The sequence below is a fragment of the Triturus cristatus genome, chromosome 10 (genome assembly GCF_964204655.1).
Source record: "Triturus cristatus chromosome 10, aTriCri1.1, whole genome shotgun sequence".
Lineage (NCBI taxonomy): Eukaryota > Metazoa > Chordata > Amphibia > Caudata > Salamandridae > Triturus > Triturus cristatus.
Genome location: NC_140593.1, coordinates 621,932,093 through 622,004,181, shown reverse-complemented (window position 1 = coordinate 622,004,181; position 72,089 = coordinate 621,932,093).

Here is a 72,089-nt window from a genome sequence, read left to right as displayed (position 1 = left end):
TATCTTTGCGCATTGTTTTTGTTTACATGCAGACTGTATGACAATGTACATTGTGACTGTTTTGGAGGTGCAGGATTTAGATGCGGGACAGTGTACATTTGGACTACATGACGGATGTGAGGTTGTACACGTACATTTCCATTACACAGTTTTCAGCTCTGTCAGATGCAGTAGGCCAGTTTCTGCACGTGTGCGGAGCCAGTTGTGTCTTCTGTTCGGCAGTGTCGGGGTTGCACATTGTACCACATTATCGTCAATGTAGATGTACTGTTATTGCTATGTAGGTGTGCTGTAGTGTGCCACGGGGATGAGGGACATGATCCAGGGTCATTGTGGGTGTGCTGTGTGCTACACATTGTTGTGCATGTGTGCCATTGTGCCCATCTCCCCCAGTCCCCCCAGTCCCTGGTCTTTACTCACCCTGTTGATGTTGTGTCAGGTCCTCCCGAGCAGTGTCCGCACTCCCGACTCCTTGCACCGTCTCCACACTGTTGATTGTGGCCTCCATTTCCTCCAGCTCCTCCTGTGGTGCAGGACTCCCACCTTCTGTCACCGTTGCTGCCTTTCTGTTGGCAGCGGCTTTGTGCCTGGTTTAGATTTTCACATCACACTAGCACCTCTTGGCCTCCTCCATTGGCCTCCTCGACACTCCGACTGCATTCCCGATGGTCTAATTGTGGATCACTTGATGGTAGTGTTCTGTCACCTCTGTGACGCTGATCTGGTTTTGCTGTGGACTGCACCCCGTCTTCCTCTCCCTCTTCTCCCTGGCCTTCCCCGACCCCGTTGTACCTTGCTGGTGGTCTGTGGGGTTTGTGTTGGCCTCTGCGCTCGGTCAGGGAGCGTCCATGTTGCTACGCACTTTGGATTGTTTCTGGTGTGTAGTTTTTGTAGTTTTTATAGTGCATTTTCCCGCCAGACGTGTGGGATTTGCAGGCCTGCCGCTGGTTTTCGCAGCTTTTTGTAATGCGATGGGCCTCATCGCAGCTTTTTTGCATTCGTGTTTCGCATTTTTGCTGTGTGGCGTTGATTTTAACACAGCCATTTGATGCGTTATCTGGTGACTAAAGCATGGTACCACCGTGTTCTGAATACCTAGTTGACACAGCGTAATTTTCACGCGATAGACTGCGATGTTGAGAGTTGCGTTAAGTTACTTTGGCGATGGTTATCACACGTTCATGAGAATATGCCCCCCAATGTTTAGAATTTAAATATTTAACATTATTTTGTAAAGACTAATGAGACTAAAGTCAGCTTTAACACAGGAAAACACCTGAGATTTACTTATCCCAACATTCATAGATTTATTCCGTAAATATACAAAATTAACTAAAACACAGCTATCTTGAAGAACTGTAATAAGCCCCTCACTGTTAGGACAAACCGTCTGTAGTCATAGATAGCTGTGCTTTACTACAAATATGGCTCCTCATTGATTTGTTCGCCACTAATGCTTGTGACACAGGTTTATAATAGTCCACCAGAAGCCACCTGCGAATCCGAGTTTTGGTCACCACCGTCTGTTATCAAACCCATTCAGGTCCAAGATGTGAATTCCCGTCTTGAAGACCTTATTGACTATATTATACGCAAATTGGTTCAGGTTACCCAAGATTTCCCAGACTTAATTTTGAACCTTCAAAATCTACTTTGAACCTGAACTTTCAAATCTACCATGTGAAATTATTGGCGAACCACTATCTTCTCGTATCATAACAATCACTTTAGAGCCTTGAAGAAGTCACGGATGTGACGAAACACGTGTTGGCTGTTTTCGTGTTCTGTTACAAGGACTGGATTCCGATATCACAATCTAAGAAACCTCACTTTGTAACCATATGTCTGAACCTTTAGTGTTTTCAGTCCTGACAAATATTGCAAAAAACGCTTTTAGCTCATTTTGAATATTTACGGAATAAAACTATGAATGTTTGGATAAGTACATCTGTGGTGTTTTCCTGTGTTAAAGCAGACTTTAGTCTCATTAGTCTTGACCAAATAATGCCATATATTTGAATTCTAAACATTAGGAGTGCCGGGGTACACCTTGTTGTATACTAATTTCACAGGTCACCTTTGTAGTCACCTGTGTTCTTTGCACCCAAGGTTTTCTACCCTGAATGGCACCGTCTTATCTTTCCTTGCCTTTTGAATCACCTAATTGTTATTTGTAAATGGTAGCCCATCTCCATTTGTTCAATCATTGATGTGCGACCCTTGTATCCTCTACTACCATCCTTTGATCTATGTAAGTAGGGTTTACCCTGAGCTGAATTATTTGAAGGTGCTCGTGACGGTCAAGGGAAATGAGAAACAGGGAAGTAAATGAATTAGACTAAAATCATGCAAATAGGGCAAGTAGGGATGGCAGGATTCGAACTCAGGTTTCCAAGTTACACATTGCGCATTTTAGCCGCTGATTGATATTAATTATTGATTTAGCGTCACAAGACAGCATTTTTGGTCAGTTTTGTTTCAGAAGCTACATAGTGTGCTTTGTTAAGTTAAAACACCGACCCCATCTTGGATTAATCTGAGGCAAGATGGTTTTCTTTAAAAAGTTATAAAGTTAATAGAATGTGGGACACTTTTTCTGATGTTAATATCCCCGGCTTCCTAACCCCAGGGCCAGAAAGAAAACCAAAATCCGCCAGCCCCACCATACAGGTGGTTGCAACTAGCATGGGGGCATGAGTTAGTCACTGGCTCCAGCCTGCTCTGAAAGCATCCCCAAGCATGGTGCCCATCTGGGAAATGCCATAGTGGTGAAATGCCTCTGGTTTAATTAGAAGAAGGAATGCAGCAGTGCTTCAATACCTCAGTTAAGTAACTAAACATATCAGCAAATCAAAGAGGTGTCGAAGATCCCACCGAGTTGGCTCTCTGGTTACTACATATGTTCGATGAGACACATGGAAGTGCAGAGCTTAGCTGTAGAGTTTCATGTGCATGTATTATGGCTGCAGAAAAAAGCACCCTTTTGGTCTTTATATTTGGGCTCATCTGTTCTGTGCACAGCAATTTTTAGGTTGGTAAAGAAGGTGGCTCTGTTTTTGATGAGCAGTCCCCACTGTCATGGGCAGACCACGAGCCAGATATTTAACTTGAGCCAGTCTCACACCATGCCTGGCTCACGCACGGATAGGTACAGGTGCGGGACAACATGGTATAGGTATAGAAACTTAGCAACTGGCACAATCTGCAAGAATTGATTATGGCATCCCTGTCCCCTCCTCATGAAAGTTTCTGCCTCTGGTGCCCCGGGCCATTCCAACACCATTCTCAGACATGCTTGGCTCATGTTGGTTGAATCCGAGCTGTGCAACATTCCTGGCTACAGTATTTGAGCAATGGCGGGAAAAGCCAAGGACCTCTGCAGTCTGCCCCTGGTAGCCCTGGCAAAAGAGGGTCTCAGTCCTTTCTTTCAGAACCCTTCCTCAAACCCAAAATGTCACAACTCCAAAAGCCACTGCCTTCAGAATCTTGAGGACATATCCTTCGACTCTAGTGTGCCAGATGCTTTCAGTAAACTATGGGGTTTGGTATATAACGCAAACTTGGGAATTCGTTAATGCTATTAAACCATGTAATTTGTTTTTTTCTCAAAGGAAAGGGCCATTACAGAGTCTTTTTGGAAGAAGGTATTATGTTCTCTGATGTAGATTTTGTACCAATAATTATAAGCCTGGCCTTTTTATTTTTTAATAACAGCAGAAAGGGAACCAGGGAGAATATGGTGATATGTATAAGTGGCATAATCTCATTTCACCATCACGGAAGGCCACAACAAGTCCATAATGGAGTCATCATGTGTTCAGTCATGATTACAGATGCCAGGTGTTCTCAATGTGGGCTTTCTATATGGGTTGCCACTTAAGGACAGAATTTCAGTCAACAATACTTGTCATCATTGCATAGGTCTTCGACTGGTATGCCACAGTGTGAGACCTATGCTAAGAAGGTAATTTCCCCACAGTTCCTTGGACATTTGGTAAAAAAAGATAACATGCGGTTCCATGGGCTGCTAAACACATGTAACATATCATCCACATATATGAGACATGGCCCATCTTTGGGCCACTTCTGGATAGTGTTAAAGTCTGATTTTACTTTGCTGATTGCCACATACCATTGCACTGGCATGGATAATCAGCAACTGGAAGACATTCACTTTCAAGATTCTGTTTCAGAATTTAAGGACTCACTCACATGCTCACCCACAGAACAATGGCTTGTCAAAGATATTGTCTTGTCCTAAGGAAAGTGACTTGAGACAAGGGTGATTATGTGTCAGCCAGTAAAAAGAGCTCCATCATGCCCAGATGGAAGCCCCAAAGAAAGACATCCATTTTCCCAATGCATTAGGACAATGCCAATCTGGAAAACATGCATAGTACCAGGACAATCTTACACCTGCGGAGAAGTCTATAGACACATGCGAAGTGAGGCAGTTGCAGTTCTCTTTATAATGCACCTGATTTTGTTACTTCACGTTATATTATCAACCACTGAAGTGCAAGGCTGGTCTGAGGACTGGGCGTGTGGTGGAGGTGTTCAAATGAGGACCTCAGGAAGTCTATGAAAATATCAATCAGTAGAGAACTGCTGTAAAGATCATTAACAGAAAGGCACCAATATCGTTCCTTTGTAGAACTCACACCTTTTTTTTAAAGCCAAGAATCTGTGACATGTATTAGTTGTATTGGTAAGACACTGACAGTGACAACATTTAAAAGGTCAAGTGACCTATATGTAAAAGCCCACTCCAAAAATAATGGATGTCAAGAAAAATTAGGATTGCAGCAGAATACCACCTTCACTGATTAGTAAAAAGTAAAAACTGAAGAGTGAAGCGTACATGGCATACATGCTACCTCTCCTTTAATTACAAATTCTTCACAAACAAAGGTCAATCATACTAATTCTTAAACCTAAATTACGTCTTCTGTACAGGCAAAGGTTCCCTGTACCTGATCTTACCATTTTCTGTTACTATCCTTCCACCCAGGACTCAACTTATACATTGTCATCCTACCTTTCATCAAGATAAATTGACTAATCACAGTAGTAGAAAGATACTAATAACTGTAAGCTCACAACATCTCATCCACCACAGCCTCCCAAGGTAGAACCTAGCCACATGCAAACTGGGGTTTATCATCTGATGGTCCACTCTACCAAGCCATTAGCTCTGGGATTATAGAAAGTTGCCCAGTATGCTTGTTTCCCAATACGTATAGCTCCATTACTTGATAACATTATTGGACTACATTTTTTGTTATCGATTATAAATGAGTAACCTCATTTCTAAATACACAGTTCAGGAACTCAATCAATTGTCAAGTATAGCTTGTGAAAAAGTTGCATTAAAAAAATTGTTAGAAAATGCTGCTTCAAAAAGACAATTGTAGACTGTGACAATCTTCTCCTGCAGTGCACTCCTAAGGAATTTCAGTAACTGCATATTTTCTATCTGTATGCTTGATACAAATGGAAACTGCTTTTGGTTTTTATGGGGGCATTTAGTGTTTTCAGTAGAACAAGTTGTGGTGTTTTGGCTTGTTATTGTGAAGTAAGGCATAGAGGACCAGATGTACAAGGATTGGATTCATAAAAATGTGGTCACAAATTGCGCACTGACTTTTTTTACGACTCAATCAGACTATGCAAAGCGACCTATGTAGTAATAGGTCAGTTTTCACAATAGGGAATCCTAGCGAGTCACAGACTAATCTGCCTGATGAATATATATTTGGCATGTCACAATTTGCGATTTACTACTTTGGTTTGGTCAGCAAACCACCAGCCCTGTGGCTGCTTTTCAAAAATGATGTATTCTAAAGAAGCCAGATTTCCATAAAGGAAACTGTGCTGCTTTAAAAAATATATATTTTTGTAAATTTCAGTTTGGAAGGGCCACTCAGAACATGCCTTATGCCTTTTCCAAAGTGCTATTTGCTTTCCATTCATAAACCCATTTAGGAGTGGGTAAAAATGTGTAAATTAGAAAAAGGGATTTTGTGATTGCAATTCCTATGACTTTGTGAATCACAGTGTTTGTGAAAGAAACCTCCTTATTACACATGGCCCTGTCTTTATTCACCTGGGAGTAGTACACAATAGTTTTTATTTGGGTTTGGTGAGGCAAGTTGGGTATTCTCCCAACATGAAGATCCGCTTTGTAAAGTAAATTTGATATGAATTATTATAAGCTATAATAAATTATAATAACATTTTTATTTTTCATTACATTTGTACTAATTTTTCTGAAATGTGAGTGATATACCAAATACAGTAATTTGACGGGCCTCAAGTAATGCGCAAAGTACAGTCAAATTCTTTCAAATTTATCACTTTTTATAGGAAAGAAGATGTTGCTCCTCTTTTCTCACATTATTCCATTACAGAGCTCTTATCTCACACACTATTTTCTAATTTCAGATTCTAAGTATATGTCCACATGACTACGTTTGTTGGTCTTTCCACCACCACCACCAAATCTTTAAGTATCCTATTTGCTACAACAGGTTTAAATGGAATCTCACCCAGTAGCTATTATCCAGTCAAACTCTTGCTACATGCTATCTTGAGTGTTAATCAGCTAATCCCTTCATGTACCACCCACCTTCTACAAACACCCGAACAGTTACTATGACATATGAAGTCCATTAGTAACATTGCTTTTTGGGAAACCTCATCTTTCCAAAGGAGACATGCATATTTTACACACTTCAAGGCTGATTTAGAGTTTGGAGAATAGGTTACTCTTTCACAAACATGATAAATATCCCATGAGCTAAAGGACATGAGATTTCCTATATTGTAATAAGACAGACCGCAAATCAGTCACATTTGTGACAAAGTAATACGTCCTCCGAACTCTAAATCAAGCCCTTCATCTTAGCACTCATTGGAAAGGCCATAATTTCTTTCTTCTCCATCATCAAAAGATCTGAATCCATCATTGGTTAATAGTAGTATTTCCTTGTGTTTATATTTCATCATAATTCCTATTTGTTTGTGACAGAAATCAAGGACTCAATCTCTCTGGAATACCAATTATACCCCAAAGAGCAAACAAAAAACTGCCACTTCACCACAAAAAAACAGTCAACCTCATCAATCTCCTTAGGCACTCATTTATGAGTTCTTAATCTGCACCCGATTTCATCATCCACTTTTCAACTCTTATGGTCTTTAATACCTCTGCACTCTATACTTAATTTCATGCACTCTTCTTTAACCTTGCATTTAACCCTTTCATCTTGTTCCTCATGCACCTTCACCCTCAACAACCAATCAGTCACACAGTTTACATCACTGAAATCATGCCTTACAGTAAACCGTAATGTTGGAGGTTAACCATTTACCAAGCATGGTATGGCCAAAACCCAACACTCCTTTGTGAAAAAATGGACTAGGGGTTTATGGCCTTTACTGACTTCATAAGGCACACTCCACACTCATGAAAAGGAGTACAGAGTGCTGATCATCTTGTATAAAACTGTTTCCCTGTTAGGGTTTTTGTACTAAATACTTATCTTTGTTATTCACAGTTTGTCAAGATATCATTGGTATTGCTATGACAGGTGGTGAATAATAAACAGACAAATTTCTCCATTCCAAGGGTTGTTTCTGTTCCATTTATTTCTTTTCATGCTTATTTCTTTATGAAGCGAGGCAAGAGATAGCCAACACGTGTGTCGCCCTGTCTTGGCACCAGGCCTGGGGATTTTTCATGGCTGGCATATACAATAGTGCATAAAACACAAAGCCTATTTATAAAAAAGAGAGATTCCATAGGAATATATAATAACAAGCATTGGCATAGCCAATAGGTCTCGCCTTTGGGACCGTATAAGTGTTTAGCCATGCAACAGTTGAAGTTGTTGCACCAAGGATATTATGCTGCATAACTAAATACTTATAAGGTCCCAAAGGCGAGACCTATTGGCTATGCCAAAGCTTGTTGTTTTATTGTGGGCATCATAGATGTTACCTTTAAATTGCGTCAGAGCATATATTTTTTTCTTTGATTAGGGAAGAATGGTGCAGGCCACCAACTTGGGGGCCTGAAAGGCCCAACACGCTGCTGGCTCAGAGCCCTAATAAGCTTCATATGTTATATTTGTGATGTGGGACCACATGACAAAAAGACTGCCCATTCCTGTAGGTCACTCTGCTTCTTGATTGGCAGTGTGGGACTGGTGCAGCAGTCAAGGAGAAAGTGGGAAGAAAGACAGGAAGAGAGGAGAGTGTGGTGAGAAAAATGGGGGAGCGTTTTCCACATAATTATAGATTTTCTAAATTTGGCACATAATTCTTCATCTGCTAAATAACCAGAAAGATTTCAACAACAAAAATTATTTTCAAGCTCAAACAGTTCAAAAGTTACCAAAACCTTGTTGACACTTGTTGCTGCACTGTTTGTGTGGGCAGCAGGCCGTGGGTTCTGCTCACGGTTATAACACTTGACCAAACATTTTCGAATCTACACAGATCAATTTATCTCCATTTGCCTAAAGTTACAAATATGTGTAGCGTGAGGAGCTGTTCTTGGATTTAGGCATTCACCACTGGTCCCTGTAAGACTTTGCGCTTAATCACTAATATATGCTGGCTTGCTCAGGATAGAAATAAAATTAAGTTGTATTATTGTTTTCATTTCTTTATACATAAGCCCCCTTTAGCGATGGTTGTAGCTTGAAAGGTAGCTTTGCCCAGAATCACAGGACGTTGAGCCGACTCTGGAACCTGCTTCCCCAGCTGCAAAGTAGATAGCTCCGGCAATTAAGCCACATCCTCTCTGATTGAGACCAAGTAGGGTGGTCGAGCATAACATCAAGTCAAGCAGCTCACTGCTGCGCTTCTCGGAATAGTGGCGCCTCGGACCTGGGCCCAGTTCACCCACGCCCTGCCCTGGTGAGGTTGTGAACTGCTTTCATCAGCATCACGTTCTTGGCGCCGAAAAGAGCATAGCTCAAAGACTTTGGTTTGTAGTTTGCTATATTGCACTTATGTGAGGCGTGTGGGTTTTGAAGACGCTTTCGAAGCATGGTGCACCAAATGTCACGCGAGTTTTCATGACGTGTTAGAAGCATGGTGCACCAAATGTCACGCGAGCTTTGATGACATACTAGAAGTATGAGGCACCAAATGTCACTGTGTATGTTGCGTGTTTGTTGCGAAGAGTGTGAGAATAGACAGAATTACACATGTAGGAATTATATTTATTTGAAGTGAAATGCTGTATCAATTGATACATGAAGTACACAGAATATGAAATTCCATGTCTTGCACGGCTAATATCTGGTGAAAGGATAATTAAATATCAAATTAATTACGAACCGCGTAGGCACCACTGAAAGCAACTTATGTGGAAGAAAAGCGACCATGGTCTTAAATAGCAAGACAACAGCATGAATTGAGAGCCCCCTGTGACGATGTTTGCAGAACTCACAGGTTTGAACCCTGGAATATCTAGCTCAGCCTCATGCTGTGGGAGTTGGTAAAAAGAGCAGCATTAAAATGTGCATGGACAGGAGCTGTTATGATTACTTGGTGTAGGTTATTAAGAAAAAGGCAAACACTATAAACAAAACCGACTGTTGGACAGTTCTCAGTCATTTTTTGTTCTCACTCACTACGAGGGTGTTCATGATCCTCAGCGTTGAGTAAAGCAACACATAAATGTCAAATAAAAGCCCCCTAGTAAAACGCTGAGCTTGTCATGGCCATGCACAGACTGCAGCCTTCATTTAAAAACAAGTACACGAGTGGTGCACGCGCGCGCGCCCAGCGAACCATCAGTAGAGCTGAAGAAATATAGAAGAAAAAATAAATAAGGAAATAACATTTGAAGGAAGAAGAAAGAAAAGAAGAGAAAAGGCATCGAGGGAAATAAAGAAGAAAGGAAAGGAGCCAGGAAAGAAAAAACATTCGGAGAAAGGACAGTCGGAAAATAAATAAATTACATATTTCCTACAGAGGAAAAAAAGAAGACGTACAGATAAAAAATGGACATAGACGGAAAAAGAGGGAATAAACACGGAGCGAAAAAAAAGAAGAGATATATTGAGAGAAGCATTGGCCGTGTGGAATGCATAGATGGGGGCTGCAGCGGGAGAGAGAGGCAGAGGGAGATGTGTGCGCGCGCTGCGTGCGAAATGACTTAATGAGCCATGACGGCTCGTAACTGTAAAACAAGGCTTAATGAGATAAGAAAGGCAGATGGCGGCTGCGCACGTTTACGCGCACATGCACGCAAGCTTTGGGCCAGGAAAAGCTTGTGGGTAGCACTTTGAAAACCCCCTTACTAAAAGTCAAGCAAGGCTCGAGCTAAAAAATAGGGGGCTCTCAGGTGCCACACTGTAAACGTGAACAATAATCCTCCTTCCAATGTGATGTTTTTTGTAGGCATACTTGTGAACGCACACATGGAATAAAGATTACTATGGAAATAATACACACTTTGTGGTGGAATCTACGCACGGCACACTGCGGAGATTGCGCTGTGCGGAAATTCTGCCATGAGTCTGGAGACTTCGCCATGAGTCTGGGGACTCCGCCACGAGTGTGGAGACTCTTTGTGAATAGGGGATTAGGATTCTGGATGAGAACTCTTAAGAGCATGCCACTTGGAATCCTAGTGGATAAGAGTCCTTTCGACACCACAGGGCGAGCCCCTTGGCCGGGTATAAAGAGATAAGCTAAGCATGGTAAGGTTTCCCTCCTGTTGTTTTTAAATGGCTATATGTTTGAGAAGATGAGAGAACCCTGTATCACTTCTCACTCCCTCCTCCCTGGAATATAGATGGTCCAGGCCCTTGAATAGCACAGTGACTGGTTTGAGGGTTCAGGGCTGAGGAGCTGAACAGAGGTCGGGAAAGTATTACTGTCACAAGGGTAACAAGTATCAAGGTCCAGCACAACGGGAGATGTCAGGGAGTCAGAATGGAGGCAGCCAGGTGTTTGTCTCAGCCCTTCCAAGGGATATGAGACAGGCAGAGGGGTGTGCCTCAATCGGTCCCACCTGTGGAAACACAGAAGAAACAAGTCCTTATTATGGCCCTATCCAAGCTGCTGGAGCCCGGAGGTGCTTACCTCTAAAATAGTATTGAGTTCAGAGTCAGACTTGTTTACAATCTCTACAATCTCAGTTGAAAAGACACTGCGGTGTTCATCTGTAGGAGGTTTAGTCAAACATTACTGATTAAATATTAAATTAGGGATGCCTGAATAGTGAATTGTACCCTGTGTCACTATGCGTGGCTTTTGGTAATATTGCTGGTTGCCATGACAGGGTTTAATTCATATTAAGCCCATCACTATCCTAGATGTGGGATTTGTTGGATGAAGCATCCATGTTGCCACAGAGAGGGAAAAAGTAAAATAAATCCAACACCTTTAACCCTAATGGTGGAAATTAAAGAGCCCTTTAGTAATATGCTGTAATCTGTACGTGCACTGTGAGGCAGCCATCTTGGAAGTAGTTGGTACTTGAATTTATCATATTCCTTCTTGAAATAAGAGCCTTTCATATATTGCAATTATTTTACAAAATCCATTCGAACTTGTAAAGGTTTGATAGTGCAGTATAATATTATTATGCTTATATTGTGCATTCACATTCTTGTAATTGTTAGAAAGTGTATAATAGAATTAGCAAGAGTTTAATGGAAAAATATCAAAAGCAAAATTCTCATGTTCATACTATTTATTTCTTTAAATACAAATTTACTTTTGTGTCCCTACTCAGTCATTGATAATACACAGTAAGTAAAATCAACTCATTCAAATGTTTTTTTTTTACTAGATTTGTGAGATAGTGCAAAAAGATTGTGAAATTGCAGTCACTAATACTCCATTATCCCTGTCCCAATGATTTCTAGGCATACATAGTCTAAATTGATAGGGACTATTTGTAAAAGTCATGCTAGATATCCTGTCCTTGTAGTATTCACAGTCCTAATCAAGACAAGAGTATATCATAGCTTCCAAATGATTATTCAGATATTATATCAGAATTTGCAAGTGTATGATTGTTTGTACATTACGATAAGCCACATTATTATATTTATATGGTGGATGCGCTTAGTTACGGGGTTTACATTTGTATATGCAAAAGGTCACATATTAAATATAATTTGTCAGCATTTCTCATTTACATACATGCTTCATTCAGTTTATGAATTGGTGCATAAATAATAGAATCACAATTATTTTTGTGCTCAATTATCTCTGCCCCTATGATTTCTGAGTTTACGTAGTCCAAAATTGAGAGCATACCTATCATATAATTTTCCCCTGAACCTGAGTTTATTATCTGTAAATTACCAACTCTTTCCCTGTAAGACCAAGAAATGTACTTCAATTAATGTCTGGGTAAGGAGATGGACATGAACATCTCCCAACACACAACCTCATCAGCATGCTTTTTCTGCCCTTATTGAGTACAGTTAAATAGTGTTAATCCTAAGGACAAATTGGCTTTCCTGTCCTCTAGATTAAGACCCCCTCTAATATGTTTGTCTGTTTGCTCACTCCTGTGAACACAAAAGTTTGGTTATGCTCATGTTGCTCTAGGTAGTGTTCTACCAATGGGTGTTTTGTGTTACATTTGTGGATGTTTTGGAAGTGTTTCTGAATTTGTTGTTTAAGAGGTCTGATGGTGCCACCACCATATATCTTGTGACAAGGACATTTGATAATATGGATAACAAAGGTACTATTGCAATTGATACAGTAGGTGATTTTATGTTTGCTCCCATTCAGTAAGATACATTCTTTGGTCCTGGTTTCCTACAGTTTGCAGGTGGAACAGTCATGGTAAGTGAAGAATCCCTGTTGTTTGACCAGAAAGGCGCCCTTTGTGATGCATTCATCCTGGAAATTTGATGTGCACAGTAACTGTTCACGTTTTCTTGCTCTATGAAACACAATCTGGGGAGATCATGTATCTCATCTGAAAGGGATGGTTGTGTTTCAGCAATGGCTTGTGTTTTCTATATTGTTATTCTAATCATGAGATCAACATTATGGTAGTTGCCAATACATTTTGTTGGTTTTTTTAAGCCTGGTTCCACATTGGGTATATGGTCTTGTAGGAGAATGGTTCAGTTTGATCTGGAGACTTCAGACATGGTTGAGTCAAGTAGACTTAGATTGTATCATCTATTGTATAATCTTAGTATTTCCTGGAACTTAACCAGTTATTCTTTGTTGTTGCTGCAGTTTCTTCTTGCCAGAATGAATTACACCCAGGGTATATTTTGTATGATGCTTTAGAGGTGACACCTTTCCTTATGTAGGATTGAGTTGGATGCTGTTTCCTTCCTGTGAATCCTGATACTGATTTTATTGTCTTCAATGTATAGTGTAAGATCCAGGTAGTCCACTTGCTATTTGGTGTGCATTTTGCATCTGTTGGTTGATAGCTGTTCCGTATAATCTTCCTGGAGTTTGTGTGGGGTTTGCCATACCAGCAGAATATTGTCTACGTAATGCCCCCAGAACATATGTTGTGATCAGTAGCAGCTCGTGGAGAGAGTGCTGCGGGGTGGTGGGGCGGGGGAGGGGCAGGGTGTGGGGTAGTAAACTACGGCATACGGCCGTACAGAGTTAAGTAACTAAATAAATAAATAAAACAAATTTGTTGTGCACGCTGCATCTCCAAATGCAATGCAGCGCGCGCAACACATTTGTAATTCATTTTATTTATTTATTTATGTACTTACCTCTGTTTGGCCGTATGCCCTAGTTTGTCTACCCCCTACCCTGCTCCTCCCCCCCCCACCGCCGGCAGCACTCCCTCCACGAGCCGCTACTGGTTGTGATGTAAGTAGCGATCGACCCAGAACCACTGTTTTTACACCTCACCCATCGTGATGCAGGCATTGTTGATCTTTTAGCTTTTGTCTTTTTACTGGTTGAACTCTCTTTTTTGAAATAGTGTAACGACTTCTTGAACCTTAATCTGGCATTTTTCAATCCTATTGAGAAGTCACATTTTCACGACTGCCTCTTTTTCTGTGTCAAGTACACAAAGATATTATATTGGAAATGACTTACACCGCTCATCTGGTTACAGATCTATGCATGGTCCTTTGGAACATTGCAGTGTCTGATGCAAAGTCAAGACGCTTAGAAAAGTTTAGAAATTGGGTGCTGATGAGTAATTCTTAGAAAGGTAGCTTAAGGAGGTTGGCAATGATGACTCTTTCCTTATCATCAAGGATTAACTCTTTATGAGTTGTCTGGGCTGCAATTGGTACCCCAGAGAGTCTGATAAATCCTGAACAATATAACAAATAAGAAAAGTAGTGAGTGGTGTAACTCTATTTGGTGGTAGGCTGAAGAAAGTTTGACGTATGTATTTGTATAATTCCCATGTACCAAACATGGCTAGCTTTTCATTTATATTTAGCCAGGGGTCTATTTCAAACTGAATCCTAGAATGTAATTCTCCTTATGACTACACTCACCCAAATCGAAGAAATAATGAAGAAAGTTTATGCTCCATGATGAGATAGCTGGATGCTTAATTGACATAGCTATAGACATGCTAGACACAGCGGCTACTTTAGGCCACACCTCAACTGGTGAAAGACACACAATTGATGGATGGAATGCAGAACAAATCAAAACATTCACCCCCAGTCAAGAGATCTGGGTTAAATCCATCATTATTTTGCTCACCATGCCACCCCAGTTTAGACCTGGTCATATGCAAATCAGTCTTGACCCTGTGCCTCATGGGAATAGTCCAGCCCGAACTGCCAAGCCAGGTCCTCCCTGGACCGGAAACAAGCATTCTAGGACTGGTTTCGGGGTTTCACCCCTCTTCAGCCAGGATAGCTTGGTGTGCTTGCTGATCAGAGTGCTATGCTGAAATGGGAGTGCAGGAACAGTTAACCAAGCTTTGCCTTTTGCTGTCCATTTTGGTTGCTAGCAAAAGGCAGATAACATTTACTTTTTCTCCATTGTTTAGGATTTTGTGTTTACCATCTGACTGTTGGGATCTTTTACAACAATTTCTGAAGTAGTTCACCATGAAAATCGAACTGTTGACTAATTTACATGACAAAGTTTGCTTATTTACATGCTTTACAATTGTATCAGCTATATTGAAAGGTGCTGCAAAAGAGGTTTGACAGTGTTTCTCTGTGGTTATTCCTTATAGGTCACTGCAGTGGTGCCAACAAGTTAGTCAGGAAAGAATGGGATCTGTCCTGCAGAAATTTCTCCAAAGTAAAATATATGAGACTTTCAGGAGTGGAGTTCCATATAGAAGTTGGAGGATGGGGGCATAGATGTTTATCAGTGGATTATTACTCACACCTCTGAAATCTGTTAGTTGGGTCCAACATGCAAAATATCCCCAGGAAAAAAACACACAGGAATTTTGCATGCATTTCTGAAATGTAACTGAACACAACGGTGGCGAGGCATTAGAATTACACAGTATCAGTTCATCTGCCAGAAATAGGTGGATGTCCCATTAGCCCAGCTTGATTTCCTTAGATCATGTATAAGTCCAGCAAGAGCTGTGCTTCTGATGATGAGCCACAGCCTACTGATCCACAGGCAGATATAAGATGGGAAAGCCAGCAATAATTAGGGCGGGGCTTCCAGTGTCATTTCTACCCATGCAGGAAAACATGATCAATGTCCACCAGGCACTAGGGTCAATCTCACTGCATGCCAGGGACATTGATCTTACCTTTTGCAAAACATAGAAAAGAAAAAAACACATCTTTCAGGTTTTTCACTTTGCCAAGGCATGGCTGTTTGGCAGGAATACTGTGCTTTTGCCAAAAGTGGTCCCACCTGGATGGTGGAAAAAATTTCAGAAAAATATTATCACTGCATCCTTGACAATCCCTAGAGTGGGTGGGCACAGGGATGCTTCTAACCTCCCAGTACTGTGGTGGGTGACCCTGTAAACCTTAAATGAGCCCCAAAGGGCATTCTAATACAATACAGCACCCAAGAGATGTATCACTCTGCTCTAGTTGATTATCCATATGTGATTCACAAACAGATGTGCACTCAGCAGAACAATCCACTGATTGTAGTGCAGATTTCAGGTGGTTGAAAGTGCAATGTTAACCAACAGCCAATCATTGTCTCCTGCAACTTAAATGGTGAATGAGGAAGGAGCTCAGAAATGTTTATGACTGGTAAGTCCTGTTAAATGTGTCAAATATCTATCAGTATGATAATTACAGGCCCGTGGGATCTATCTCCTGTTATTTGTATTTGTGAGATAAAATACAAGACCTAGACTTTTGTATTGTAGTTTTCCTGGTATTTTATTCTCTGTTTTCCCCTTATGCACTGCTATCTGTGGAGGACAGATGTACTAGGGTCTATGTGTTCTCCTCTTTGATTTCTACCACGTACTTTCGGATCTAACCCATCACGGAATGAAGCTTCTTGGAGTAAGCATTACAGACTAAAGGTGGGGGGTCGGGGGGTCCTTCCTTGCCCTTATGATGGACCTGAGTTTGTCAATAGACTTCTTGGTCAGGCAAATGCATCCCATACTTTGGAGTATGTAAAATCTGAACTGGGGTAACCCGAGCCTTCCTACGGTTGGAAACATATATAGTGGATGGATTTTTACCATTCACCAAGTGTTAGGCGAACTCAAGTGGGTTTTTACAGTATAATCGTGACAAATGCCGATTTAATTATAGTGTGTGAATTTTTTATTTGGTCTCTGTGGCGTATTGGTCTGTGGATGACATTTGAGGTCACCTCTAGTTTATTTACTGGGAGATTGTATCACGCCTTGCAGGGCCAGAGCGGGAGGCCAGGTTTATTTTATTCATTAGCTCAGTGTCGCATGGGCATAGGAGCCATTTGAAAGAGGAAATGTTGAGTACATAGATTTCTACTCACATAGAGGCACGTACTTGACTATTTGGCTATTGGTTATTTTTTGACAAGGGAAATCAATCTTTTTGGTGGTTGTCCTCTGGAAATTCACACTTGTGTTTTGCTAGTGAAACTAGGTTTTTACATTTTTATGTACATTGTAGTTATATTAATTGCTATTTTATTAAACTGGCTTTTAAATTAAAGTATGTAATTTCCACTATATTTTTTTGGGCATGTGTAATACACAGCAACACAGGAAACAAGTTTAGCAAACTTAATCCCACTCGGTACCTCACCCGCCATAATGTCATTGTTGCCTGCGTCCCATCGTCTAACCATAAATGCATCTTGTGCCATTTAATATCAGCTTTTTGCATACAATTCTTCTAGTATCAGAAAAATTGAGATCACCAATCAGATTAAATTGATGAATGAAATGAATGAATGAAATTAGTTTTTTAAAGCTCACTTCTGTCCGAGGGGCCATCCTAGAGCTAGCCAGAAATTCGACTGTACGGTGGAGAGAAGACCTGAGGGAGACTTTCAAAGAGGAGATCCGCAATGTTTTTAACAGCTTCCTCAAACCAGATCAGTTTATTTTAATCTCAAAAAAATGGAAGCTGGTTCCAAGCTCTGGGACAAGGATGTGCATCCTCTAGTGGCCAGTCTGAACTTTGGTACATACAGCAGATTACTCTTAGTCGATCTTAAGGTTCTGAGTGGTGTAACCGAAGGAGAGGTACTTTGGTTCAGTGGGATGTAAAGCTCTAAATGCTAAAGCCAAAGATCTAAACTGGATCCGTTCTGCAGCAGCAACCAATGCAGTTGTTTCAGGTGATTGGACAAAGTGTCCTTGCGAAAGAATTTGAGCACAAGTCTGAGTGCCGCATTTGTAACCACCTGCAGTTTGTTTATAAGCTATTAAGGTAGACCTAAATCGAGAATATTACAATAGTCCAGCCTGAAGGGGGCCAAACCATGGACAACCGTTTTCCGAGCTTTCTAAGGCAAGAAGTCCAAGAATCTCTTCAATGATTTTATGTAGGCAAAACAAGTCACAGGCAAAACGAAAATTTGGGGATTAAAGGAGAGATCCGAATCAAACTTCTTCACCATATTTCTAGCCACTAAGGTGGGAGAGGGAGGTTTAGCAAGCTCTTGGGGTCACCATTGTGCCGCAAAGAAGAGATTGTATCTACCAAACAGGAGGAGTTTGGTTTTATCAGTATTACATTTTAAGTGATTGGTATTTATCCAGGCCATGACTTTGGAGAGACATGATTTAAAAATTGATTCAGTGCCTATAGAAGTCTTATCTGAAGATAAAATCAATTGTGTGTTGTCTACATAAGTAATGACAGTAATCCCAAAAGATTCAATGAGAATGGTCAGAGGGGTCATACAGATATTAAACAAAGTTGGGCTCAGGGAGCATCCCAGTCTCTGAGCGAACTGAAGTGTCCCAAAGTGACTGCTAGTTTCCTGTTGTGGAGGAAACCAATATGAACTTTACCACAAAAACCCAGCTTGGCCATGTGCTGAAACAACTGTGCATGTGACACAGTATTGAATGCCGTCAACAGATTAAGAAGGATTAGGACCTCATTCAAGCCCTTGTCTAATGTTATTTTGATGCATTCTGAAACTTCCAAAAGGGCTGATTCGCTGCAGTGCCTCAGTCTAAAGCCTGACTGGATGGGATGAAGAAAGTTGAACTTTTATACATTTTCCATAAGTTGTACATTAACTAAATTTTCTAAAATTTTGACCAGGAGAAGTGAGTGGGTCTGAAATTGGCCAAGTTCCTTGGGTCAGCAGAGGCCTTCTCCAAAAAAGGTTTTTTCATTGCATGCATCCATGATTCAGGGACGTGAGCATGGGATGAGGGAAGAATTAAAAAGTGAGTTAAAAGTAGGATTAATAATATTAAGAGCTTTCCTCGGAATTGCTGGTGGACATGGGTCCAAAAAGGACCCAGATTTACTGATTTTATTGGTAAGTTCTCATTCCAGTAATGGGATTCATCTAAAATCAGCCCATGCTCAATTGAGTCAAGAGAAAGTTGATACAGGCAATAGTTTTGCCTTAAACTCCTTGTTATTATTGGTAAATGTAGCTGTGGTGGGGTCTATCTTTTGCTCAAAGAAGTCAACCAAGTTATCACATAAGTCTTGAGAAGACAAGAAATCAGAGTTGCAAGCTATTGGAGGAAGGAACTTCTTAGCAATTTGGAAATTCTCTTGAGGAGCATTTCTAGCCTTCTCCATTTTGGTGGCAAAGAAATCATCTTGGCTTCTTTTATGGATTTATGATTTTGCTTAATGGCTGCTTTATAGGTATCCCTAGCCTCTGGAAGACAATAAATTCCCCATTTTCTTTCATCCATTGTACAGGCTGATTTCTCACTGGCCAATGCAGGTGAGAACCAAGGAGAAGAACTGCCCTGCTGTTTATGGCCATCAGGCTAACTTAGAGGCAATGTTTAAAGTATTTGTGCAACACTTCATACAGTAATAAAGTGAACACCACCACACAAAAAGGATGCCAAATCAAGTTAGAAATAGTGGCATTCTATTAAATAAAACAAGATCCAAAATGACAAAAATCCAATCAGTACAACTGGAGATAAGTAATTTTAGAAATTTCAGTAAAAACAGCGCCAAAAAGCACAAAGCGCCAACTGTGGTCGCGCCGGATCAGGACAAAGTCACCAGTTCAAGCAGACCACGATGAAGTATAGTCCAGCTACACTGACCTAGATAGACCCGATGAACAAAGTACCTTAAATCCTGGTTTGCGGAGCATTGCGAGGGTCTGCATTGAAGATGTGTTGCGCAGCTGAAGCAATGTGTCAGTTATGAGATGCGGCGAAGCTGCGATACGAGGTCCTGCACTGTCGTTGAGGAGGCTGTTGATCTGGGCTTGTGATGCAAAGTGAGGTGTTGAGGATGCGTCACGCAGTGAGGGTGATGCATTGGTTCTAAGGAGCTGTGAAACTGCGATGTGGTGTCTGGCGTCAGTGTCAAGGATGACGTAACCATTGATGTGAGGGCCTGCACTGAGGATGCATCATGCAGCGGCAGTTCTGATGAAGCAGAGGGTTGCAATGCGATGCAATTCTTTGTGGCAGGGAAAACCCACGCAGCAGTGCCAATGCATCTGTTCTACCTGGAGTTGCGACGCGCTGCAGAGAAGATGCGTCAATCTGCTGGATGCACAGAGGCTGGCAAAACACCTTAGGCCCACTTCCAAAGTTCCAGGACTTGGGTGGCATCACTTGGCAGGGTATACTCACAGATGGCTCAGCCCAGGTGCTGGGGTTGATGTTGTAGCAGCCTTCCGTCCCTTAGGCTCAAGTCAGGAGGCCAGCCAACTAGCCCTTAGATTTACAAAATTTACTTGATCTATTTTTCCTGTACAAATTACCTGTAATATACCTGCTGATCTGTGTTAGTAATATTTTTGTATTAGTCTTACCTACATTTTTTCTATGCCTGCATTGGTTTACTTACATCGACCTAGTAAAGCGGTCTGATACCCGTAAGGGACTTGTTCGCGTTATACAAAACTTTCAAATAAATACTCTGGGATCCTGGGACCCTGGGATCAACAGATGTAGGCCCAGTTCTCTCATCCAGACAAGAGGGCAGCGGGCAGCAGGTCAGCACAGCAGGGCATCAGTTCCTTCAGAGAAGCAGTCCAGCAGAGTGGCAGTACGTTCAGCAGCACAGCAGTCATTCTTCCTGGCAGTGTATCCACAGGTCCAGAAGTGTACTGAAGAGTTAGAGTCTGTGTGAGAAAGTGCTATCTTTCTTGCATGTATGCCCCCACTTTTTGCTGAATTGTTGATGTACTTTGACTGAGTGTGCCCTGGGCTCCTGCCAATCAGGTGCCCAGGGCCTGTGTTCTTTCCCTTGAACTGTATTGAAGCCTAAACCCAATTGGCATCTCTGGCCAGATGTCAGCCCCTGGTAAATGGTACCTTAGGTACCCAGGGCACTGTGACCAGAGAAGGCCCCTAAGGGCTGCAGCACTTATTGTGCCACCCTTAGAGGCCCTGTACCCTGACACACACACACACTGCCTCTGCAGGCTGAGTGTCTGGGTGCAGAACAAAACACCAAGACGACATGGCACACATCCCTGTGTGCCATGCCCACAAACCACTGCCCTGGCATACATCAGTCACCCCTCTAGCTGGGTGCCCTATGCCAGTGGTGAGGGTACAGGTGCATGAGCCCTGTACCCCTACAGTGCCCAGGTCCATTCCTGGGCCCTGTAAGTGCAGTGTTGCCATTAAGAGTATATGGTGCTTGGAGGTCGACATTACGAACTCCATAGCACCATGATGGCTGCACTGAAGACTGAGAAGTTTGATATCAAACTTCTCAGCACATTAAACCCACACTGATGCCAGTGTGGGATTTAATGTAAAATGCACGACAGAGGGCATCTTAGAGATGCCCCCTGAAACTAACCAACGGCCAGCGTCCTGACTGAGAGGCTGCCTAGGCTGCCACCCAGCAGACATGTTGCTGGAACCCTGGGTAGAGAGCCATCCGCACTCGTGGGTCTGCAACAATGCACATCCTGGGCGAGGTGCTAGGTCTCCTCCCCCAGGATGGGCAGGGGCAGCTTCAAAGGCATGCCGCCTTTGTGAGCATCTCCAGGCCACTTGCTGTACTCAGCAACTGGCCCCCACCGGTTCTGACCCCCAATCTGGCAGGAAGATAGGCGGGAAAACCAAAGGGAGGAAAGGGGGTGTGCCAGCCTCTGCCAACCCCACCCCTCAGGTGGGGGATGCGAGGTGAAGCACAACTCCGGGCTCTCGCGATCTTGAGGATTGCTAAAAACTCACCTCTTCCCTCCCCCTAGCTAGAATCCTGCCATTCATGCTCCCTCCTCTCTCATTCTGTCTACCAGTGCCAGGAAGCTTCGGCGTCAGTGCACTTTACAAATTGCACCTAAGATAAGATAAGAGGATGGGGAGCCCTACCCAATCAGGACTAGGCTCCTGCCCCCCTCCCACTGGAGAGTGGCAGAATAGGGAGTGTACCCACCCCAGAGAAGAGACCCATTGGTCCCTGACCTTTACCTACCTGTAGCGCCCCTAAATTTAGTATTTAGGGGCACCCTGAACCTTCCTTCCTCAGATCCCGATTCCAAAACAAGAAGAACAAGAAGAAAGAAGACCTGCTGTGCAGCTGCTAACAAGAGGACAACACCAACTGATTTGGCTCCAGCCCTACAGGCCTGTCGACCCTCGAACCTGCTCCTACTAAATCCCGGCATCTCCAGTGGTCAGCAACCTCGAAAACCCTGGAGGACCTGACTGCCTTGCTCATCTAAAAGACTGGTACTCCCACGAGCAGTGGTTCTGCTCAAACCAAGCAACAACCCCTGGTGCCAGCCAGGAACTGCGAATCCAGCACACTCTGCACCCGCCGAGCCTGGCCTGTGCCTGAGTGAAAAAAGACCACGAGGACATCCCCCGGTGACTGTGACCAAGAATACAGCACCCAAAGACCCTCCTCGACGCTCCTGATGACGCCTGCAGCCTCAATACCAGGGACCCCTCCAACCGCGACCAGCAGAGGGTAAGATTTCCTGATGCCAAAAGACACCCCTGCACCGGGCGATCTGCGGCCCCCTGTGCCCAGCTCCTGGGTGCCTACCTAACCTACAGCCTCCCAACTTACCTCTCGAAGTGGTGGTCGCACCTGAAGAATCTTCGTCCCCGAGCTTGCAGCCTTTGTTCATTTTGCACCTTCTCCATTGAAATACATTGAGCGCCCGACAGCTCAAAAGCACCCTGCACACGGCCGCCCGAGTGCCCCTGGAAGTGCAGCATCTATCCTATTCTACTTCCCCACTTGCCCTGTGTAATTGACCAGGAGCTCAGCTCCCACAGCTGCGTGGCCTGCCTGCTAGCAGCCACCAACCAAAGGCCCCCTGTCCGCCATAGGCTAACATTGGGCCTAACTCTCTCTGCACCCTGCTGCCCCTGTGCATCTGAGGGTGTACCAACTGTACCTACCTGACCCTGGGAGACCCCTGAGTCTATGCCCAGAACCTTAACTCTGCCAGTTGAGTACTTACCTGAAAACCGATAACCTACATTTTCTCCATAGTGTAACATTGACTGGTTTCACTTGGAAATTCTTCTAAGTGTCAAGTTTTGAAACTTTAAAATATTCACTAAAAATCGCCCGATCAATGAAAACAAAATTACTCACCTGGTATCAGGAGAGATCCCAGTGCTGGATCTTTTTGCCCAGCACTGACCCTACAAAGCAATTACAACTGTGATTTTCCGTTAACCCAACTTTTCTCCATAGGATAACATTGCCTGGTTTTTGACAGAAATTCTTCTAAGTTTCGATTTTTGAAACATACAAATATTCCTTAAAATTCGCCTGTATAACAAAAACGATTTCTTTCAACTGTTTACAGGAGATGCACCAGGGCTGAATCCAGGATCCAGCCCTGACTAAGAAAAACCTATGCAAAGTAATTGATATTGCGTTTACTTTAAAATCCCTATTGAGCTCAATGTTATAATTGTGTTTAACTTGTGTTGCCTATTGCAACAACTGTAACTATTGAATTTAAAAGTCTATTGCTTATTGAAAGTATTTAACAAAAGCATCTCATTCTGAGAAAGTATTTTTATACATACTTGTGGTTCTAAAATAAAACAACTATAGATTTTTATATACAATACAATTGGCCTAGAGTTCAGTTCTTGAGTGTGTGAGACCCTTTGCTGACTGAGTGTGTACAACAAATGCTTTACACTGTCCTCTGATACTGCCTTACTGTTCAACCAAGCTACCACTTTAGAGAGTAAGGTTATATCTAACTTTAGCCTCTGCCAAACCTCTGGGGACTTTGACTCTGTGCACACTGAACCTTACTTTCTTACAGTCTGAGGTCCAATATCTATAGCCAATTCTGCCTTTGAAGTGGGAGAAGCTTCTAGAGACTGGTCTTTGAAGGGCACAAGTGTCCTGTGTTCCTTGACCTGGATCCAGACTAACTACAGGGTGGAGGAATCCCTTTCTATGGAGGCAGGACACAGCCTATTCAAGTGTAAGTGGAGCGATTCCCAGCTCCTCCCTCCCATCCTGCCAATGATGCCTCCTGGCACACCTAAGCTCCCTATTGTGTGTGGCTGTCTAGGAGGAATACACAAAGCCCAGCTATCAACTACACCCAATTATGTGACCCAGCGACAGGATGCAGGCACTAAAAGGCTAAGGCAGGAAAATTTCACTTTTCTAAAAATAAAAGGAGCAAATGATAGACGGAATGCTGAACAATGCAAACATTCACCCCAGTCACTAAGATCTGGGTTTAATCCATTGTTCTTCTGCTCACCACACCACCATAGTTTGGACTCAGCCCTATGCAAATCAGTCTTGACACTATCCCTCATGGGAATAGTCGAGCCCGAACCGTCAAACCTGGTCCTCCCTGGACCTCAAATCAGTATCCTGGGACCGGTATCAGGGGATTACCCCTCATCAGCCAGGCTAGCTTGAATCCAGTGGCGCAGTGAGCACTGGACCCATGTCTGAGCATATCCTTCCCAGTTAGGGCAACAAAAGGAACAAATGATGGACAGAATGCTGAACAATGCAAATATTCACCCCCAGTCACAAAGATCTGTGTTAAATCCATCGATCTTTTGCTCACCAAGTCACCCCAGTTTGGATCCAGCCATATGCAAATAAATCCTGACCCTATCCTTCATGGGAACTGTCCAGCTCGGACTGTCAAGCCAGGTCCTCCCTGGACTGGACAAAAGCATCTTGAGACCGGTTATGGGACATCACCCCTCATCAGCCAGACTTGCTTGAATCCAGTGCCGCAGTGAGCATGGGACCCACGTATGGGCATATCCTTCCCACTTAGGACGACAAAATCAAAAGGAACAAATAATAGATGGAATGCTGAACAATGCAAACATTCACCTCCCGTCACAAAGATCTGGGTTTAATCCATCGTTCTTTTGCTCACCACACCACCACAGCTTGGACTCAGTCATAAGAAAAGCAGCCTTGACCGTGTCCCTCATGGGAACAGTCCAGCTCTGACTGCCAAGCCAGGTCCTTCCTGGACAGGAAACAAGCATCCTGGAACAGGGTTCGGGACCTCATCCCCCATCAGCCAGGTGAGCTTGAATTCAGTGGCGAAGTAAGCATGTGACGGACGTCTGGGCATGCCCTTCACACTTAGGGCAACAAAAGCAAAAGAAACAAATGATAGATGGAATGCTGAACAATGCAAACATTCACCCCCAGTTGCAAAGTTCAAGGTTTAATCCATTGTTCTTTTGGTCACCATGCCACCCCAGTTTGGACCCAGCCATATACCAATAAGTCTTGACCCTGCCCCTCATGGGAACAGTCCAGCCCAAATTACCAAGCCAGGTCGACCTGGACTGGGAACAAGCATCCTAGGACCAGTTTCGGGTCATCACTCCTCATCAGCCAGGCTAGCTTGAATCCAGTGGCGCAGTGAGCACGGGACCCATGTCTGGGCATACCCTTCCCACTTAGGGTGACAAAAGGAACAAACGATAAACAGATTGCTGAACAATGAAAATATTCACCCCCAGTCACAAAGATCTGGGTTTAACCCATCGTTCTTTTGCTCACCACACAACCCCAGTTTGGACCCAGCCACATGCAAATCAGTTTTGACCCTGTCCTTCATGAGAACAGTCCCCCCCGAACTGCAAAGCCAGGTCCTCCCTGGATGGAAAACAAGCATCCTGGGACTGGTTTTAGGGCATCACCCCTCATCAGCCAGGCTAGGTTGAATCCAGTGATGCAGTGAGCACAGGACCCTCTTCTGGGCATACCCTTCCCACTTAGGGCGACAAAAGGAACACATGATAGACAGAATAATGAACAATGCAAACACTCACCTCAGTCACAAAGATCTGGGTTTAATCCTTAGTTCTTTTGCTCACAATGCCACCCCAGTTTGGACCAAGCCATATACAAATCAGTGTTGACCCTGTCCCTCATGAGAACAGTCCAGCCCAAACGGCTAAGCCAGGTCCTCATTGGACTGGAAACAAGCATCCTGGGACCGGTATTAGGGCATCACCCCATATCAGCCAGGCTAGCTTGAATCCATGGGCACAGTGAGCACGGGACCCACATTTGATCATACCTTTCCCTCTTAGGGAAACAAAAGTAAAAACAACAGATGATGGATGGAATGCTGAACAAATCAAAAATTCAGCCCCAGTCATAGTTCTTGGTTTAATTCACTTTTTTCTGATCACCAGGTCACCACAGTTTGGGCCCACTAGTAGCATTTAATTAATAGCCTCTGGGCAACGATAGTGCCAGCTGACTAAGGACTTACAAGTAAATTAAATATGGTACTTGTGTATAAGCCAATCTTACCATGGTTTAAGGAGAGAGCACAAGCACTTTAGCATTGGTTAGCAGTAGTAATGTGTGCAGAGTTCTAAAGCCATCAAAAACAAAGTCAGCAAAAAAAAAGGTTTGAAGGCAAATAGGAAAACCACATCAAGGATGCCCGGTTTAATAGCCAAGTTAAAACATGAGCCGCTTCTTTTAGCCAGCAGGTGACCTTCTCCACATCCAAGTTCTCCCCAAGAGAGGTGGTGGAGCTGGTCAAATAATCTATGAGAGTCTTTTCTTGAATCCTGCTCCATTGATGATACCTTTTACCACTGTTTACTATTTGCCTGCTTCCGGTGCCATTCCTAGCTACTGTCTACCAGAAAGGGATAAACATGATCAAATCAAACCTAATGGTCCGGTTTGTTAGCTTGGAGTGCTGGGTGATTAGTAAAAATAAGGTCCAGAAAAATATTTATCAGTTATGGGTGGCAAACAGAACCCGTTGGGGGAGGTTCAATATGGAAAGGTTGTCAATTAGCTGTTGAGCTTCTGAGTTATTTTCCTTGTCTACATGACAGTTAAAATCACCCAGCAGGTCACGTTGGCAGCTTGCAAGCAGCGGAGTTTAGTGTCTCTCCTAAAGCATCAATCACAGCGAATGGTAGATAAGAGACCCCAGAGATTTTCAAGCAATACACTAAATTAATACCCTAAATTGGCAATAGTGTGTATGACACACTGACATATGGAATGGTTGATTTTTGCAAGGCCCCCGCCTCTAGAGATATTTTTGTAGAAGTGCTGAATAGAGGAACCATTAGGAATATCTAAGAACTTAGAACTTAGCTCAATCCACGTCTCAGTGATAACCAGAAGATTCAAATCCTTATCTAGAAGTAAAATGTGGATTTCCATAGCATGCTTAGGTAAGGAATGAACATTCTTCAGATCTCCACCATACCTAATGGTTTTGTCATCCCTACCCAAACCCAGTTCCTTACCAACCACATTATTATCTTTCATAGGGTAACAGTATCAGTTTCCATCTAAATGCTCAGCAAGTTTTTCGGTAGACTAAGTGGAGTATTGGTCAAAACCAGCAGCATGGCTGGAGCTGGCTTCTGAAGTGATGGGGGGGATGCAGACAGGCTCACTTTCGGCGTGCCTTAGGAGCACCAGCTACGCCCCCATCTGCACACATCTGCAGCAGGTCCATGCTGCAAGTCTGATTAAATGTAAAATGTCTCATCTTCCTTCCTTTCCTATCCTACCTTGGCTGCGCGCACTAGAAAACTATCTTTCGATAATGGTGTCTAGCGAGTGGCAACAAAAGGTAACAAGCATTTGCAATGCAATAGGTCTCACATTCCTCAGTTAGAGGTATTGGCATTGTAAATGACAATTTCTTTTATCTATGTGTTTTGGTTTGGAATGTAGTGGATTTATGAACGGAGACACAGCTGCAGCACAGCCTAGAGGACTTAGAATGGGGAATTACCACTGGGACCACAGAAGCAGCTGCAGCACTGTGTAGAAGACTAAGAATGTGGAATTGACAATGAGACCAGAAAAGCAGCTGTAGTACTGTCTAGGGGACTTACAATGAGGAATTACCACTGGGACCAGAAAAGGAGCTGCAGTACTGTCTAGAGGACTTAGAATGAGGAATTACCACTGGGACAAGCGAAGCAGTTAGCAGCACTGGCTAATGGACTAAGAATGAGGAATTACCACTGGGACTAAAGAAGCAGCTGCAGCAGTTTCTAGAGGACTTAGAATGAGGAAGTACCACTGGGGCCAAAGAAGCAGCTGCACCAGTTTCTAGAGGACTGAGAATGAGGAATTATCATTGGGACCAGAGAGGTGGCTGCAGCACTGCCTAGAGTACTATGAATGGGGAATTACCACTGGGAACAGAGAAACAGCTGCCACATTAGTAAACAGGTAAAGAACAAGATTTACAGCCCTGTTTACAGAAATGGAGCAGCGGAGAGAGAGTGAAACATAATTAATGTTAAAAATTGAAGTTTGTGTGAAGGGGAGCTTGCAAATAAACTCAAATTTCTAACATTTTAACTTTGGGATGGCTTAGCTCGATCTTCAGTGACCCGGACTCTATAGGTCATAACTGAACGATAAGGTGCTAAGGGGAGAAAACACAAAGAAATGATGGTTGGGAGGGGAAAGTAGTAACAATGGTCAGCTGCTTGCATTGGCAACATTTTTTAGAACAGGAGGTAGGCAATAAACAAAAGTGCATGAAACAAACTGAAATGGACAGAAGCGAAATGGACACGATTTACCATTCAAAAGTAAGTAATTTAGAAAGGCACCCAGAACAACCAATGACAAGTGATTAGTTGGCTTGAAGCCCATGTACTGAATACACCATGCGCTGCTAGGTTCGACCTAAAAACGGCAACCTATGGATACATAATGTGTACAGGCATTTGGCTATGAAGTTCTTCAATCAATAAACAGTGTGAGCATCGGCCAGAGGTTATTGCTAACTGTTTTTGCTCTGGCTGCCTGCAGGAAAAAACAAACACAGTTCTACTTTAGCACACTGCATGCTGCTGTGGTCAATTAAAATGAAATGTAGCAAGCAACTCCTCCGTCCTATATTTAGGGATTACAATGTAAGAACTTGCTAAGAGGCTACGGTCCTATGCTGAAAGAGCTACCAACCTGTTGCTTCCTATTTTTTATATGCATGGAAGTAAGCAAGATTGGATCAAACTTGAAAACAGCAGAGTCCTTGTGCTAACATTGTTGAACCGAAACTGTTATTTTTTTAGTATAAATGTATATTCAATTTTAAAATTGCGTTATAGTGTGGCTTAAGCTGAAACAAATTAATTTCTTAAATCATTTAAAACAACTGCAGTCACTTAAAGTAGCACATGTTTCAAAACTTAAGAAAGACACCAAACTCCTCCATACAGCTTGTTGTGAATCGGCTGTGCAAAAATGGCAATGAACTCACTGTCACGATCTAACACAGTGTAAAAAACAGTATTGCATACTTATGTTGGTTAACTTGCGCCCATATCCGACTGAGTGCTTGCTCTTAATTACTGAAAATATTACTTGCGGGGGTATGTACAATGGGGTTTCTTACAATTAAACACAAGTAGATGATGGACGGAGAGCTGAAACTTTTCAGACACTCACCCCCGGTCACAGATCTGGGTTGAATCCATCATCGTTCTTTAGCTCACTTCGCCACCTCAGATCAGACACAGCTATATGCAAATCAGTCTTGACCCTGTGCCTCATGGGAACAGTCCAGCCCGAACTGCCAAGCCAGGTCTTCCCTGAACCTGAAACAGGCATCCTGGGACCAATTTCTGGGTAACACCCCTCATCAGCCAGGCTAGCTTGAATCCAGTGGCAAAGTGAGCAAAGGACCCAAGTCTGGGCATGCCCTGCCAACTTAGGGTGAACAAAGCAAACACAAGGAGATGATGGACGGAGCACTGACATTTTTCAGACACTCGCCCCCAGTCACAGATCTGGGTTGAATCCATCATCATTCTTTAGCTCACTTCGCCACCTCAGTTCAGATCCAGCTATATGCAAATCAGTCTTGACCCTGTGTCTCATGGGAACAGTAAGTAAGAGTAAAAAAACAAAGCGCACTGGAGTGGATGCCGGCTGGTATCCCAGGAGAACCGTAGAGTTCTTGCTGACACGGGGGTCACTGTAGTTGGTCCCTGCTTAATCCCTGGGGGACTGTAAAGTGCACGCTCGATTGGAGAGAAGGAATGCACAAACACAAGCTAAAATCGCCCGGTCTCCACAGTGCTGAAGCCTACTGGAATTGGGAACAGCTGTAGGGCAGCGTGCTGATGAAATAAAAGCTACCATTCTGAAACATGAAAGCGCAGTGACAAGATACACAGGCCTGTTATCACTTGAGTTGGAAATGAAAAGGCAGGGGGAGCAGCTGTGCATAAGGAGAGTCTTTCCTTGCCACGGTGCCGGAGCAGAAGAAACCAGCAAAAGAGTGGGAGGCATAGCAGGGAAAGCAGAAGTGAAACAACTGCAGCGTTAAGACCGGAGGGAGGTAGAATGCTATATTTAAATGTAAGCAGCTAGGGCACTGCAGATAAACATAGACAAAGAGTAACAGAGCAGGAAACCAAGAAAAATATAGCCCTCCAGAGAACAGATAAAGAACCATAGCAAAATGAGACAGTACTTAGTCCCTGCATTGTGGGAGGTACAGAAGAGAGGAAGGAGGGACAAAGAGGCCGGCCTGACCACTAGCAAGCAAGGAGTTGTAGAGGACACTCACAAAGACAAATGAAAAGCAATGCCAAGAAAAGGGTTGGACTTGATGGCCACTAACTGATTACAGCAGGTCTCAAAGAGACAGCGTATGTGCTGTCTATCTCGACCTAAAAATGCCGTAGTACAAATCTTCGTTGTCACCTCGGACAGAACAACTTGAAAGTTTAAAAAAATTGATAAACCAACACATAAAGTGGATTAAAAATAGCCCCAATCAATGTAAACACATTCCTCCTGAAAAGGGCCAAAGTGCAAATGGAAATACAATACTTGTAAAGGCTAACACATCTGCACCGCCGGTCTGATGAAATGCAACATTCCTCCCCTTCCTCCCTTTCTGATCCCATCTGTCTTGCAGCCACTCAAACGTTGACTTTAGGAAATTACGTCTAGTGAGTGACAAAAAAAAGTTACAATTGCAGAATGAAGAAGAGATTCTCTTTGTAGTTGATTCGGATATAACTTCTTGAAAGTTGAAATAAAAATGATAACACTAACACAGGAACTGAATTAAAAATAGCCCTAAAATAAATGCAAACAAATGCCCACAAAAAGTGCACATGGAAAGACAGTACTTGTAAAGATAAGGTGCCTCACCTAGTTACACAATTCCCAAAGTTTGTTCTAGGGTGGCAAATTATCCAAAATGTTCACAAATGCCCACATCTTTGTACAGGACTGCTGTTTAAGGTCCATTCTGAGTTATCCGGGGTCCAGCCCCTTTATCTTGCAAGACATGATAATTTCTCCTTCCACTATCTAACACTTTGTTCATCTACAGTAAATTCCAAATCCTCTGGTACCTATCCCACACCCACTTTCTCATAGTTGCCTCCGTTGCCTCCAGAAGATTTGTTATGCCACTACATGCCCTACTTGCCATGTATGTGTCATCCATCAAAAGATAGCTGTTTCTGGTTTAGGTTGGACTCGCACTGCATTGTTGTTTAATATCCTTATGCACCCAGTGTCAACAATCTCAAAAAACAAAAAGAAACCCCAGATAATATGAGTCAGCCTGTTGCTTTGCCATACTCATGTGGTTGAAGTTGAATGGCTTGATCTAGCTTTTTCTCACGTTCTTGCGTTTTTCACTGAGTCTTTCTGCTTCCCTGTTTTTAAAGCTTGGTATAAGAGATTAAATTGTTTAAATTACTCCTTCAGTGACTCCTGTGGTACTCCCTTTACATTGGTGATTAAAAGTAGAAGCACTAAGTGGGCAGTCAGTTTTACCAACAACATTCTTCCTATATTGTTGACTTAAAAGATTGGCCTGCTTGATCTTGGCCAATCATACTCCACCCTCAGTTGGCCGTAAACGCAAGAACACTGAGCCACACACTAGGAGACTGGGTAAACACATGCTGGTCTTCATCCTCCTTGAGGACAGCATACAGTTTCTGAAGGACTTCCACTCACATTTTCTATAGCTTGGCAGCAGCAGCAGCATTCAAACTCCCCCTTATTACTGTCTTCTTTGCATCCTAACGTCTTGTTTACTTGGACTCCCCTATGTCATGGCGGTGCAAAAATTCTCAGATTCATTTGTGAGCAGTTTTTCCTAATTGCTCACTGCCTATGCAGGCCACCATTTAGTTCCCAATGGCCTGTAGCCATATTCTAACACTGCACCACTTAAAAGTACATATAACTGGAGAGTGGCCCAATAGTAACATTACTTCATGAGTTGCCACTTTCAGCCAGTTATGCAGTCTCTTGTAAGCAAAATGAATGTTGTTTCTAGCTTAGGACTTGTGAGAGGCAGAAAAGTGTGAGGATTATATCTAAATTGGGTGCATACATCTTCCGGAGTCTGTCAGTAACACGTCTCCTAGCTAGTTCTTCCCTGGTATTTTTGTGGATGAAGGCGCTTTGTTTTTCCTGTCCTGAACTGCCATCTAAGACTAAAGTCGTGTTTACGAGTTTAGCGGTCCTCCTGTTGGCCCGCCACGGCTACGTCTACAGGAGGACCGCCAAGTCCCTAGTGGTCTGGCCTGTTGGATTATGAGTTTAATCTATGGAGGGTGGACTGTGCTGCGGCGGTCTCACGGCTGTGGTCTGTTAGGCTCATAGGAGAACCTTAACAGCAGACCACCAATGTGACAGCACCTGCAGCACGTTCCTGCATGATGTGGTATGCACCATGTCATGCATGCCACACCATGCAGGAACGGGGCTGAAAATCTAGATCAGCAGCGGCAGGGAGCCCTGTTAGGACCCCTTTAGTTGCCGCTCAGACAACCCTTTTCATGGCGGGCTCACCACTACAAAATAGGTGGTGGACAGGCAAATCATAATATCCTCAGCAGTGCTGTAGCAGCGCTGCCAGCATATTGCTGCCCTTGTCTGCTCCAGCACCGCCGCAGGATCCTGGATCCCGACGGAGGCGGCGGCCCTGTGGCGGTTCAACTGTCACACTCAAAATACTGTGGTGGCAGTGGACGAACTGCCCCCATGAGTACGGCGGTCCTGAGGACTGCTGTACTGGTAATGAGGCCCTTAATGTCTTTCTCCAATTTTCATTATTGGACCTGAGGCAAAGGCAAGCATCTTCTATATGGTGGACCGAATACCATTTTTCTGGCCTGAATGTGGCTCGTAAATCACATGGGGCATTACATATGGCTTTCACTTTAAGAACCATGCTAGCATGATTGAATGAAGTAAAAGATGCTGTTAAAAAATACCTTATTTGCCAAATGTTGTTCGTATGATTGAACTCAGCCTGGACAATGAAGCAGATTTTACAAAACAAAATATAAACTACTCAATGAATGTGCAATCGATATGTAACGCTTAGCTTCAAATGACTGTGTCTGGCAAATGTCCCAGGACTAGCTTATGATGCGTTCATTGTAAGAGGTAGTAATGATCTACTGATGCTGGCCAACATTAATCAGGAATAGGAGAGGGCTTCACTTAGGTGGAATGTTACAAAGAGTTAGCCCTTCAAAGGCAAAAGCCAAGCATTACTGAGTAACAGTATAAGTACATTCAGATTATTATTGGAAAAAAAACACACACAATACATTAAGAAAGTAGAATTGTTCAGATTTTTTACTGTGTAGTAACAATCATAATTAGTATGAATATGCCATAGTACAACACTCTAAATTGTACGGTAATAAATATAGTAATAAATATACAACCATTAAAAATCTTAAAAAACAAATAGCAACCCTCTCATTCCTTTGAAGTCACGAGTTTCCCTAATCCACATTGCATATTAAGCTCCGTAAAAAGGCTTTAAAATATAGGGAGAAGAGATTTTCATTGGTTATATGACAATCTGTGGGACATTAGAAGTATACTTAGCACAAGGTATAACAATGTGATTGAGCATTAGCCAAGGGCTGGGCTGTCAAGTGTCTCCTTGTGACTCTCCAGGCAGCTAAAATATAGCTGGGCACTCCAGGATTATCCTTTCTATGGCAAATTGCTAGTACTTTATTGCAAGTTACAATTGGAAACTGCTTGAACAGTGGTACAACCCATTTAGAGCACAGATGCTTCGTTATTGTGCAAAACAGCATAAAGAGCATTAGTGTCTCCCGCCCTCCACACTCTCAATCACCGCAATGAGTCACAAAACAGTTAGCAGCAAACCTGCCCAGATTCTCACTTCAAATGTTCAAATCAATCCCTTACATGATGAAGGTGATATTTGATGTTCCCGAACACTTTCAGGAATGGTGCAATCAGCATTAGTATTGTACTATAATGCATGTAGATTGTTGTTAGAGATTGTATTTTAATTATGCACATTATATGAATGTTGACCTTTCAGCCTGGAATGGGATCTCTACTTTGTAATTTTGTAGCCTACAGGTAAGAGCTGTGGGGCCAGGTGAGGGGGGATTTCGAGAGCTGACCACAAGGGAAAATGTACTATTTATTTAATTTTCCCTTGTGGTCGTCTCTCGAAATCCCCCCTCACCTGGCCCTACTGCCCCACCACTGTTACCTGCAGCGGACATGGCTGTAATTTTGGAATATCCAATCAGTGCGTTTTAAGCCCGCAATGATGAAATGTGAATATGTCTATTTATACAATTTCATCCTGACAATTTTGCAGGCATTATTCAACCATCCAGAGTGTTTATAAATTGTTTTAATAATTGCGTCTATGTTGTTTATACTTGAACATTGTAGTATTTTGTTTATATCTATGCTTTAATGAGTATATCTACCGTTTCCAAAATGGCGCACTTCAGGTGACCGAAGCTGTTTAACAGCCGAAATGTGTCCTGTCCGGAGTGGCCTGAATAAATAAATTGATGCTGATCTTTTTCTTTCATTAAAGCCATTTTATTTTTCTTACCTAGGATGCCAGTGAAGGTCTCATCCCAGATCCTGCTGCTTCACCTTTTATTGTACTGAAAAATAAACTATTATTCACTATTAATGTGATAAACATGAGCAGAAAACGGGGTTAGAGCCTGACGCTGATAATGTGAGACACTCCTGTGTTCTTGGCACTGATTTTGCCACCTCTGAGGCCAGGGGCCGCAAAAGCAGTGGCAGGGGTTGTAAGGGACAAGCCTGGGGTCGCAGCTACGACCCTTGCCGGACCCTAAATTATGTCCATGAGGTGATGTAACTTATCTCGTTGATAGTGGCAGGTGAATGTTGTCCCTCTGTTGTGATCCATAACCTACATACTTTCTGCGACAGTAGCACTATCAGTAGTGAGGTGGCAATGAGAATATGCACGCAGGTGTAAGCTGAATCCCTTCTCTGTCCACTGAAAAACTATTCTAAGAAGGCCCAATATGAATGCATACACATGCATGTGCATGTACGGTGAAAATCTTGAAATCCTTTATCATAAACCTTACAAAAAACATTCCAAAATGGATAATGTGGATGCAGCTGCATGAAAGGCATGAGTGGAAAAACAATGTCAAAGCAAAACGTGATACCTATTATGTTTGCCAATACTTGTTTTTTGTTCCTTCGTGTTCTTTGTATGCATTTATAAGTCTCTAGTTCTTCCTAGCCGCCAGTTGCCAATTGTGTGTGACACCAAGCAAATCATGTTTTTTTAGCACTTTGCATTATATGAATTGTAGGCCCTTAGTTTAAATAAAAAACACAAAGATATACAATCCAAAATACAACAAGCATTTGAAATGCCAATAGTTCTTGCTTACCTTGACATATAAGCGAGACCAATTTGCATTGACAATGATTGTTTATATTAGTCGTCAATGTCTTTTCAAGATAGATGTTGTATCTTCCACATTTAAGCTACAGTTTTTCTAGTGACCACAAGGTGGAACTGAAATGCAGCAAACTTAGATGAAATTTTGCAGGACAAATTGTAAATATATCGCAAATGAAATAAAAGAGCTCCTGTGGCTGACTCAAGTATAGAAAGCCACAAATAGAAGCAAAACAACTTAGAATGACAAGAAAACCATTTATGTTGGGCACGCCCCACAGTGACTAGCGGGGACATACACTGGATGAGCACACGAAGGAACTACCACTGGTGCACGACTCACCCCGCTAAGTGCCTTCTCTTCCTTTGCAGTGTGTCATTAGGGCAGCGCTCATCCTGAGTTGTGAGGGGATATTACTGGCCTGATGTTTCTTCCTATACAGTGGGGTATTGGGGCAGAGAATGATGGCGCAATGATGAGGCGGGAATTCCCTGTCCTTAACCCAGTTCATCAAGGCCATCATCTCATAGTTTGTAACAGAGGTTTCCCAATAGAGTATGAGGGATACACTTCCTGTGGGCCTAAGATTCCTTCTAGTTCAAAACATAGCATTTAAACCAGTAGAAAGCTTTACCCAGTGTGTTGCAGCACACCCGGGTGTTTAGTCTGGATCTTGTTAGTAGTTTCTTCCTCTTTCTGACTTTTAGGTGTACTTTGTACTATTATTGTAAGTGAGTTATCAGGAGGTTTTTACTGCCACTATTTTTTCCCTCCATGACGGTTTTTCTTAGAGGGCACATTCCAGCTTCCTTCACTGGCTGGTAAGGTGGTTTCTGGAGGTGACCTCCCTATAGCCCAATCGAGGACCTTCAAACCCAAACGATTGTCCAAGCTTCCAGCCCTTGAAAATCTAATATTGACCAAGGATTGGCTCTGTGAAGTATTGTATGCATAACTGTCTGCGACAGACACCTAGAGATGTCTGTAGCAAGACCTCAAAAGTGCTGTATTAGTAAAAAGGCTATACTAGCTGAAAGGAATTCAAATTAAATGGGCCCACTTTTAAAATTATTTTATTCCAAAATTACAGATACTTATTTTGCACAGAATGAGACCACTTTTCGGCATTGAGTTTCTGCAGCAGTTATGCTGACAGAAACCCAAGGATTCTCAAATGGTAGGTAATGGAGACCACATTATTAATGGAGGGATACTATTTAGCCACCACCCCTGTAGAAAACGTTCAGATGATTAATATGATGAGGTGACATAGAGCTTCTGTTTCAGACCTCACATAGTGGAACTATGCAAAAAGTTGCAGACATACAGGCTCCGTGGAACAAAATGCAAAACATCACAACAGTGAGAACAATGCAAATAAAGAAAAGATGGGCAAAATACGACATATAAAAACATGCATAAAAATCCCCCATCCTCCCTCATGAAGATGAAGTCATTTCAAAGCGTGAAATAAATTATCAAATCACAAACGATGTTAAAACGCAGAGAAGCTAACTAAAATTGCGTACTTTTGGGAAGGAATAAAAATTGTCAAGCAATATTAAATTACAAACTAGCAATAACTCCATCCTACCCCAACAAACATTTGAAAATAATGTAGTAAAGGGTGCACACAAACACCCGAGGCCAGAAACAGACAACAAGGGTGAACCAACACTACAAATACATGTGTACCACAATATGGGCCACATAGAGGGTACACACAGTGAGGCGCAAGGCGACTTACACACGACAACATCTGAAGCACGAGGTGACTTATACAGGACAACACATGATGGGCAGGGCGACTTACACAAAACAACACCTGAAGCGCAGGACGACTTACACAGGACAACACATGAGGCGCAGGGTGACTTACACACATACTAACAGATAAGAGGTGCAGCGCAAGATGACTTACACACATTGATCACAACACAAAAACTCAAGTGTAACGTAACCACAACACATAGATGTGGGAATACACCCACCAAAACTAGAACCACCCTCAAGTAAGGGATAACCAGTGATGTCCACCCACCAGGAGACTAGGACATCCCAAGCTATAAATAGCGTAAAACTGTTGCATCAAGAAATATTAAAATGTTGATATTACTAACACCCTTCTACGTACAGTAGAACACTGGAGACCTGTGCCCCACGCCGGTGAGCGGCCACTCACCCGAGTTGTACCATGACCACACTCCCCCTGCGTAAGGGAACAAAATGCATAACAACACAACCAAGATGCTATTAAAATAAAACATGAGCTATAGCATGAAAATACTCTCTTTTAGTCATGTGTAGTCATTCTTAATAGAATAAGAACTCTATCTCAAAAACAACACCAATGTGCGAAGTCACACCAATTATCTGCAGAAAAAATGGAATCAAAGAGTCACAGGGCACTGCAGTACCCATAGTTTAGAAAATGATACAGTGTGCACCAAATATAGATCTTCACCAAAACGACACCTAGACAGTGTAGCAAATGTCACCAAACAACTTAGCAGGGTGTGTGGTCTTCAAAAACACAAAGCATATAATTTGCTACGGTGCGAAATAAGGAGAACCAAAGATGACATTCGAAAGTAACGAAAATCATCTCCGACATACATGAAATGGAGCAAGTAGCAACATAAAGCAATCCCTCGTGGTAGACTCCTGAAAATATTCTGCCGAATCCTACATGGACGATTCTCCAATAGTTCTGTCCAAACGAACCGCGCATTGACCCAGACTTCGAGTTGACGAGAAAAATCGAATGTAAGGTCTTTCAATCCGGAAACAACGTGGCTGGAAACACGAAAGTAGAAAACCTATAGAGTGTGCCAGCCCCAAGATGGCGGCACGTACACAGACGTCATGCCGGATGGCTCACGGCACGTCTGTGCATACAAAACATCTGAAGGCAGCAAAACCCCGCGAACAAGAAGGACGTCAAAGAGCTCCATGGAGACATGCTGAAAAGCAGGTTAGACTACACACGGGGACTGCGCGCGTGCAGGGAACGGCACATGCCTCCATTTTCAAATCGTTAAGAAGCGGTTAAACTGTCAATGTTCCTGGGGGCAGCCAGCGTCCAAAATTAATAATTAAAAATAGACTTACCCCCATACTTGGATAAATAATGCCTCACAAACTAAGTCATGTTCCTTTCTTTTTTTTTTTTTGACACTACTGGCAAATTGAATACGTGGCAGTTAACGTGCCATGTAGGAAAGTCCCCAAGCTCTCCTCAGAAAAGCCCATCATGTGCAGGTTGTAAGAGCAGATATATCCTTTTCTCCCCCACAAATAGCACCTCTGTTCATGAGCCAATGGGCAAACATTGTGCAGACCATAAGATGAACACATCTATCGCTGCGCTTGTGAATTACATAGGTCCATGATCAATCCCTTACATGATGAAGGTGATATTTGATGTTCCCGAACACTTTCAGGAATGGTGCAATCAGCATTAGTATTGTACTATAATGCATGTAGATTGTTGTTTGGGATTGTATTTTAATTATGCACATTATATGAATGTTGACCTTTCAGCCTGGAATGGGATCTCTAGTTTGTAATTTTGTAGCCTACAGGTAAGAGCTGTGGGGCCAGGTGAGGGGGGATTTCGAGAGATGACCACAAGGGAAAATTATTTATTTATTTAATTTTCCCTTGTGGTCGTCTCTCGAAATTCCCCCTCACCTGGTCCTACTGCCCCACCACTGTTGCCTGCAGCGGGCATGGCTGTAATTTTGGAATATCCAATCAGTGCGTTTTAAGCCCACAATGATGAAATGTGAATATGTCTATTTATACTATTTCATCCTGACAATTTTGCAGGCATTATTCAACCATCCAGAGTGTTTATAAATTGTTTTAATAATTGTGTCTATGTTGTTTATACTTGAACATTGTAGTATTTTGTTTATATCTATGCTTTAATGAGTATATCTACCGTTTACAAAATGGCGCACTTCAGGTGACCGAAGCTGTTTAACAGCCGAAATGCGTCCTGTCCGGAGTGGCCTGAATAAATAAATTGATGCTGATCTTTTTCTTTCATTAAAGCCATTTTATTTTTCTTACCTAGGATGCCAGTGAAGGTCTCATCCCAGATCCTGCTGCTTCACCTTTTATTGTACTGAAAAATAAACTATTATTCACTATTAATGTGATAAACATGAGCAGAAAACAGGGTTAGAGCCTGGCGCTGATAATGTGAGACACTCCTGTGTTCTTGGCACTGATTTTGCCACCTCTGAGGCCAGGGGCCGCAAAGGCAGTGGCAGGGGTTGTAAGGGACAAGCCTGGGGTCGCAGCAACGACCCTTGCCGGCCCCTAAATTATGTCCATGAGGTGATGTCACTTATCTCGTTGATAGTGGCAGGTGAATGTTGTCCCTCTGTTGTGATCCATAAACTACATATTTTCTGCGACAGTAGCACTATCAGTAGTGAGGTGGCAATGAGAATATGCAGGCAGGTGTAATCTGAATCCCTTCTCTGTCCACTGAAAAACTATTCTAAGAGGCCCAATATGCATGCATACACATGCATGTGCATGTATGGTGAAAATCTGGAAATCCTTTATCATAAACCTTACAAAAAACATTCCAAAATGGATAATGTGGATGCAGCTGCACGAAAGGCATGAGTGGAAAAACAATGTCAAAGCAAAACGTGATACCTACTATGTTTGCCAATACTTGTTTTTTGTTCCTTTGTGTTCTTTGTATGCATTTATAAGTCTCTAGTTCTTCCTAGCCGCCAGTTGCCAATTGTGTGTGACACCAAGCAAATCATGTTTTTTTAGCACTTTGCATTATATGAATTGTAGGCCCTTAGTTTAAATAAAAAACACAAAGATATACATTCCAAAATACAACAAGCATTTGAAATGCCAATAGTTCTTCCTTACCTTGACATATAAGCGAGACCAATTTGCATTGACAATGATTGTTTATATTATTCTTCAATGTCTTTTCAAGATAGATGTTGTATCTTCCACATTTAAGCTACAGTTTTTCTAGTGACCACAAGGTGGAACTGAAATGCAGCAAACTTAGATGAAATGTTGCAGGACAAACTGTAAATATATCGCAAATGAAATAAAAGAGCTCCTGTGGCTGACTCAAGTGTAGAAAGCCACAAATAGAAGCAAAACAACTTAGAATGACAAGAAAACCATTTATGTTGGGCACGCCCTACAGTGACTAGCGGGGACATACACTGGATGAGCCCACGAAGGAACTACCACTGGTGCACGGCTCACCCCGCTAAGTGCCTTCTCTTCCTTTGCAGTGTGTCATTAGGGCAGCGCTCATCCTGGGTTGTGAGGGAACATTGATGGCCTGATGTTTCTTCCTATACAGTGGGGTAGTGGGGCAGAGAATGATGGCGCAATGATGAGGCGGGAATTCCCTGTCCTTAGCCCAGTTCATCAAGGCCATCATCTCATAGTTTGTAACAGAGGTTTCCCAATAGAGTATGAGGGATACACTTCCTGTGAGCCTAAGATTCCTTCTAGTTCAAAACATAGCATTTAAACCAGTAGAAAGCTTTACCCAGTGTGTTGCAGCACTCCGGGGTGTTTAGTCTGGATCTTGTTAGTAGTTTCTTCCTCTTTCTGACTTTTAGGTGTACTTTGTACTTTTATTGTAAGTGAGTTATCAGGAGGTTTTTACTGCCACTATTTTTTCCCTCCATGACGGTTTTTCTTAGAGGGCACATTCCAGCTTCCTTCACTGGCTGGTAAGGTGGTTTCTGGAGGTGACCTCCCTATAGCCAAATCGAGGACCTTCAAACCCAAATGATTGTCCAAGCTTCCAGCCCTTGAAAATCTAATATTGACCAAGGATTGGCTCTGTGAAGTATTGTATGCATAACTGTCTGCGACAGACACCTAGAGATGTCTGTAGCAAGACCTCAAAAGTGCTGTAGAAGTAAAAAGGCTATACTAGCTGAAAGGAATTCAAATTAAATGGGGCCACTTTTAAAAAAAATTTATTCCAAAATTACAGATACTTATTTTGCACAGAATGAGACCACTTTTCGGCATTGAGTTTCTGCAGCAGTTATGCTGACAGAAACCCAAGGATTCTCAAATGGTAGGTAATGGAGACCACATTATTAATGGAGGGATACTATTTAGCCACCACCCCTGTAGAAAACGTTCAGATGATTAATATGATGAGGTGACATAGAGCTTCTGTTTCAGACCTCACATAGTGGAACTATGCAAAAAGTTGCAGACATACAGGCTCCGTGGAACAAAATGCAAAACATCACAACAGTGAGAACAATGCAAATAAAGAAAAGATGGGCAAAATACGACATATAAAAACATGCATAAAAATCTCCCATCCTCCGTCATGAAGATGAAGTCATTTCAAAGCGTGAAATAAATGATCAAATAACAAACGATGTTAAAGCGCAGAGAAGCTAACTGACACTGCGTACTTTTGGGAAAGAATAAAAATTGTTAAGCAATATTAAATTACAAACTAGCAATAACTCCATCCTACCCCAACAAACATTTGAAAATAATGTAGTAAAGGGTGCACACTAACACCCGAGGCCAGAAACAGACAACAAGGGTGAACCAACACTACAAATACACGTGTACTAAAATGTTGATATTACTAACACCCTTCTACGTACAGTAGAACACTAGAGACCTGTGCCCCACGCCGGTGAGCGACCACTCACCCGAGTTGTGCTATGACCACACTCCCCCTGCGTAAGGGAACAAAATGCATAACAACACAACCAAGATGCTATTAAAATAAAACATGAGCTATAGCATGAAAATACTCTCTTTTAGTCATGTGTAGTTATTCTTAATAGAATAAGAACTCTATCTCAAAAACAACACCAATGTGCGAAGTCACACCAATTATCTGCAGAAAAAAATGGAATCAAAGAATCACAGGGCACCGCAGTACCCATAGTTTAGAAAATGATACAGTGTGCACCAAATATAGATCTTCACCAAAACGACACCTAGACAGTGTAGCAAACATCACCAAATAACTTAGCAGGGTGTGTGGTCTTCAAAAACACAAAGCATATAATTTGCTACGGTGCGAAATGAGGAGAACCAAAAATGACATTCGAAAGTAAAGAAAATCATCTCCGACATACATGAAGCGGAGCAAGTAGCAACATAAAGCAATTCCTCGTGGTAGACTCCTGAAAATATTCAGCCGAATCCTACATGGACGATTTTCCAATAGTTCTGTCCAAACGAACCGCGCATTGACCCAGACTTCGAGTTGACGAGAAAAATCGAATGTAAGGTCTTTCAATCCGGAAACAACGTGGCTGGAAACACGAAAGTAGAAAACCTGCAGAGTGTGCCAGCCCCAAGATGGCGGCACGTACACAGACGTCATGCCGGATGGCTCACGGCACATCTGTGCATACAAAACGTCTGAAGGCAGCAAAACCCCGCGAACAAGAAGGACGTCAAAGAGCTCCATGGAGACATGCTGAAAAGCAGGTAAGACTCTATGCGGGGACTGCGCGTGGCTAGGGAACGGCACATGCCTCCATTTTCAAATCGTTAAGAAGTGGTTAAACTGTCAATGTTCCTGGGGGCAGCCAGCGTCCAAAATTAATAATTAAAAATAGACTTACCCCCATACTTGGATAAATAATGCCTCACAAGATAAGTCATGTTCCTTTCTTTTTTTTTTGACACTACTGGCAAATTAAATACGTGGCAGTTAACATGCCATGTAGGAAAGTCCTCAAGCTCTCCTCAGAAAAGCCCATCATGTGCAGGTTGTAAGAGCAGATATATCCTTTTCTCCCCCACAAATAGCACCTCTGTTCATGTGCCAATGGGCAAACATTGCGCAGACCATAAAATGAACACATCTATCGCTGCGCTTGTGAATTACATAGGTCCATTTGAGTTAGAGATGTAGCTTTCAGTCATTCACTCCTTGTAAATTTCACTCCAGATTGTGAAATAGTTTAGAAGAAAGCATCTTCAGATATGTGGAAAATGACGCTTTGTAAAATAACTTACAGGCACATTATATCCACATTGTGCAAAGTCCATACTTGTACTTTCTATGTGGCATGAAAGCACCAATCTTTGCAGAACCACACCGCTCCTGTGTGGCACATGTGAATAAGTTTCACTGAGTTAGTCCATAACTCACATCTTGAACAGCCACAGTTCCTTTACGCAGTAGATACATCCATACCGCAGATACTAAAGGCAGTGGTAGGGTGAGTCTTAAATCAGGCATACCCTAACATACAGACCATACCTGTGGTCAAGTCCATGGAGCACGATCAGGCTGGACACACACAGTTGTTGGGGCCGTCCAATGACATGGACACTGGTGGGGCTGGCATGCCTGTTGCTCCATTCTCCATCATGTAGTTGCTTAATTTTCTTGTGGTTTCGCTGGTTACAGGATTTTCTAAGTAGTCTCTTGGTTTCTGTGCTGTTCTTAAGTATGCTTGGGTCCAGGTCCGCTCGTCGCCAAAATATGTTGTGTCCTATGAAGGTAGACACCAGGAGCCAGGATGTATATTTAAGTCTTCTTTATTCAGTTTCAGTCCAAGTTACATCAGTCTTGACTCCAGCCAGCCTAGTGTGGTACCAGCTCCTACATCTCCTACACCAGCCCTACCAGGAGCAGCCTGCCTAGCTGCTCAGCTCATCTCCAACTGTCACCACTCATCCACACAGGCAACCAGGCATTCCATTCATTACAGTCACACCAACATTCCGTTACCATCTCTCACTCTGGCTGAGCAGCTAGGAGGACCTAGGTTGATTACATATAAATGTAAAACTTAGGATATAACATAATCCAATAGAAGTCCAAAGGTAGCCATGAAGTAGGTTGCAGAAAAGAGGTTTATTAAGCTTATTTACAGGATGGTGAGTAGAAAAATAGGTTAGGAGTTCAGGAGTTATGCCTAAGCCTGGGCGGAGTGTGCGGACTGGTGCTCTGTGTAGTTCCACAGAGTTTTAAAAAAACTCAGTGGAACTATGCTCCGCGCCCTCCCAAAGCAATTAAAAATAATTAAAAAGGCACTTACCTGCTGTGTCTTCCTCGGCTGCCTCCTCCTCGCAATGGCTGCTACCTCCTGCTTCCTCCTCGCACTGAATAACCCCTATGTTTTATGTCTTGCACATGCGCATGACAACATCAATACGAAAGAGAAATATATAATATACAAATAGCAATTGCAATTTAAAAGAACTAAATACCAAATACATTGACATTACACCACTGTAATATTATGCAGGGCTGGGGAGAATGGAGGACACAATAACTCCCTCGTCGCTCACCCCCTTCTGCACACCACACATAGCACACCTGACAGAACAAAAAGTCTCAGGTAAAACACAGCACAGCGTACACGACCCTTCAACACACACCTAGGTAAAAATACCTGTACAGGGTACATGACCCCTCAATGCACACCTAGGTAAAACAACAGTACTGGGTAAACGACTCTTAAATGCACACCTCAGTAAAACAACAGTACAGGGTACACGACACTTGAACGCACACCTAGATAAAGCAACAGTACAGGGTACACGACCCTTAAACGCACCCCTAGGTTAAACTACAGCACAGGGTACACAACCCCTCAACACACCCCTAGGTAAAGCAACTGCACAGGGTACACGACCCTTCAACGCACACTTAGGAAAAACCAAACAATTGTACAGGATACACGACTCTTCGAAGTAACAAAATTCCACAAAGGCAAAGCCACACACGCTACAAGGCCAGGGTAGACTCACACCCAAACGTTGTACAAAACCCAAAAACTTGAAATTCATGTTAAATTTACTACACCCGCACAGCATAGGCAACAAAACATCCAGTAAGAGCATGGTGATAAGGCAGCAAACATATCTTGACAGAAAATCAGCACATGACAGAAAAATAAAAATGGCATGTAAAAACATGACAACAAAGACTGGTAAGACATATAACAACATGGTAGTACATACTCAGTTTGCATGGCACACAACATCATAATGGGCGATAACACAGGAAACAACCAACAGACGCCTGATACTTAAAAAAAATATATATGCATGTTGTCTACCAATATGAAAAAAGACAATAATGCATACAGCAGCTTGAAAGCCCTAGTTCAGTGTAATCACTGATGCTGCCCTGATGAGCGATATCTCACCTGAATCCATTCTAGAAATAGGAATGGAACAACTTCACCTTTAGACTCCGTCCATTATCAGAAACAAAATAAAATGAAAACAGAAAGGAAAACCTGCTTCAGTTCACACTGCCCCAAATGAGATAATCTGCCAACTATGACTGTTGAGGAACTCCAACAGATATCCCACAGGAGATTTATAATGTGCAGGCTCATGTGTGTCTGCGCAAAAATGTTCCTTAGGTAACACTTAACCTACTAGCACTTTCATCAGAGAGCAAAACTAAACCTTGCAGATATTACTGGTATTACATTTTAAACCAGAAGCGGTCTAGGTTTCAGAAGCCACACAATCTCAAGCTCTACACATTTCAAGGCATGCAGCTCCCCTCCCTTGGCTGATTTCAGCCTTGGGGACCCCATCTCCTGGGGCCCGGCCATATTTTAAAGAGGGAGGGGTACATAATTCCCTCCTCCCAGGGCCAATTTGGCCAAGAAAGGGTGGTTGTCATGAAGCTCACCCAGGGCACCCACTGCATCTTCAATGGGAGCTGCAGGTGGAGCCCAAGAGCCCAGCCAGCTCCCCGTATCCAGCGCGAGCCAGTATTGCTCCCGCCCGCAGGGAGCAGCTAAAAATGGTACTTCCTGAGGGCGGGAGCAAAATTCAGATCTGTTTATGAGCTCACATATTACATCAATCATTACATGTTCTATGACATCTTTTATGACATCACTGATGACATCTCAAATGATATCATAAGCAGAGCATGGCTGGGGTGCAAGCTGTAGTTATCTCTGCTAACTATAACTGGTGAATTTCTGTGTTCTTTGTTATTCCAAACATTAATGTTATCACTGACATATTCATCTAACTATAATATTACTTTAACCTTTCTTTTTTTCAGTGAATTTCTTAGTTTTCTTTTTTTAAAAGCAGATTTTTTTATCACGCCTAACAAAAACGTTACTTTAACCTGTTTGTTTTCAGTGAATTTCTCATGTTTTGCAACGTAACGTAATATTTCATTACCATACATTTTTGTAACCCCCTGCAGCCAACCCCCGAAATGTAGCCAACACCACGCTGTGAATTGCCTTCTACAGTGCAGTGGGGGGTTAAAGGCTGTCAAGTCAACACTGCCTAGGGCCTTTAATCGTGCACAGCTAGGGGTTGGCCAAAGGGCCTGGCCTGTGGCCTGACCCTGAGGCCAACCCCACACATGTAGCCTACCCCATGCTGCTCAAGTCCTTCAGCCGTCCACAGTGGGGGGTGAGCCTAGCTAATCCCCCCAAAGGCAGCCAACCCCACACTGCGCACAGCCTTTAGCCTGGGCCTGGTAAACCCATCCTCCAGGGCTTTTCTTTTAATTAAAGGGGAGGGGGCTGTGTGGCCCCCCTCCCGTGGCCTAGTTAGGCCCTGGGGACCCCATCCCCAGGGCCGTTTGTTTTTTAATTAAGTGGGAGGGCGGCCACACTGCTCCCTCCCTGAGCCTTGTTAGGTCCTGGGAACCTCATCCCCCTGGGCCCTTCCTAAAAATAAAGGGTAGGGGGGCCGCATGCCCCTAAGCCATTATCTGCTCCAGAGACCCCATCCCCCAGCACAACTTGTTTAAATAAAGGGGAGGGGGCTGCATGGCCCCCTACCCAAGCCTCTTTAAGCCCTGGGACCCCATCCCCAAGGGCCATACATATATGTAAAACAGGGGAGGGGGGCTGTGTGGCGCCCCTCCCCAAGCCCCATAAGGCCCTGGGAATCCTATCCCCGGGGCACTGTATTTTTTAAGGAGAGGGGGGCTGCACAGCCCCCGCTTTTTTTAGCTGTTATTGGCCCTTTGGACCGAATCCCCTAGGGCCCAAATTTCAAAAAGATAGGTTCCCTGGGGTCCACCCAGGGCACCCATCAAACTTTTGTTTGGAGCCATGCGGGCAGCCCCCTGGCCCCCGTTCCCCCAGCCTGCTCCATGCATGCAGCATGAGCCAGCCCAGCTCTCGCCCGGAGGGAGCAGCTCCTAATTCTACTTCCTTCGAGCCAGAGCAATCTTTTGATCTGTTTCCCTGCCCGCTTCAGTGTGGGCAGGATACAGATCAAAAGTCTGCTCCCAGCGAGCGGGAGCATTTGTAAAGCTCCCGCCCATTTGGAGCGGATTTGGTATTTCATCCCACTAGGTGGGAAATTCAAAAGCTAGAGCAAACACAGGAAAACCTCTAAGTCCCGGGATTGGACTCTCTGGGAAATAGCTACTGAGCCGGGGCCCCCTCCCTTAAAGTAAGTGGCCCCAGGGGTCGGCTCCCCGGAACCTTTTAAAGCTCGGTGACGGGGGCTGCGTGCCCCCCTCCCAATTTTGTTAAACGTCAGCCTCGGGTGTGTATTCCCCGGGGCCTCTGGAGGCTCGGAGCGGGGCCTGCATGGGATTCCTCCCCATATAAACTAATCCTTGTCCCAGGGGTGGGCTAGCTGGGGCCTCTGGATGCTCGGAGAAGAGGGCCCACACAGCCCCCATCCCCTTTATGAAAATAGCCCCAGGGATGGTTTACCTGGGGAATAAACATAATGAATGAGGTTGGCTCCCGGGGGCCTTTTGAAGCTCAGTGAGGGGGCGGCATGGCCCTGCTCCCGATTTTGTTAAATTTTAGCCTTGCGTGTTTATTCTCCGGGGCCTCTGGAGGCTCGGAGGGGAACTGCACAGGATCCCTCCCCATATAAACTCATCCTTGACCCAGGGGTGGGCTCCCTGGTGGCCTCTGGATGCTCAGAGGGGAGGGCCCACACAGCCCCCCTCCCATCTATAAAAACAGCACCGGGGACGGTTTCCCTGGGGAATAAACATAATGAATGAGGTTGGCTCCTCGGAGCCTTATGAAGCTCGGTGTGGCCCCCCTCCCCATTTTGGTAAATTTCAGCCTCAGGTGTGTATTCCTCGGGCCTCTGGAGGCTCGGAGGGGGGGTTGCACGGGATCCCTCCCCATTTAAACAAATCGTGTACCCGGGGGTGGGCTCCATGGGGGCCTCTGGATGCTCGTAGAGGAGGGCCCACGCAGCCCCCCCCCTTTCCTTTGTGAAAACAGCACCAGTGATGGTTTCCCTGGGGAATAAACAGAATGAATGAGGCCAGGACGCCATTTTAAAAAAAACATCTTCGGGGAGTCCCACTGGATCACGGCATTTTTAGCCTATTTGTTTTTCTTTTAGGCCCAGGGGGGGGGGTCACTCTGGATCCTCCCCATGGGGCCTAAGGGGTTAGAGTATCCGTCTTGTTTTCTGAATATTTCAGGACAGGGGACTTAGTCCTCGAGTCCTGTAATGGCTGCCAGCAGCATTTTTTTCATGTTGCTGGCAGCCAATCAGAGCGCTCACTCCTGTGGAGTCTGACTCCTGAGGGAACGAGATGGCCCAAGGGAAAGAAGGATCCCTGGGCCAATCAGATCACTCTATTTTGAAAATGCAGCTCCTGCGAGAGACTCTCATGGACCCAACTGCCCAGAACTACAATTATTTTTCAGCCTTAATTTCTCAAAAAACTGCTGAACGGGTTAACACCAAATCACAAAAAGCACAATCTGCGTACCAAGATCAAGCTTTCTGCCAAATCTGATGTATTTTCATTCAGCAGTTTTTGCTATTGCCTTGTCGAAAGAAGTCTATGGAAAATGCATGGCAATTCTGCATTTTGGGACCACTTTTTTCCTAGGACCCCGCTTGACGGAGCACCCTGAAACTCTCCATGCACAAACTAGTCAAAAGTGGCACTTTTCTGGAACCTTTCGTAGAGATTCATCAAATTATGTCATAGTTAATAGCAACACAAAACACACCTTTCCTATTGTAAAACAGTCTTAACTATAATTTCCTAGTGGCGACAGCCTCTAGGTGATAGATAGATAGATAGATAGATAGATAGATAGATAGATAGATAGATAGATAGATAGATAGATAGATAGATAGATAGATAGATAGATAGATAGATAGATAGATAGATAGATAGATAGATAGATAGATAGATAGATAGATAGATAGATAGATAGATAGATAGATAGATAGATAGATAGATAGATAGATAGATAGATAGATAGATAGATAGATAGATAGATAGATAGATAGATAGATAGAACACATTCATCCACAGCCGCGGCCTGTGCAGGCAAGAACGGTGGGGCCGGGTGGAAGGGGTTTCGACAGACGACAACGAGGAAAATAATTTATTTATTTAATTTTCCCTCTTGGTCGTCCGTCGAATCCCCCCCAAACCCGGCCTCACCACCCCACTGCTCTTACATGTACGGGCTGCTCCTGTTCAGCCGTGCCTGCACTTTGGGCCTAATTACAATGTTGGCGCATGGGATACTCTGTCAAAAATGTGACTGATAGTCCGTCCCCGATATTACAAGTTTTGTAGGATATAATGAATTTTTAATACAGCAGACAGGATATCCGTCACATTTCTGAAGGAGTATCAAATCTGCCAAGATCGTAAGTAATAATGCCCTTTGTCTGGTTTGTATTCAGAGCACTAGCCTACACAGGAAGAGGAGGCATATTAATTTACTTACAGCTGGGCCCAGAGCAAATGTCACACTTGACGGCCCATCCACGTTCTTTTGTTTGAATCTCTTCTTGTTTGTGAACCTGCTGGATCTTAATACCTTGATACCAACACTATTGAGGAAACATCATCTCATCCCTTCACAAGACATTCGGAGTAAGATTTCTGACTTTTCTAGCATTCATGGTGAATTCCAGATGTACTCCAGGAAATCGATGTAGATTGCCTGGAGTTCGCCAATGTTTAAAATGTACACATGAAGAATTTCCAGCAAGATAAGGCTTAGGGCCAATTTTATGAGTTTGGTGGTCCTACGGACCGCCAAACCCACAGTAGCAGTGCAGCTACTGACACACTGGTGGTCCAACCGCCCTATTACAAGTAAGACAGATGGACCGCCTTGGGACCACTGCTGCCGCCAGGGATTGACAACCCCTGAAGGTCTTGCAGTGGTCTGAGGCCCCTACTATGCTGGTGGTGCTGCTGTGGCACCACCAAGCATATTAGGAATTTCCTTATAGCCAGTTTTTATAGCTGTGAGCCTGCCATGAAAAGTGTGGCGTGAGGAAACAAAGGGGGCCCTACAGGGACCCTTGTTGCTTCTGCGCCAGGAGATGTATGCAGGGGGGAACATGGTGTACCCCCCCTGTATGCATGCACCTCCAGTTCCTGCAGGGCATGTACAGCCTTTTATGATCCCATTGCGGTGCCTTTTTCATAGGCACCGCAGTGAGACCACCAAAGAACCGCCTGTCAGAGACCAAAAAAGAATCATAATCTGGCGGGAGGTTTCTTACGGCATTGGCGGTCTTGGAGCGGTGCTGCCACTCTTGGAGCGGGCGCCTGCTTAGTGGCCCCACTCCAACACCACCAAAGTCAATATAAGGCCCTTAGTCTGCAAACACAAATGATACCAGGATATGCACTATTACATATGATTTTGTACCCATGGGGAAAATAATTATTCAAAAGAAAACAAATGAAAAAAAAACTTTCTTTCTGCAACCCCTTGCAATATGAGCGTGCAATCCTTACCAGCCTGGAAAGGCACACACCCCTCACGGCCTGTGACAAGACCAGTGTGTGCAGGTTTCCTTCAAGAGGTATCTCAACAACACAAATGTATACATTTGTTGGTGTTCACATACTTTTGGAAAGCCCCCCCCCCAAATGAGTCACAGCCCCAAACTTATGAACACAGCAATGCTTCCACACTTGTGGAATTTCGACATCCACGTGGGCACCTTGCCTAAGTAAAACTCCACAAACCCAGATTTTGTCTATCAGAAAGGATGTGATATTTAACTTTGGACTAGCGTTCTTTGTACATCTAAAGATCAGAGTATGCATGTAGAAACCATTGTGAAGCTGACCTCAAATATTTGCACTATAACCATTTCTGACCTATCAGCTGTGCCAAGGCAGTGAAACAGGCGGTATCCTGGTGTCTGCAGATTTTTTTTCTGTTCTCTCTGTTTTGTTATGTTTTAGTGCTTGTAGCTCTTGGCTGACATGTCCCTTCCCTGCACCGGGACTCAGTCAGCATAGTGTTGCATCACAACCTGCACCCGCTCATTTGCAGTCACGGCCTACAGCTTAATAGGGGATTTGTCTGGACTGCAATAAAACCACATCTAAAGGATGTTTGTGTTTAGCTTGCCACGCGCTGTGCGCTGCTCAATGTTCTTTTTGTAGAGACTACCTAATAACCGCTTTTCTGCAAACACACAGCTGCTGATCCGCATTAGCGCTTATATCAAGTGCTTTACCTTATTTTTAAGCTGTCAATCTTCGCTTGCATTGCCCTATTGGCAAAAGCAAAGAAACAAATGGTTCATTTAAAGACCAAATTCCTGCTAGGATCGGCATTCGAGAGTGACCTAATAATTGCTTGATAGCCCTAGGGTCTGTATGTCTGAAGTGCAATATAATGAATGCATTAAATGTAAAAACACAAAAAAAAAAAAAAAAAAAATTAGTGCAGGCCCTCATCATTTTTCGTTGGAGCCCCGCCACTAGCGCTGACAAATGCCGGGTTGCAGAATCTCAACCCTTCCTAGTGTATTCCTTCTTACTCCTCTTTCTTATACTACCCTGCCCTTCCCCTCTCTTTGTCTCATTCTTGCACGATTGTATTTATCACTGCTTTCTCCCTTTGTCACTGTTTTTTTTATTTTATTTTGTCTTCTTTCCCACTTTCTTTCCTTGTTGTCTCTTGCTCTGGGTCAAAGTTTGATGATGAAAAATTGAAAATAAAAAGGTGACCACCACCCCCAATTCCCAGCACAAACTAAGCTATGTGCACGATACTGAGGCAGTGGCCATGGGATTCAACAAACCTGCCAGCATGGATGAGTATGTGGTCTTGAAGCTCGACGTTCCTTAACTTGGCACAAAATCACTTGGCTTCTTTATTCTTTCAACTTTCACAGATTTATTTGAATACAAACACATTATGCAAAGCAGTACATTTTGAAGCATAGCAAATACTGAAGATATTAACCACGAATTCACATTAACAATTCGTAAAAATTCGTTAAAGACACAATTAGTTCTTTTGAATGAAAAACTGTAGTTAAAAGCAATAAGTAGAAAAATCATTCTTATGAAATAAGTTAAATACTACTTGTAAGAAAATGGGTTATTGGTTGAGAGGGGTGGAAACCCTAGTAAAGCAACAACCACAATCCTTGTCAGGATCAACCACAAAAAGTCACTAAATTAACCCTCTGGTATCTTGGCACAAACAAAGTGATGCTTAACTTAGAGGCAATGTGAAAAGTATTTATACAGCACACAAACACTAATAAGGAGAAAACATAACACAAAAAAATCACAAACCAAGTTAGAAAATAGAGGCAAATTTCATCATGATTTCTTAAAGGTTTTAGTGCAAAAAAAGCATCTAAAAGAGCAAAGCCCCAACTGCAGGTATCTGGTCAGAGAAGACTGAGGCAAAGGCTGACCACAATGAAGTGAAGGTCGGATACAGGAGGTAGATTGGGCACGGTCTTCGCTTACCTTCAGACTTAGATGGAATATTGAAGAAACATTCCTGAGAAGGTGAAGTTCAGCAGAGCGAGGTAGCAGACGGTGTCTTAGGAGGAGGCGTTCTTTTCAGGAAGCCACTGAACGGAGTTGTGGTGAAGAGTTCTACCTTCAGGCTTTGTCACACATTTGGAAGTTGAAAATCCCGAGCAACTGAAGCTGCAGGCTGTAGCCGATGAGAGCTCAATGAGGCCAAATATCTTTGACTAGAGGTCCAGCCGAACAGGTTTTGCTGCTGTGGAGAAGAACATAGCGAGAGCTGCCACATAGTCAAGGCGACAAGTGATGACCAAGGGATGATTGGCTTGCATGTAGGTCCCGGTCTTCTGTCAGTTCTCAGGCACTTTTGGGTGAAAATGTTTCTAAGTCCCAACTTTTAGGGTTGGGCAAGAGCAGCACCTTTAACACCCTTTCCAAGGGTCCTGGACTTGGGGGACACCACTTGGAGTGCTAGTACTCACTATAGCAGAGGCACAGTACAGTTTTAAAATTTGCTGGAGCTTGTTATGTCCCTTTAACTCACACAGCAGGCCAGCTGATTAGCACTTGGAGTCATTCTGGTAGCCTTTGATTCAAGCAGCAAGATTGGCCTCAAGCAGTAGGCAGTCCTCTGGTGAGCAAGGTAGGCTTCAGGCAGCAGGGCATTCCTCTGGGGGTCCCGGCAGTCGTTATGAAGTCTTCCACAGGTCCAGGAGCGCACTGAAGAGTTGCTCTGAGTGTCAATTATACCTGACACCAGCCTTTGAAGTGTGGGACTCTTCTATGCTACCCCACATCTGATTCTGAAAAGTTCTTCCCTTCCCCAGTCAAGGTTCCAGGAAGTCTGGGGTGACAAAATACTAGTGTCAAGTTCCTTTATATGTGTGCTGGAGTCAGTTCATTGAATTGTCAGTGGGGCAGTAAACATCTCGGCCCCAGCGATCCAGGAAGGATGGTCCATCCTGTCTACACCCAATCCCCTTTGTCCCACTGTCTGACAGGAAACCACAAACCCCAACAGCAGAGCCATTCACATTCACGTGGCCAAGGACACTAGCGGAGGCACAAAAATAGTTAGAGCATGAAAATGCCAACTTTCTAAAAGGGGCATTCTCATAATTGTGACTTAAAATCCAACTTTACCACTAAAGAGGGTTTACAATTACAATTCATTTGAGTCTAAATATGACATTTCGACCGGTCCCCAATCAAAAGTTAGCACTTATTAATGTAATATGTTAACCCAATGTTATACTAAGGGAGAGGTAGGACTTACAGTACTGAAAAACTAATTTAGGAACTTTTTACTACCAGGACATGTAAAACTTAAAAACACATGTCCTTTTAAAAATACAAAGCACACTGCCCTATGGGCTTTTGAGGCCTACATTAGTGCCTACGTATATGTATTAAAAAGAAAGATTTAGGCCTGGAAAAATGAATATTTTGACAGGTCGATTTAGTAGTTTAAAACTGCACTACAAACTGCAATGGCACATCTGAGACATGTTTAAAAGTGGAGACACAAAGATTGCTGCAGGCCCACTAGTAGCATTTAATTTACAGGCCTTGAGTACATGAGGTGCCACTTTATTAGGGACTTGGAAGTAAATTAAATGTGTGAATAAGGTGTAGGCCAATTTTACCACGTATTAAGAGGAATGAACAAGCACTTTAGCACTGAGCAGCAGTGGTAAAGTGCATGGAGTCCTAATGCCAACAATATGAAATTCAGAAAACAGGGGGACTGACAGCAAAAAGTTCAAGGGTGACTATGCAGAGAAGGCCAAGTTCAACAGTACTAACAGTACTAACAAATCTCCCCAAATCTGTTGGAATAATTGGAGTTGACCACATAGGTAAAGTGTGATTTTTATATCTGTGAAATATTAGCCATTTCAGTTTGCTACAGGTTAATTTGCAGATATTTGATTTGTTTTCAAGGTTTAAGAATTATCTTTTTTCCTCAGCCTAAGGCATGTCTGAAGCCACATTTGTTTGTCTTTGCTTAATGAACTCCAACTTTTAAAGTCATGAAACAGTACTCCCCTGATTTCTCATGCCAGGGTGAGCTACTTGGACTTTGACCGTGCCATCTGGGCAAACATCTTCATCTTCAATGCCTTAAGGTGTAAATTGTATGCTACATTTATATTCACTGAAAAAACCATAGGTTTCACACACGTTATAGTTAGGAATTAGCATTTAAAAAACCTTGCAAATTCACTGAAAAAACCATAGGTTTCACACATGTTATAGTTAGCGGAAATTTTACTGATAAAAAACCAGTGAAATTCTCCCATTATAGTTAGTGCAGGCAACTATAACTCACGCGACCGCAATCCTCTGCTGATGCTAAAACTGTATTTAGACACTTATTTGCCCATGTCTTCTTCCATACATTTTTAGCTATACATATATTACAAATATTTTTTTTTCATAAAGACACATATGTCATCAGCAGAAGATTGCGGTCGCGTGAGTTATAGTTGCCTGCACTAACTATAACGGGGGAATTTCACTGGTTTTTTATCAGTAAAATTTCCGCTAACTATAACATGTGTGAAACCTATGGTTTTTTCAGTGAATTTGCAAGGTTTTTTAAATGCTAATTCCTAACTATAACGTGTGTGAAACCTATGGTTTTTTCAGCGAATTTGTACGGTTTTTTAAATGCTAAGTTACTTTACGCCATTCGTGGCGTGCGCGCCCACTTAACGCAGTTCGTTCCGTGCGCGCACGGTGCGCTTCGTGCACCGTGCGCGCACAGTGAGCACGCGGTGCGCTTCGCGCACCGCGTGCCCACTTTACGCAGTTAGTGCCGTGCACGCACGGTGGGCACGCGGTTATAGACTAACACTAATAATATTAATGGATAAAACACAATCATACAAAAATAACCCATTTGAGTTCCACCACACTTGCAAACGCGTCCAAGATGTAATAATACATCAATTAACTCCAACGCAAAATCACATAACTTTACTCCTATATTCTTCACTTCTCTAAGTCTGAATAACGGTATCCCCAGTTCTGTACATGTACCATCTATTTTACTGCGTATTAATATCCTCATTTTATCGTTAACTATTTGTACATATTTGAGAATATTCATGGACGATGATCCTAGCTCATGCTGTACATCCTTCCTTAGGGCACCAAAGTTAAGCATCAGAGATGTTTTCTGCATTGCACCTTAGGCAACGTTAAATTCTTTGGTCGATTCAAAACCACAGTCAATAGGCGATGTAGGATGACTATTATTACCCAAGCCAAGTGTGGCAAGATCAGAGCCCTCAGAAAGCGGACATTATTTCACAGGCTGTCTGTTCTTTCAAGTTCTCACATGTGAGATCCAAAATGTATTTATAGATTTTGAAGCAAGCCTGCCCTGGGGCTAATGCCATCAATTAGCTCCAGATGCCAGAGCGGCCATTTTTTCTCCTTGCCAGTAGGACTTTTGTGTTTTTTAAAGTTACAAACAAGTGTTTGTTCTTTGTAGGGTCCGGCATTGCATTTTTGAGCTGGGCTACACAAATCTTTCTTTCATACCTAGACACAATCCAGCACAGATTGCGTTAAAATGATAGAAGGTTTCCATTAGAGTGTTAGCTATTACCTCTGTTTCTTAACAAGGGCATTTTCAACTCAAGCATCAGGAAATAAACATTCTTTAGCTGGTAAGATATTTTCACCATTAAGTTCCAGCAACTGTTCACTACAATTCTACTATTATTTCAGTTTTATGATGTATTGGACATTAGCTTAGCATTCATACATAAGGCAAATAGGACAAGTAGTTGTATCTTGTGGCCAATGTAATTTGTATTGTCCCACTCATCAACTCCACCACCTCCCCCCTGCCTATAACCTTATGCACTCCCCATGCTAAAGCTTCACTTATTAAAAATGTATAATGTGAAGTGGGAGCAGTGTTTGAGTTAATGAGTTAACCGCTTTGCTGCGGCCGGAATTCCCCCGCAGTGCGAGCGAATTCTACGCGTGCGCGATTCGGTCGGCCCCCAGCCGTCTTCCGCACACACCCACCGTGACGTCAGACAGCTGGGGGCCGTCTGACGCATCGAAGAGGTTAAATTCTTTCAACAGAAAAGTTCACAATTTTAAATCAAAATAATAAAAAAATAGTATCCATTAAATCAATGACTTCCACAGATTGCTTTGTATTTAAGCCTCACTTCTAGTTAACTGGATTTTATATAAAAGTCTCTGACACCCCACTCCTTCTCTCCTACCTCCAATGGCTGTGCCAAGATAGGGACCCTTACACACATTATTGTCTGCTGTGTATGATTTTGCAGCCTTTGGAAATGAGATACAGGAAGTTTCCTTTAGGAATTAAACCTAGTTATTGACTAGCAATGTAGTTAACAAAATCATGAAATGTATTTTGTGCGAACAGAATAAGCATGGAAGTGTTTCCCGTATTAAACAAAATTACTTCAAAATACTCAGGCATGGCATTGTGTGAATTCCTAACCCAACATTTTTTACTTGAGCGCTCAGTGGCCCAGAATGAAAAGGCACACAACAAGGTCAGATTTTGCCGAACTGAATTGGGAGATTTCTTTCATACGCTATGGGGTTGCCCAATCATATAAAAATACTGGGATGCAATAATTCAAGAATTAAATGTGTTGTTGGAAATATCCATCCCTGCAGACCCAAAGTTTGTACTTCTGGGCATTTCATGCGATAATGATGTTACTAGATCTCAATTGCTCTGTAGTGCCCTGGGTCTAGTGATATCGAAGTGGGATGTGGCAAGACACAGGGGCACACAAAAAACTCTGACACTCCATGAATGGAATAGGGGGATGGACATCTATATGGCGGCTGAAATTGTCACATATAAGAGTAGAGGGTGGTATTTGCAGTGGTCACCTGAAACTGGGGGGGGGGAGGGGGAGACCTGATAGCTCCATGGAAAGTCTGTCTTTGTTTGCAATGGGGTAGAGAAAACAACTGTAGTATTTGAGGCTCTCTGCCGCGGTATTGTTTTGTGGCATGCTGTAGCAGGTCCTCCTGCTTATATCATAGGTTATTATTACTAGAGGTTCTGTGTTTACTCCTGGTCTCCCAGGTGATGGAATGTATTGGTTCAAATGACCAGGGCTGTTACCTGTACTGGATGTGGAGCTGTGGATGGGTTTCTTCTTACCTAGAAATAAACCTGAATTTCTACTGCACAACCTGCCTATTTGCGTGATCCTTCCGTTCATCTCAGGATCTTATACTGGCGTAGTCGGCAGCTGCAAATTTCTCCAAGGAAAGAAGAGTCTAACAAACCCCTCAACTACATTGATGACCTTCAAATGGTAGTACTTCTTCCTCAGGTACTGTGCCCTTATACTTTAATTATTGGAAGTGAATCTTCAGTGAGTAACGTGAGGAGCTTTCCTATTTGTCGCTTCCTTGTTACTTCAAGACCCCGGCACTGGAGTTTCCTCGAGTGATTTCCTTGCCTTGCACTGGGTGTGAGTGGATAGCTTGTTCAGACTCAGGATGTGCCTCTGACTCTTTTGGCATTTAATCTCCATGCTTCGCTTTGGATTTGCGTGAGAGCACTGCAGTGCGTGTTTGCCATTGAAAGTGTACCTTTTACTTCATTTTCTTGGATTTGTGTGAAGACGCGACACTTCAGAGGTGTGCCTTCAACTTTGTTAGCTTGGATTCGTCAGGACACTGCTGACTTTTATTTGTTTGATTTTTCTGAGGGCTTATAACCTGTGTCGGAGCTGGGTTGCTCCCGCATTGCCACTTCACCTAACGAGCTTCATCACGCTTGTTTATTTTTCAAAGCTCAGCTCTTACCTCGTGAAGGACCTGCGAGCGCCTCCTCATTTGGAATCCTCCCGTCTCTGTGCTCCGGCTCAGACTCTTCATTGTCTGCGTACGCCTCCACACCTTCCTTTGCGTCACTGAGGACACGGTGTCACGTACTTGACCTTGCGTGACCCACGTAGTCGCCAGACTTCAACGCTGCTTGTCACATCTGTGACACGCACACACTTGGTTTTGGAATTATTTACACATATTGGACTTTATATGAGCCTCACAATCGCCATCTTGAGCTTACCGCTACTCCTATTTCAACGGTGCTTGCCATCTCTGTGACACGCACACACTTGTTACTGAAATTACGTGCAACCTATTGAGTCTTTACTCAGTGTGCCACTTCTGTGACACGCACACACAATTCGGCATACAATTTAATACACGCTCTTTCTGTTTGTGTGCACCATCTGTGACACACACACTTGAAACAGTACTGTCTTTGTTAATAGCACTAAATTTCTGCTTTTACAGGTCATATTAATACAGCGTGCCACTTCTGTGACACACACACACTTTATTCAAGGTCTTTCAAGTAAACTTTACAGTTTTTATTAATTCTGCGTGTACTTTTGGTATCATCATCAGTTCTGTGTGCTACAGTGACACACACTTAAAGTGTACTTATTGATACAGTTACTTCATTTATCGTTTTGCTATTTGCATTCCTTTAAATTATACTGTAGTTAGTATTGATATTGACCATGCAGAAGGTTACAGCTCATCCCTTCTTTCTCATGGCACCTGGGGATCCACCTATTAAGTGGCAGAAATGGAAAAGGGTATTTGAGCGCTATGCAAAGGTTTGTGGAGTAAGTCTTAGCACTGAGCGTAGATCTTCTCTTCTGCTTCACTGTTTGGGATCGGAAGGGCAGGATGTCTTTGATCATCTCCCTGAACTCAGTGATGCAGAAGGGAGAGATTTAAAGGAGTTTGAAATATGCATGAACTTGATAAAAACTACCTGCCTAAAGTTAGCACTATATTAGAGAGATACCAATTTGCCAAAAGGTTACAAAATGAAGGTGAAAGTGTTGAGGTCTACATCACTCAACTCAGAAAGCTCGCTTCGTCTTGCAAGTTGCAGGATTGTTGGATGAAAGGATCAGAGACCAATTCATGTTGGGTTGGGGAGAGGAGTTGGCCTAACGGCTAGGGCGCTCGACTTCAGACCTGGGGAACTGGGTTCGAGTCTCGGTAATGACGCTGAACATCCTGTGATTCTGGGCAAATCACTTAATCTCCCCGTGCCTAACAAAGAATGAATGTGTGTCCTCATGTAACGTAACTGGTGCTATGTAAAGTGCTCTGATACCTGATTGGATTCGGGTCAAGTTCGCGCTATATAAAACTCTGCAAAAAAAAAAGAAACATTGAGCAAATTCATGAAGAGATTTGGTTGAGTGATGAACCCTCACTAGAAGAAGTAGTTCAAGTGGCGAAAAGGGTTGAACACTCTATCAAGTGTGTTGAAACTATAAAAAAGGACAAGCAAGATAAGCAAACTACTGTTCAAGTGGTTAAGGATGAAGTGAAAACCATCTCTAAACCTGATATTGGCTCTAAAACTAAAAAGAAACCTGTTTTATATAACTGTTTTCTATGTGACATATTAGGGCATTTAGCTAGCAACAGAAAATGCCCTGCTTTAAATGTCATTTGTTCTAAATGTAAAAAAAAAAAAAAGGGCATCTCTCTGTTGTTCGTAATACCAAGAGTCCCTCTTCTAACATCAAATGTGTGGAAACTGAGAATTCAGAGGAAGACTTTGTCTGTGGTCAGATTGTTGTCTAAGTAGATTCTGGTACACAACATAAGTCTTACCTGGTGGATGATATCAAGGTAGAAGGTGAATTCATCAGGGTTCTGTTAGATTCTGGTGCTAAAATCACCATAGTTTCAAGGTTTTCTTTCAAAACAAGTTGGCTCACAAGACCTCTCTTCTGAAGCCTGACATACGTCCCTTGGCATATGGAGGGGAACCCATTCCACTGCGTGGTTACTTCATAGGGCTCATTGAGTACAAGGACCGGTACACCTCTGGAAAGATATATGTGTCGGAAAAGGGGGATAGCATAATTAGCTGGTTCCACCAAGGGGATTTAGGGGTCATGCTTGATCCAGGTAGCAATTGTCCCATTAAGTGGAAGGAGCATGTGAATTCTATTCATGAACAACTTGATCTTGATATTGCAAGTAAGATCAAACAAAGCGTTCCTACTGTTTTTAGGGATAAACTTGGGTGCCTCAAGGGGTTTAAGCTTAATATTCACCTTCGTCATAACTCTCAACCCTCTAGTTGCAAAGTCAGAAATGTTCCCTTATCGGTAAGGGATGAAATGAGAAATTAGTTGGACAAACTCAAGCAGGGAGGTATAATTGAAGAAGTTGAAGGGACTGATTGGTTGGCTCCTGTGATGGCAGCCTGTAAGGCCAATGGAGTCCTACATCTATGTGTGGACTTGAGGCAGCTTAATAAATGCATGGTAGTAGATCGATATCCCCTCCCCAACATTTCAGAGCTCCTGGTTTTGCTAGGAGGAGCTAAGGTATTCAGCACCATCAACCTAGCTTCGGCCTATCACCAAATTGAACTTGCTGAAGCTTCAAGAGACTACACAGCCTTTATAACACCCTTTGGGACATTCAGATTTGTAAGGATGCTGTTTGGCCTTGTGTCAGCGGCGTCCGTCTTTCAGCGTGTAATGGAAAAGCTTCTCAAGGATTGGAAAGGGGTCTGTGTCTATCAAGACGATATTCTTGTGTTTGGGAAGGTTCACATAGAACACGAGGATCATCTTTACAGTGTTTTGGGTAGATTGAGTGAAGCAAACCTAACAATTAAAGCTGAAAAGTGTCAGCTTGGAACGTCCTCCATCCACTATTTAGGGCACACTGTCTCAGGTGTGGGTATTGCTCCTAAGGCTAATCTGGTTAACACCATTACTCGCATGACTGCTCCTACCTCTGGGGAGGAACTCATGAACTTTTTGGAATGATTGAGTATTATAATAAATTCATTGAGAATTTTGCCGAGCAATGCGGAGCGGCTGATCGGCGGAGTCCACACCTCCGCACGATCACCTGGTACTGGCTCCTCTCCCTCTTTCCTTCCTCGGCATTCGGCGTTCAGCGGATTTCAGCGGCTATGGCGGGTTGTAGCTGGCGTTTCTCGGCAAGACACGCTGTGCAGGGATTATGAACTTGGCCAGTTCCTTGCCCACTTGCCGTTTTTGCTGATTCGCGGAATGTCTTCCTGGCTGGTTTTCTTTTGGGTCGACCCTCCTGCCGGTGTCAGCGCTGCAACTTGCGGAATTCACTGTGACTGTTTAAATCCAAGCCCTTTGATTCCAGAAGAGTGCAGAGCAGGTGAGCAAGTTGCTCTGGGCTGAAGGCATGGATGATGTTTTGATCCTAAATTGGGGGGAAAAAAAAAAGTGATAAGAGGGGGAAGAGGCGAGGCGAGGTGAGGTGAAGGGAAAAGGAAGGAAAAGAAAAAGGGGAAAATATTTTTCCTTTCACATACAGATCCATTTGTTGATCTTTGCTTGAGTCATGGGCAAACTATTAAATGCACGCATCAATACAAAAGCTAAAACTCGCCGTCAGCTGCCTATGGAGATAAAGAACACGAATAAGACAATTGATAAGGAGTTTTTAGAAAGCTCAGATGAATTAGATGGACCCTCTATGGCTCCGACAGGGCAATTTAGTATAGCGGAGGATTCGGCGCAGGATGTAACAAAGAAGCTCGACTCCAGCTTGGCGGTTTTTCAGCCTGCCCAACCACCTGAATCGCTGTCTCCCACTCAGCATGACTTGGGTATAGAAGCAAAGATCGAGACTAAATTGGCGGATGGTGTGAAGGGCAGCAAGCAGTTTCCCCTGTTTGAGAACAAATCCAGCTTGCTATTGTCAAATAGTCTATCTTGTGTAGAGGGACCCCAAACCGTGACCTCTTCAGTAGATACCCAGTCCTCAGAAACGGTGTTTAAGCCTGAGCTTGAGTCTGAATCTGTGCCTAGCTCTATTTTAGTACCGCCTCGATTTTTGTTTCAAGATGAACATTCATCCCGGCTGCTCGCACAAAAGCATGACGATACAACATTGGTATCCGAAAATTTATCACAAAACGTTACTCGAACTGCCTCACTGACTACTCTGGATTTTATTACTGCCCAGTTAATATCAATAAAACCGGCTTCAATATCATCAACCTTGGACACTCCATCCATAAGGTCAGCTGATCCTCTCAGCCCTCTCTTAGATATGAACACAGAGTCCACAGGTGAAATTCAGATGTCAGTAAAAGATATGTTGAACTTAATTTTGGATGAAGTTCGGGAAATAAAAAGATTCCAAAAAGCTGAATTAGCCTCAGTACATCAGCGACTGGAGAAGATAGAGGATCTAGTTTCAAGCTTTCCACTCCGTCTTCAAGAAGCTGAGATGTGAATCTCTACTTTGGAAGATCAAATGACGGTAGTTAAAAAGGAAGTCAAAATATTCGATCGAGACAGACGTACCTTGGAACTCAAACTCGATGATTTTGAAAATTTCACTAGAAGATCGAATCTGCGCATCGTAGGAGTTCCGGAGGGGACAGAGGGGTCCGATACAGTGCGCTGGGCGGCCTCCTTTTTAAAACAGAAAGTTTTGCCAGAACATGAGGGAGACCTAACAATTACTAGAGCACATCGGGTGTCCGCCCAGCCTTTTCTCCACTCTACTCTGCCTCGTACAATTCTGATAAATTTCTCAGACAGTCGGATAAAGGAAGCTGTTTTGTCTAAGGCTTATCAGTTAATACAATTTGCTGTGAATGAAACAACTAAATGCCGGATTTTTTTCGATATGTCGGCAGCCGCCGTACGTAGGAGGAAGGAGTTTGTAAAAATGCTTCAACTGTTTAAAGCTAATGGTGCCCAGGCCATGATTGCTCAACAATCTAAACTTAGAGTTTTGGCACTGGGCAAGCAGTATATGCTGTCAGATCTGGATGAAGCACAAGATTTACTGAAGGAAATCACTCAGGGACATAAGGGTGAAAAGTGATGGTCGGAAAGATAATACATTTTCTTTTTTTTGTGGGGGAGGAGAAGTCCAGGATCCAAAGGGTGTAATACCAGGACACCCAAGGTCTAGGGGGGTAGATCTGTGGCCGGTGTGGGTGTGGGAAGTAGGGCCACAAGTGGGGTGGTGGGGGCCACGTGGGTGGGGATGGAGGATGGGGGTGTTGGGGGTGCACGGGGGGAAGAGTAGGGTGGGTAAAGTTAAAAAAATGAAGTCTTTAGTGCTATGTTATCTGAATATTTTGAATATTTTGTGTCATATAGGTGGCTCTCGGCTTATAAAAGATAAAAAGAGAGACGTCTTTGGAAAATATGTAATCTATTTTAAATACTGAGTGATGACTGTTTGAAAATTATTTCTTTCAATGTTAATGGTTTAAATAACAAAAAAAATTACGGGCCATAGAATTATGGATCAAGTCTGAAAATCCTTCGGTAATACTGCTGCAGGAGACTCATATCTCAAACGTAAAATTAGATACATTTTTAAAGTTTAAAACATGGGCCTCATATCGTGGTTTCTCCTCGTTCTCTGAAGCTCAACGAGGGGTGGCGATTTTTTTAAATAAGAATATTTATGCTGAGATCGTTCACACAGATGAAGATGGCTCAGGGCGCTGGTGCTGGGCCACTTCTAAACTCAAAAACAGATTGAGACCTATCACATTTGTTAGCTTATATGCCCAGTAGATGATAGTTCTTCAGTTTATGAAGATTTGTTTCAATCTCTACTGATGGTGACAAGAGATATTATAATTGGAGGAGATTTTAACCTGCTGATGAACTTAAGATTGGACACAACTTCGCAAGCAAGGAAGCAATTTAAACCTAAATCATTGAAAGTTATTCTTAATTATAAAAAAACACTAGATCTTTGCGATCCATGGTGCACTCGATATCCGCTAAGAAAAGAATATACATGCTGGTCAGGCAGGTTTAAGTCTTCATCCCGGATCGATTTTTTTCTCATTTCCAGACAGCTTAGTATGCTACATCAGAGGCCCATTCATAATGGGTTCTCAGACCATGCAATGCTAGTCATTAGTTTCGCTTTAGAACAAAATTCCAAGATTCCCAAGCGCTGGGTATTCAATAAAACATACTTGAATGAGGAAATGTGGGTAACATCTTTGAAACAAGAGATCAGTGATTTTATGTCTCATAATGCCAATTCGGCCCCGATCAATATCATTTGGGATGCTATGAAGGCCTTCGTTCGCGGAATAATTATAAGTAAAGATGCAGCAGTATTTAAAGCAGCTAAATGTAAAAAAGATGCTTTTGAACAAAGAATACAAGTCTTAAATGAATTAAGGCAGCTGAATCCCTCCAATTCGATTTAACATCAATTAGATGAGGCCAAAAGGGCATTGAGTACATTTTACTACGCTCAAAGTGAGGAGATTTTTCACAGACATTCTCAAAAAATATACGAAGAGAGTAATTTTACTGGAAAGTTTTAGCCTGGCAGGTGAGAGAACATGCGGCAGCTAATTTGATTAGAGGTTTGAAAAGCCCAGTGACCCAAATAGACACATCAGATTCAATTGGGATAGGAAAGATAATGCTCTCTCATTATAATAATATCTACAGCCAGCAACATAATATCGATCAGGCAAAGTTATCAGTTTTTTTTAGAAAAGTGTGCATTGCCCTGTCTCTCTCAAATTGATCAATCAACATTGTTGCACCCATTCTCTTTGGAAGAAATAGAACTGGTTGTTAAAAATCTCCCAAATGGTAAGGCTTGTGGCCCAGACGGATTGCCCGCTGAATTTTTCAAAACTTTCTTTAGTGATTTTTCAAATATTTTGTTACAATTACTGAATTCGATGTTGGCAGGAGGCCGGATCCCGGATTCTTTTCGGGAAGGAACTGTGGTGAGTTTTTGGAAGAAGGGGAAAGAAGCCAAAGATCCGAATTCGTACCGACCTATTACCTTTTCTAAACACAGATTATAAAATCGTTACTAAATTAATATCAATGCGTATGAATCAAATATCAACAAAGTTGATCAATCCGGATCAGAACGGTTTTATTTCCGGTAGACATCTGTTCATGAACACGCATTATTTAATTGAAGCTTTAGATTATTTTGAGACACGAGGGATCCCAGCACTGATTTTGTTATTGGATGCAGAAAAAGCTTTTGATTTGGTGGTTTGGGAGACACTTTTTATTATTTTAAGGCACTTTGGTATTCCCAATAAAATCGTAAATTTAATTCGAAATCTTTACACTTCGGCTAAAGCAAATATTGTTATAAATACGGTACTGGTCGGTACAGTTTTAGTTAAGCGAGGCACGAGACAGGGATGTCCTTTATCCCCAGTTTTGTTTGCGTTTTTTATTGAGCCCCTTGCGGCTGCAATAAGGAATTGTGTTAATATTCTTCCCCCAATTCCTTCAATGGGAAAGATCAAACTCTACGCGGATGATATTATGCTACTAATTAAACCTGAGCTACATTCGCAGGTCAGGAGGTTTCAGATTTTTGAGGATTTTGAAGCTTTAGGGGGCTATCGGATCAATAAAAAGAAAACAGAGATTCGGATTTGTGGGAATAGAGTTCCAGAATTACATCCCGATTTAAGGTGTTGTATTAATATTAAACCAAAAAGATACCTTGGAGTCTTTTTCTCACATTTAGCTAAGGATTTATTTACGCTCAACTTCGATCCCCTTCATCTAAAAATCCGTTCAATGTTTATATGCTGGAATTCTTTGCCATTATCAATTCTGGGTCGGGTCGCCCTGATAAAAATGTCTATTCTTCCCTTATTTAATTTTTAGTTTTCTACTATTCCTTGTTTTCTGCCAGGAACTTATTTTCCAAGGTAGAATCTCTGTTTTCTGCATTTGTATGGGCAAAAAAGTCACCTCGTATAGCAATTAATACTCTTTATGCAGATTTAGATCAAGGAGGACTCTCTCTGCCAAATATTAGAGATTACTACAAAGCTTATTTCATACAATATTTGTCGAGGTTCAGGAATCAAATTCAAGGCCAAACTTTATTTATAAATTACTTTTTTGATTTAATTTGTTTGGAAAATGAGATACCACACCCCCCCGCAGATTTTCAAATCTCCCAAACTAGTCCGTTATAAGATTCTTTTATGGTTTTTCAAAAAACGGACTGCTATGTTTACAAGATATTCACTTCCACTGTTTAATCCAACAACCCTGCTGTCCAGTATTTTTCCGCTGATGGGCATTAAAAGTGGATCTGAGATAGTTGCCAACTGAGCTAGAGCAGGATTTACTAAAGTAATCAATTTTTAAAAAATGGAGAATGGATAACCTCCAGAGAGATGGCATGTCTTACTCAAAATAATTTTTTGTTGGTTTTGTCATATAATACTATTTTAAAATTTTTGTGACAACTTGATATTGAACAGTTTAATCAACCAACGCAATTGGTTAAAGACCTTTTTATAAATGATTTTGTAAAGAGACCCGGGGAGTGGAAACGTTGCTTAGCATATAGTAGGGAACGGATTTATATCAAAAAGCAATGAAAAAATGGCAGGAACAGGAAAATCATGTATTATCCTTGAATACTTGGAAGACCATTAACCATTTTAATTTTAATATACTTCGAGGAGCCAATTGGCGCAGAATGTTATTCTTTGGGAAATGGTTATTATACCTTACTCCTGCGGCCATTTCCAAAATGTATTCAAATTATTCATCGAACTGTTTTAGATGTTTAAAGTACACTTCCGCTAACTGGTCTCATGTAATGGTTCACTGTACTAAAATTAGGGCATTTTGGGATGATATTTTTGTTTTTTTTCAGATTTATTATAAAATTAGGCTCCCTTTTAATGAAAAATTGATACTTTATGGTTTTGATCCGGATCTTAAAATCCCCGCCCGATTGGTCAAATTACTGTATATAGCGATGGCAGTGGCAAGATCTTTATTACTGCAAAATGGCGGTCAGTACAGATTCCATCTAAATTAGAGTGGATACAGAAAATGAGGGGAGTTAGGAAAAGTGAACAAATTTATGCCATGCGGGTGGGAGGAGGAAGAAAATTTGATAACATTTGGGGACCTTGTTTTGATTCTGATTGATGGTTATTTAGTGGATGATGTTAAACCTTATTATTTGACTGTATTTTAGGCCGAACCTATTTTCATCACATTTGATCTTATGTATGCCTGATAAGCATTTCTTTAATGTTACTAAAGTACTTCAATAAAAAAAAAAAAGCGAATTTTGCCGAGAAAAGTTGCTGTATGAGGACTCTCTTGAGGAAAGGGGTAGATTTCAAGTGTACTAAAGTGTGTGATCCTGAGTTTGATTCTCTTAAGGAAAAACACAGTAATGCTCGTAAACTCAAAAGTTTTGACCCTCCCAAGACTTCCTTTACTACTACTGACGCTAGTCTCAAGGTTTTGGGAGCCGTTCTTCATTAGGAAGGTGAGGGGGGAATACAAACCATTATGTTTCTCTCTTGTTGTCTCAAAGACGCCGAGTGTCGCTATTCCGTTATTGAATGGGAGGCCTTGGTAGTATTCTGGCCTGTAAAGAAGCTTAAAAAGTTTTTGTGGGGTACCAAGTTTATAATAAAGACTGATCATAAGCCCCTTTGTGAAACCTTCAATAAGAAAGGGATAGACTTGGTGTCTAGCAGAATAACCAATGTGTCATAGCTCTCCAGGAGTATGATTTTGACATAAGATACATTCATGGCATAGTGAATGGCATAGCTGATACCCTTTCGAGGATTGTGGGAAAGGTTGAAAATGATGTCCAGGATGAGGATTACGATGATAATGATATTCATGTTTGTGTTGTTGAGTATGGCATCATTGATGAGCATCAATGGCGCTTAGAACTTTCAGCTGATCCTTTTCTTTCAGAACTGTTGTCCCTTATTCACAAAGATTGGCACTCAAAGAAATAAGCATCAGAAGAGGCTGGCAAGTTTTGAAGCCTTAAAGATGAGATGGCCGTTTGTGATGGAGGGCTTCTACGTGGTACAAGACTTGTTCCTCCTCTTAAACTTCATCAAGCCTTAATCGATTTAGCCCACAAGTCACATTCTGGGATGTCGAAAACCAAGGAGAGACTTCGCTCCTCTTACTTGTGTCCGGGTATGGACTTACATGTTGAGAGAGTGGTGAGGGATTGTATTGTGTGTTCCACGAGTGAAAAGTCTAAATCTACAAGGGTTCAGCTCATGGTTGTAAGGGAACTTCCCTCTGGGCCCTGGAAAGATGTAGCCTTGGACATACTTGGGCCAGTTCACTCTAATGGTCAACAAGGTTTCATTTTGGTGCTTATAGGTCTATTCTCCAGGAGGCCTGAAGTTCATTTTACTGCTAACATCGAGACTGTGCATGTTATCAAATTTTTAGAATCTCTCACGGCCAAAGAAGGTTACCCTGAAACTATCCTCACTGATAATAGTGTGCAATTAGTTTCACATGAAATGGAGGGATTCCTTAAAAGTTGTGGCATCAGGCATAAGAGATGTTCTCTTTACCACTCAGAGACAAAGGGTATGGTGGAGAGATTTAATAGGGTGTTGAAGGAAACCATCTCTTGGTCCCAGACTGCTGGTCTTAATTGGAAGGAGGAGGTTCTTAAGAAAGTTGAAAGTTATAGGGTGACACCACACAGCACAACTGGACAGTCACCTTTTGCTCGTTTTAGAGGTAGGTCTCCCTGTACGTTGGTTGAGCCCTCTTGGGTAAGGCATCTTGAAGAGTCTGCCTCCCTCTCTTCATCTGAGAAAGTCTCTCCTGACTGCCGCGAAAGAGAAGAGGCTAGATGTTTATCCAGGAAATCATACTTTACCTCTAAGAAATCCACTAAAGAGACCAAGGTTTTGGTTGGTGATTTAGTTGTCATCAGGCAACTTGGTACCAAGGTCAGGTTTTCCAAGCCCGTACGGGCCATAAAGGTGTTCAAAAATGCTGTCAGAATTCAAGACCACAGGGTTTGGAATTTGAACAGAGTTTCTGTGTACAAAGGGTGCTGTGATTAATCTGTAATTGGAAAAGATGCCGGTGCTGTTTCTGGTTCTCCACGCATCTCTTCTAGGAATGTTAAAAGGCCAAGCTATTTAAAAAACTTTGTATCCTAATCTTATGCTTATTGTTACTTCTTCCTTCACTTTTCTGTATTATGCTTATTGTTACTTCTTTCCTCGCCTTTCTTCTATTCTCCTCTTTTCGTTTTTTATGTTAACGGGTGAAGGTGTGTGGCATGCTGTAGCAGGTCCTCCTGCTTATGTCATAGGTTATTATTACTAGAGGTTCTGTGTTTACTCCTGGTCTGCCATGTGATGGAATGTATTGGTTGAAATGACCAGGGCTGTTACCTGTACTGGATGTGGAGCTGTGGATGTGTTTCTTCTTACCTAGAAATAAACCTGAATTTCTACTACACAACCTGCCTATTTGCGTAATCCTTTTCGTTTATCCTAGGATCTTACAGTTTTGTTTGGGGGGGGGAGTTTTATATAGCGTGAACTTGACCCGAAGGTATCAGAGCTCTTTACATGAGCACCAGCTGCATTACAGACGGACACATAAATTTTGTTAGGCATGTGGAGACAGATTAATTGATTTGGCTAAAATCACAGGATGTTGAGCTGTACCTGCGAGACTCGATACCGGTTCCCCAGCTTTGAGGTCTAGCCTTTAGACCACATCCTCTCCCATGTAACCATTGAGGCTGTAATATTTGAATCTTTCATGATTAAAGTTATATTTTTGAAGGTAGTATGTTTCTCATGAAACTTGCAACTAAATAAAAATACTTATTGAAAGAAAAGTGTAGATTTGTAAAGAAACTCCAAATATACATTGCTTTACAAAAAAAGCAAATTCTCTTGTGCATTGGGCAAAACGAATGGAAAGACATACAAAAATGAAAGAATTAATCACTTTTTAAAGACGATATTGGAGAGAATGACAGGTTGAATCAGAGACCTTACATTTTTTGTAATTTTAGGATAAATGTACAAAGGGATCTTGTGGTTACAAACTTTCTGATATGACAAAAAAACAAGGGTATGTGACAGAAAGAAAAACCTTTTATATGTGTAAAAAACTCATTTTGTGATTTGAAAATGTTTTTTCAAATAAAAAAATGTGTTTAGAAAAAAATACTGTATCACAGTTTGGAAAGAGCGGTTAACGGTGTCCCTTCCAAATGGCAATTCAAAAAGCCATCTGTCTATATCGTATGCCTCTGTAATTAAGGGCTCAGACCATTTTATCAGTTAATCTGAGGTGGTAACTAATTCACATTTTTCTAAAGTGTAACGCCCTGAACGTCTCAGGATCGTTTAACAGACACGACAATGAGGACGCAACCACTTGTGAAGGGTTAGTTCTTTTAATGAAGGCAAATAAAATACAAAGAACAAACAAAAGTTATAGTCACTGGAATCCTCCAGGCTAAGTACGTTACCAGCCCACAGCACGGATGGTCCTAACCGTCCTCTGCATATACGCCGATCCCGGCGTATGCCAACAGAGGGCAGAAATGAAATGGCCGACAATGCCAATCGGTAGGCTGTGAGGGGCACGAAGAGTGTTGGGGAGAATCGAGGAGTCAGGGAAACACCCAGCCGGGGTCTCTACCTGAAGGGAGCAGCCGCTCAACCTCTTCCTCAGACTGCACCGGGACGCGGAGTCACCTCCTGGTGATGCGTCACCGATACCCCAATCACAAGCAAGA